Consider the following 72,089-nt stretch of genomic DNA (forward strand, 5'->3'; position numbering starts at 1 on the left):
CTGCATTTTCTGCAGAAGCCTACCATGGTGAACCTTATCAAACGCCTTACTAAAATCCATATATACCACGTCCACTGCCTTGCCCCCATCCACCTCCTTGGTCACTTTCTCAAAAAACTCAATAAGGTTAGTAAGGCACGACCTACCTGCCACAAAACCATGCTGACTATCACCTATCAATTCATTACTCTCCAAATAACTATAAATCCTATCCCTTATAATTTTTTCCAACATCTTGCCGACAACAGAAGTGAGACTCACCGGTCTATAATTCCCGGGGAAGTCTCTGTTCCCCTTCTTAAACAATGGGACAACATTCGCTAACCTCCAATCTTCTGGTACTATACCAGAGGCCAACGACGACCTGAAGATCAGAGCCAGAGGCTCTGCAATCACTTCTCTTGCCTCCCAGAGAATCCTTGGATAAATCCCATCCGGACCAGGGGATTTATCTATTTTCAGACCCTCCAGAATATCCTGCACATCCTCCTTATCAACTGTAATACTGTCTATTCTACTCCCCTGCAACCCAGTGTCCTCCTCAGCTATATTCATGTCCCCTTGCGTGAACACCGAAGAGAAATATTGGTTCAATGCTTCACCAATCTCCTCCGGTTCCACACATAACTTCCCTCTGCCATCTATAACTGGCCCTAAACTTGCCCTAACCAACCTTCTGTTCTTGACATACCTATAGAACGCCTTAGGATTCTCTTTAACCCTATCCGCCAAAGTCTTCTCATGTCCCCTTTTAGCCCTTCTAAGCTCGCTCTTCAACTCCCTCTTAGCCAATCTAAAGCTTTCTAGTGCACTACCCGAGTGCTCACGTCTCATCCGAACATAAGCCTCCTTTTTCTTTTTAATCAACAAAGAAACTTTTTTGGTGCACCACGGTTCCCTAGCCCTACCAATTCCTCCTTGCCTGACAGGGACATACCTATCACAGACTCGCAGTAGCTGCTCCTTGAAAAAACTCCACATGTCGGACATTCCCAGTCCCTGTAATCTCCTAGTCCAACCTATGTTTCCTAATTCTCTCCTAATAGCCTCATAATTACCCTTCCCCCAGCTAAAACCACTGGCCCGAGGTTCATGCCTATCCCTTTCCATCACTAAGGTGAACGTAACCGAATTGTGGTCACTATCACCAAAATGCACACCAACTTCCAAGTCTAGCACCTGGTCTGGCTCATTTCCCAGCACCAGATCCAATATAGCCTCACCTCTAGTTGGCCTGTCTACATACTGAGTCAAAAAACCTTCCTGCACGCTTTGAACAAAAACTGACCCCTCTAACGAGCTAGAGCTATAACAATTCCAGTCAATATTAGTCAAGTTAAAATCCCCCATAACAATTGCCCTATTACTTTCACTCCTAAGCAGGATTGACTCCGCAATCCTTTCCTCAACCTCTCTAGAACTTTTAGGAGGTCTATAAAAGACTCCCAACAGGGTGACCTCTCCTCTCCTATTTCTAATCTCCGCCCATACTACCTCAACAGATAAGTCCTCATCAAACCTCCTCTCTGACACTGTGATACAATCTCTGACCAATAATGCTACCCCTCCCCCTCTTCTACCTCCTTCCCTATTTCGACTAAAACATTTGAACCCTGGGACCTGCAGCATCCATTCCTGCCCCTGCTCTATCCATGTCTCTGAAATAGCCACAACATCGAAGTCCCAGGTACTGATCCACGCTGCAAGTTCACCCACTTTATTGCGAATACTCCTGGCATTGAAGTATACACATTTCAAACCCTGCTCCACCCCACCTCTGCAATGCCGTGCATTGCAGTCCCCATCCATGCATCCCTCACTTTCAGCCCCACTACTCAGGATCCCTCCCCCCCCCCGAATCAGTTTAAACCTCCCTGCATGGCCTTAGCAAATTTACCCCCCAGGATATTGGTCCCCTTCTGATTAAGGTGTAGGCCATCCTTCTCATAGAGGTCACACCTTCCCCAGTACGAGCCCCAATTGCTTAAGTACCTGAACCCCTCCCTCCTGCACCATCCCCTCAGCCATGAATTCAAACCTTCCCTCTCCCTATTCCTCTCTAAACTATCCCGTGGTACAGGCAAGAGTCCAGAGATAACCACTCTGTCAGTCTTGGCCTTTAGTTTCCACCCCAACTCCATAAATCCCTGCCTAATATCCCCTTCCCCTATCCTCCCTATGTCGTGTGTCCCCACATGTACAATAACTTGTGGTTTATCTCCCTCCCCCCTAAGAGTCCTGAATACCCTGTCAGACACATCCCGGACCCCAGCCCCTGGTTAGTTCAGTTTGTTGGGTGGTTAGCATGTTGTGTGGTTCTGAATAATGCCAACAGTCAGGTTTGATTCCTATTGCAGTTGAGGTAGACTTGGGACCCACCACCTCACCCTGCCCCTGGGAGTGGAAGGCAATGGCAAAGCACCTCTGACAAAAACTGCCAAGAAATGGCTCGGGATGAAACATTAGCAGACAATGAACCAAGGACCTGCCTTTGGGCAAAGCACAAATGGAAAACATCTATCTACCATTGAAGTAGGCAGAAATATATCTTTTTATATGCTCTGCATTTTCCTCTTAAATCATGATTTTTCCTGAAATCATAGTGTTGACTATGGGTGAGTAGATCAGTAACATGTATATCACAGCTGCTAGATTTTGCCTGTATAGTAAAGTGATAGAGTGCTAACAATTGGAGAGGAAAGTATTTCAGGAAATTTGGAATGTATATGCTGAATTGGTGACTGATGTGCCATGGGTATGAGATAGCGATAGCCTGTGAGACTGTAAATGCTATCAATGCATTTACCCAGTCAGGTGGCAGACAACTAATTTTTCTTTTCAATGACTGCCTGCTGCTTGCCATATCTGTTCCTTTGCGTAATCTCTTGTCACAGCCTATTAAGTACCAAAGATGATTGGTGGAAAATTGTCTTTGGTATGTAGGAAATTCTATCTGTAGGCTCTTAAAAACTCTCTTGAGTGTGACACCTTCCACTATGCTTATTGGGATGGTAAAGTCTATTTGTTTTTAATCCCAGCGTTAAATGTCTAATGTATGCTGTTAGATGAATCAAAATATTGTTAAAAGTAAGTTTGAAAAGATTTTCAGAACTAAGCGATAATAGCAGTATGATCGCACGATATATTGGAGTGTTGTTGCAGCGATGTCAAAGGGGCACAGAACAATAATTTAACTCTCTGCCCTGCTTGCCTTGTGAGCTCAGCTACGTTAGTTCATTGAAACATTTTTGGGGAAGAATTCATGTACGGCTGGAGTGGGGAAGGCTATGGTAGGCTTGTAATCTATCTCCATCGGCTTGCTTCCCAATCCTTGCCGCATCAGTAGACACCGCATCAGTAACTGCCAGTAGAGACAGGCTAGATGAGAAAAGCAGTTTCTCCCTGAACTCCCTCCCTCCACCACTTTGCTCTCCCCCCTGCCTTGAGGTTACTTTCAAGGGGACATATGGTGAGGTTGCCCCAGTTCCCTTGAGAAGACCACCTGTTATGCCATCTATATGGAACAAAACAATTGTACATATTATATATAGCATGTGGGTCTCCAGTGCAGCAGTACAATTACAAGCAATCCCGGAAATATCAGTTGAAGTTTGATTAAGCATTGAGGGAGCAGCAACAGGAACCATTGAAGAGTTTTCATCCTTGGGCAGATCACACTGTGGCCCCCTCTTCTATCATCCTGCCAGCTTTCTGGGCCGAATTCCCAATCGGCATTGGTACTGTTGTGGTAGCCTTGTTTCACATCTAAATGACTAATTCTTGGTGTTTGAGATGGAATCTTGGAAGGAGGGCTGACCAATAGATGGAAGTCCGACCTCATTGTAAAAAGATACTGCAAGAAATTCATTTTTGGAAGAAATCTGTCGTTCAGAATTCCAGTAGAGGCAGGTAATTCGCCATAAAGTATTTCCTCATACAGTATTATTCTCCTTTATGGAGTGTTCATTTGACATGAATTTAGTGATGCCATTATTACAAGATTATTGATATTTAAGTTTCAAACTAAATGTGGTAAATTATCCCTTGAAGTCTCAGTGAGTATACCTAATGAATAGCTGAGGGCAGAATAAGAAAGACCACATGGTCTGTCCTCAGAGTGTGCTAAGCTACCTCTAAACCAGTGTGAAGGAAAAATTGGTTTCATTTGCAAAAAGGAAGTAGCTGGAGTAGACTGATGCAGGGGGCAGATTGTCCTTTTTCACACATGGCCATTGACTTGGGTGGACAGCATAGAGGAAAATTGTGTGGAAAGCATCACAAATCACAATTCAACTCACTTGGTTTTCTGCCATATTCTCTAACAGTTAATTGTTTAACATTCAAATGCAAAGGAGAAAACGTTACTCCCATCACTTCCTATGTGGGGTGTTCCCTTAAATCTGTAACACATTCCCAGTTGTCAGGCGATTGCTACATTATCTAATAAAGTCTCAGCCTTTATTCTAAGTGCATGTTCATTTTTATATTGGAAATGTGTTCAAAACTATTGATTCTTTTAAAATGTCAATTTTCCAACTCTGATAAAGATCTGCTAGGTTTGATCTCCTTATTGCCAACTGCCTGATGTGTAACTTCACTATTAGAGGCACTTAGCGTGTTTTTTAATTTGTTTATAGGATATGGACGTTGCTGGTTAGGCCAGCATTTATTGACCACCCCTAATTGCCCTTGAGAAGGTGGTGCTGAGCAGCTTTCTTGAACTACTACAGTCCATGTGGTGTAGATATGGAATTGGACAATCACCTTGTTATATTGCTGAACATGTTTTCTCCAGATCTTGCCTCTCCCCTAGCTAAGCTGCTCCAGTACAGCTACAGTACTGACGTCTACCTGATAATGTGGAAAATTACCCAAGTATGTCCTCACCCACAAAAAACAGGATGGATCCAATCTGGCCAATCATCAACCCACCAGTCTACTCTCTATCAAAGAACAAAGAAAATTACAGCACAGGAACAGGCCCTTCGGCCTTCCAAGCCTGCACCGACCATGCTGCTCAACTGAATTAAAGCCCCCTACCCTTCCGGGGACCATATCCCTCTATTCCCATCCTATTCATGTATTTGTCAAGATGCCCTTTAAAAGTCACCATCGTATCTGCTTCCAGAACCTCCCCCGGCAGTGAGTTCCAGGCACCCACCAGCCTCTGTAAAAGACTTGCCTCGTACATCTCCTTTAAACCTTGCCCCCTAGTAATTGACTCTTCCACCCTGGGAAAAAGCTTCTGACTATCCACTCTGTCCATGCCTCTCATAATCTTGTAGACTTCTATCAGGCTGCCCCTCAACCTCCGTCGTACCAGTGAGAACAAACCAAGTTTCTCCAACCTCTCCTCATAGCTAATGCCCTCCATGACAGGCAACATCCTGGTAAATCTTTTCTGTACCCTTTCCAAAGCCTCCACATCCTTCTGGTAGTGTGGCGACCAGAATTGAACACTATATTCCAAGTGCGGCCTAACTAAAGTTCTATAAAGCTGCAACATGACTTGCCAATTTTTAAACTCAATGCCCCGGCTGATGAAGGCAAGCATGCCGTATGCCTTCTTGACTATCTTCTCCACCTGCGTTGCCACTTTCAGTGACCTGTGTACCTGTACACCCAGATCCCTTTGCCTATCAATACTCTTAAGGGTTCTGCCATTTACTGTATATTTCCTCTCTGTATTAGACCTTCCAAAATGCATTATCTCACATTTGTCCGGATTAAACTCCATCTGGCATCTCTCTGCCGAAGCATCCAATCGATCTATATCCTGCTGTATCCTCTGATGATCCTCATTGCTATCTGCAAATCCACCAACCTCTGTGTCGTCCGCAAATTTACTAATCAAACCAGTTACATTTTCCTCCAAATCATCAGCAAAACGATGGAAGTGGCTGTCGACAGTGATAGCAAATAAACACGTACTCACGAATAATCTGTTCATCAGAGCTCATTTTAGGTTACATAGTTACCATTTGGATCCAGACCTTATTAGACTCTTGGTCCAAACATGGACAAAAGAGTTGAATTCCAAAGATGAGACAAAAGTGACTTCCTTTGACATCAAGGTAGCATCAGGGAGCCCTCATAAAATTGAAGTCAATGGAAATCAGGAGGAGACGTGTCTACTGGCTGGAGTCAAGCTAGCACAAAGGAAGATATTTGTGGCAGTTGGAGGCCAATCATCTCAGTTGCAGGACATCGCATTGCAGAGTTTCTTCAGACAGTGACCCAAGCTAACCTCAGCTGCTTTATCAGTGACCTACCCTTCATCATATGATCAGACATGGGGTTGTTCAATTTGAAGTTCCTCAGATAATGAAGCAGCCCCAGCCCTTATGCAGAAAGATCAGGATAGCATTAAGCCTTGGGCTGATAAGTGACTAACAACACATGTACTACACCAGTGCCAGGTAATGACCATCACCGAAAGGTGTGAGCTCTCCAGCCTCTGTTTAACTGGCAGCCATGTCCTTAGCTGCCAATGTTCTGAGATCTGAAATTCCTCCCTTAAACCTCAGTGTCTCTCTGTGGCTCTTTCCTTCTTTAAGACACTGCTTGAAATTTACCTCTTTGATCAACCTTTTGGTCATGACTCCCGTATCTCAATTTGCGACTTGGTGGCACACATTTTTCCCTTAATTAGTTTTTGCGTAGAATAAACACTAATGATGAGATAATGTACAATGTTGACAGACTACTCAAACATGCATATCACACTTCCTGGCTCCTTATTATCTCAAATATGGATTAATGAACATTCTCACAATAAGTTGAGGAAAAAAAAACAATTTACACATATGAAGATCTCGTTAGAGGCCAATTGTAGGACATTTGAGTTGAGTTATGCAGAAACATAAGGGTATAATTGAAAATACAGCATCTGATGCCAGTTTGGACATCAATGTATGAATGATATGCAACTCTCCAGAAATGTAATGCATGCACAGTGGCTCGTGGGAGGCACATGATGGGTGGGATTTTACAGCCGTGCCCACCACTGGGATCATCTGGTCCCACTGAAAGTCAATAGACTTTAGCTCCCATGGCAGATCCCACCATAACGGGATCGGTAAACCCCAACCAATGCTTATATTTTGAGGCAATCGTACATGACACAGTTCTTAACTACAGACAGAAAGATAAATGTCTGGCTCCTTGGAGATTATTCCACAAAGAAATCGTGGATGATGACACTGTTTCCCAATTTTAATGATCGAGCAGAGGTCACATATACCAAGGCATACAGGGAAACCATTCCAGCTTTAGATTTAAATTGGAATACTAAAACATACGCTACATCCTTGGGCAGATTTATTTTTTGGGGGTGTACTTACTGATAATATGACCCATTAAAAGACTGCATGCACTTCATGCCACTCTCAGTATTGCTGAGGACAGAGGCCTCTCTGTGCAGCAGCTGCAATCTGTGAAAGAGAACAATAGTGTACATCTGTCACCAGCTGCCAGTCAGCTACTTCGGGCAGCAGGACAGATGCATGAGATTGCCCATTTGCTCCAAGAAGCTTAGAAATAGAGTATGATTGGGCATGTTTACAATTGCTGAGCTGCTGTTTGTTTTACCTGTTTATCTTTTTTGCAGCCACCTGCATGTTACGTAAGTTTACTTTTAGTCGGAATCAAAGATCAAATGCTAGATATAAAAAGTGTACTAATTTATCAATGTCTCGCGTGGCCATATCTTTAATGTCTTTTCCAATTTAATTTGTCTTTTGTGCAACATGAACTTGGCCTCACGTGTTGTGCATAGGTCTGTTCAGTGTTCCCTTAGTTAATACTGGACTCGTATACCAAACAGCAAACTGCAAGGGTCTTGTTACTTACGTTGGAGCATGATCTTATGTGTCAGTTGGCAACACTCTTGCTCCTCCATCAGAAGGTTGTGGGTTCAAGTCCCATTCCAGGTAATGAGCATACAAATGAAGAGTGATACTCTAGTGTAGTGCTGAGAAAGTGCTACATTGCTGACGTTTGGATGAGACATTAAGCCAAGGCCCTGTTTGTTCTCTCAGATGGATATAAATGAACTCATGACACTATTCTGAAGAAGAAATGTTTTCTTTGGTGCCTTGACCAATATTTATCCCTCCATCAGTTCCACAAAAACACATTCACCGGAATTCTATCACCACGCACGCCTGCTACAGAATCGGAGGGGGTGAAGGACAGACAACGGAAATGTCCGTTGACCTCGGGCGGGAATTTCTGGTCTTGCTCGGCTGTAAAATCCCACCCATTATCTGGTCACAATCATATAGCTGGGTTTGTTGTGCACAAACTGGATGTCCCATTTCTCACATTACAACAATGTTGATTTTAAACAAGTTGTAAAGTGCTTTGGACTGTTCAGTGGTCATAAAAGTTGCTTTATAATTGCAATTCTTTCTTTTTACACTTGCATTAGTATCAGCTCCTGCTTTAATGGAATTTCTGTCAAAAGCAGTGCCTGTTGCCATTTATCCAGGACTATGTGATAGCGCAAAATTGCTGCTGGTTCAAATGTCAACAGCTTGTACCTGTGTTACTTCATGCATGCCACTCTTCTAGGCACTTGCTCAGAGCATAGACTGTGGGCAACTTTGAGCTCTTGAAATCGCTTCCTTTTGGTTGCTGTAAATGTGATACCATCTTGCAGTTCATTTCCCTTTCATGAGGTGGATTTATGATGCTGATATCCTATTGTCAATGCCCCGGCGCGCCATGTGCTTAATGGGCAACTGCATTGTTTTTAAAGTTTACTTATTCGTGTCACAAGTAGGATTACATTAACACTGCAATGAAGTTACTGTGAAAATCCCCTTGTCACCACACTCCGGCTCTTTTCGGTTACACTGAGGGAGAATTTAGCATGGCCAATGCACCTAACCAGCACGTCTTTCGGACTGTGGGATGAAACTGGAGCACCCCGAGGAAACCCACGCAGACACGGGGAGAATGTGCAGACTTCACACAGTTACCCAAGCTGGGAATCGAACACAGGTCCCTGGCACTGTGAGGCAGCAGTGCTAACCACTGTGCCACCGTGACGCCCCATTGGAGCGAACTGCTGTTGCGTGACAGTTCATTTTTTGAACTGAGTCCCCCCAGAAGATCCAGATCACTTTAAAATGTTGTGTTCATGAAGTCAACTGTCTCCTCAATATGAATTTGGTTCTGTACCAGTCTTCTTGTCAAAGCTAGCTTTCAGGAAGTGTCACAGCATGCTGGGCTTCTGTCTAGTATCTTGCCCCTTCATAAAGCAGCATTGATGTGATCCCTTTCTCATGAATTGTCCTGTGTTTGACTTCAGAATTAATAACAGAATCCCTTGCAGAATTCTCACTTCTGCTGATGTTTGTTTCAAGTGCGGATGATGATTCATGTGGACTATTGCCTTTTATGTTTAGATCAGGCTGATCATGATCTTCTGGATTTGTCAAGCAAGTGGATGTATTAGGATAGCTGTGATATGCACAGTATTTGTGAGAAATTGATCAGTGACGTGTCTAGTCCACGCCCTGCAGGTGCGAGTAACATTGAAACAGTGCAGACCTTTGGTGGGAAATTCAGCAATTTGCAAAGGAAAGAATGAGCATAAGACAATTCCTGCATTCCTTTGTGACTATGCATGTATTACACTTCTAGTTTATAATCATGTCCATACCTTAACCTACATGCTCCTTGTTAAGTTATGCAACTTGCTTTGGAACTCTTCCTAATTCTTCAGACCACGCTATCATTGAGTTCCTCTTATGCTCATTCTTTCCTTTGCAAATTGCTGAATTTCCCACCAAAGGTCTGCACTGTTTCAATGTTACTCGTACCTGCAGGGCGTGGACTAGACACCTCACTGATCAATTTCTCACAAATACTGTGCATATCACAGCTGAGAACAAGCCTTTCTACATTTTTGTTAAATGTTCTTGAGGTGTGGCAAACCAGTATTTAATGCCTTCAGTTGTTCTGAGGTCATTAAGTATCAACCACACAGCGTTGAATTGGAGCTGTGTATATATCAGATAATGAGGTAAGGGTGAACAGTCCCCTTTCCTAAGTAGCAAATCAGTTGGGTTCTGACAGTAGACAAATATGCTGGAATTTTACTGCCTTGCCTGCCTGAGGCTTGTAGGATCCCGCCCGAAGCCAACAGAGAATGCTGTTCTGTGAGGCTCGCCAGCCCCGATTCCGGGGCAGGTGTGCCGGTAAAATTCTGGCCATAGGGCCTCGCTCGTCCCAAAATCATAAAATCCCGCCCGAGGCCAACGGACCTTTCCATGGTCCAATTCCCATGGTGAGCGGAACAGTAGAATTCTGGCTATAATTGCAGAATGGTTACAAAACAGAAGGAGACATGTCCTCTGCAGACAAAAGGAACTGGTGCAGGCATTGCACCTTTTAAAATATATTAAACAAAAGTATGGTTGCAATAGTTCCTTGGTTCATCCTCCATGACAGCTTCTCAGTCAACTCTGATCTGCCAAGCAACCCTCATGCTGTATTAAATTGTTGCTCCTTTTGAAATTTGGTATTCTTGCATCTGTCTTGATGAGTGCAAGATGAAAATCTTCCACAGCATGTCGCTTTTTTCAGCCATATTTATGTAAAATGTAATAAGTTTTTTTGTGATATAACTGAAAACACATCACACTGGTAATGTGTTTGCATTTTTTCCTGGGGCTAGGTGTCATAATCATCTAGTTTCATGGTTTATATTAATATTTGAGATATTACTTTTAGGTTGGAGATTAAAGTGTTAAATTGTAATGGAAAAATGGAAATGGAAATTAATAAATGGAAAAAAACTCTAGTTAAGCGATTGATAAACAAAGTAATGGAAAGGCAAATTGGACAAGCCTAGGTTTAATTTATCTGTGTTCATCTTATAAGATTAGAGTTGGTCGTGAAAAAAAACTTGAATAATGAATGATCCATATCTAAGCTTGTAATGGAGCGAGGTCCAACCTTGTCACAGTACAATGATTAAATTATTTGTGTAATTCTCAGATGAAACATAGCGGCATAATTTTTCCAGTTACTCACTTGGTGTTCAAACTTCTCTTTAAACGCTGACGGTCTTTGCAACACTGCATTCTATTCATTTTCCTAACCATCCCTGAGATCAGTTTACTCTATTCCAATTTTCCTCCCTTGCATCAGTTGAATGCCAGTTAGGTGGAAGATACCTGAAGTGAACTCAACCTGACCTTTCCTGAACCTACCTTCACCTATTGGCACAGGATACCTGCAACAGATCTAATGCACGTCAGATAATGAAGCATCCCCAGTAGGAAATCCATTAAATCATCTCTTTTATGAGAAATATCCTTTGCTATAATTCTGAATGTCAACCGTGTCTTAATGGTAACACTCTGCAATTCTGCAAACAACACAACATTTATCCTTCCAGAATCGTTTATCTTCCTATACTTTTTTTTCTTGGTCATCTCTTTTCAAAAGTGAAACATCCAAGTCTTTCTAGCATCTCTTCGTAGCTCAGTCTTCTGATACAAGGGTCAGCTTCATTGACCATCCATTCTTTGCCTCAGGTCTCGCTCATGTCTCAGTCATCAAAACCGAACACAATTCTCAAAGTGACATTTGATCAGAGCACTGACTAGTTTTAGTCTGATATCATCTACTTTCTTCTCTCCTAATGGAATTCATAATCTAACAATTTCTCAGATAGTTACTCAGTGACGGTCCTATGAGGATATAATTACAATCCATTTAATCGCAAAGAGTACCACAGTCATCATCCTGTCAGACACTATGGAGCTTTAATAAAACTGTCTACAGTACGTTCCATTCCTGTCTTCTTCAGTTTAATTTAGTTCTTTCAAAAATTACCCTTTTACATACCCCGTGCATTTTCCAATCTCTCAGGGATTGTCTGTTTTCAGTAGGGATTTAGCTCATGTGGTTGGAACCCATTTCTGCTGAGTTTCTGCTTCTTTCTGGCCTCACTGAAGGGGCAGGGATAACATCCAACAACCTTTCTCAGTCCCGGTATAATTTCTCGAGACAAAAATGCCAAGAAGCTGGGCTCTGAGTGTAATCTAAGGCCAGTAGCATAAAGATTTCATTGTTTATAATGCCAGCTTAATCCTCTGAGCAAACTGTAATCACATATCTTGTTCCTAACCACTCAAAATTGTGTGTCAGTAAAATCAGCACCTTTGAATATTTTATTAACAGGGGGGTTGGAGTTTAAGAGCCATGGGGTTATGCTGCAACTGTACAGGACCTTGGTGAGACCACATTTGGAATATTGTGTGCAGTTCTGGTCACCTCACTATAAGAAGGATGTGGAAGCGCTGGAAAGAGTGCAGAGGAGATTTACCAGGATGCTGCCTGGTTTGGAGGGTAGGTCTTATGAGGAAAGGTTGAGGGAGCTAGGGTTGTTCTCTCTGGAGCGGAGGAGGCTGAGGGGAGACTTAATAGAGGTTTATAAAATGATGAAGGGGATAGATAGAGTGAACGTTCAAAGACTATTTCCTCGGGTGGATGGAGCTATTGCAAGGGGGCATAACTATAGGGTTCGTGGTGGGAGATATAGGAAGGATATCAGAGGTAGGTTCTTTACGCAGAGAGTGGTTGGGGTGTGGAATAGACTGCCTGCAGTGATAGTGGAGTCAGACACTTTAGGAGCATTTAAGCGGTTATTGGATAGGCACATGGAGCACACCAGGATGATAGGGAGTGGGATAGCTTGATCTTGATTTCAGATAAAGCTCGGCACAACATCGTGGGCCGAAGGGCCTGTTCTGTGCTGTACTGTTCTATATTCTATGTTCTATGAATACACTATTATTGGTTACAACTGGCTGCTGTGTTGTCTGGCAGAAATCATTTACACCTTGCTTCAAAATGGACACTCTGGCCTGGATTTTGGTGTTGGAATGTGAGTCAGACCATTTCCCAACTTTGAAAATGCAAGCCTGATGTCTCTGCCCATATCTGCCATGTTTTCATCTCTTGGAGATCTGGGCAGGGTTCATGTTTCCTGACTCCCAAGGCAGCGTTGGAGGAGTGCAGATGCTGATGTAGGCTGGTTAGAAGGTCTGCCTCAGTTTGTTGGAACATCAGTCCAGCTCGCCACATTGTTACTATGTTCCCTAACCCTCATCCTCCTCATTCCCTTCCACTATCCATTCCCCCTTTAAGCCTTCTCATTTCCTCCAATTCCCCCCCATTGTCCTCTTAGAATCCCAGGCCCCCTTCATACCCCTTCATACCCTACATTTGCTCATATTTCCCATGTCCCCATGACCCCTCACATTCCCCATGGTCCGTCCATGCTCTCCCACAAATCATCCAAAGCCACTCACCCAGTATTTACTGTTACAGTTCTCGAGCCATGTTACAGGGATAGAAATCCTTTTACATGGACCTAAAAAAGTTTAGCCTCTAACAGTATAATAGATCTGTCAATCAAACAAACTGCCATTCATGCTACACAGAAAAAAAACCTTCATTTTCATTGCAAGAATTTTAAATGACCTTAAATGGTCATTCAGTTGTAAAAGTAAACTAATATTCATTGAGTAACCACACCAAAGACAGATAATCCTTTGATAACATCTTAAAACTGTCAGTCTAACTGTATACACAACCTTCTGCTGTAGTAAGTAGTTTAATTGCTTTTGGAAATATTTACTGAGTAACCACATCAAAGACAGATAATCCTTTGATAACATCTTAAAATTGTCAGTCTAACTGTATACACAACCTTCTGCTGTAGTAAGTAGTTTAATTGCTTTAGGAAATCAGCCAAGCATTCATAGATCAGCTGTCAAAACAAACCTTTGCAACTTCAAGCAATGGAACCTATTGAAACCAAAAAGCCCGTTTTTTTTCCTATTTCAAACCAGATGGCCTAAAAATCAAAGGAAGGCTGGGCTTGTTTCTAAGTTTCAACAACAGGGCTCTGTTTTTAAGTTAAAGAACTCTGGGCACATGTCAAGAGGCTTCTCAAGCACATTTTTCTATAGATTTGATTGAAGTATGGAAGGGAAAAAATACTCTGATGTCTATCATGACTTAAACAATACTGGCCAATGTTATGGTCAACTTACCTTTGCAGGACAGAGCCCTATGATCAATCACTGCAGTAAATACACCTCTAACAATAACATTTGAAGTTGCCAAACTTTTTACACTTATTTGTCAGAATGTTCCCAACACTTCAGGAGGCTTCCCCAAGGTTCTGAAATCTCAAAAAAGGTGAATTTTCAGAAGCCCTCCAAAGCTCGCTTGACCCAACAAAAGTACTGGGGGACATGAAATACAAGTTTTCCCACGGGCTGTCAATGGTGACCCTGATATCAGAGGATACCTGTGTGTGGTTATGGCCCAATCCTCACCTGAACCTCTTTCCACCAATGGAAAGATTGTGAGGGCCCATTTTTAGCAGGAAATATAAATTTGCAGTGAGAAAGGCAAAGTCTTGGTGATTCCCAATCCATTCCGGTTTCAATTCCAGCGTCAGGTAGCTGTGAGGAGTTTGCACATTCTCCCCATGTCTGCATGGGTTTCCTTCAGGTGCTCCAGTCTCCTCCCACAGTCCAAAGATATGCGGGTTAGGTTGATTGGCCATACTAAATTGCCCCTCATGTCGGGGGAGGAATTAACAGAGTAAATACATGGGCTTACAAGGATAGAGCCTGGGTGGGATTGTTGTCGGTGCAGGCCTGATGGGCCAAATGGCCTCCTTCTGCACTGTAGGGATTCTATGATTCTATCCCCCACCTGAAAATCTGGCCCATGGATTTCACCTGCAGATAGCCCGATGTCAGGTTAACCATTTGTCGATAGTCAGTAGCTGCCGTAAGTTTCTGAATGGAGGCACAAAGTGTCATATTGTGCATGGTCAAACCATATTAAGCTGCAAGTGTATTTTGGACAAAGGTACGCCACAGGAAGAAACAGAGTCGACTGAAATACTGGCCAGTTAGGGTCAGAATTATTGAAATAAATATTGAACACCCAACAGAGCAATTAGAGAATGGTGGGCGAGGAGAATTAATCTGATTGCAATATTCTTTATCCTGACTGCTGGAAATGATAGTTTTCACTGTGTAGCTTTGCTGCCTGAACAAATGATGCTGCAAATCTGGTACCAATAGAAAACATTCACTTGGCAACATTAGCAATCAATATGTTGGTGGTTTTCACTGTCCCAGGCTGAGGACACAATGGGAAAGATTTATTTTCCTCATTACGCTGGTATTCTTTTTAATCTTCCTGTCTCTATTACAAAAAATACTGGGAAAGACAACTCATTGTTCGTGGTGCTTTGGCTGTTGGGAACCTTGATCTGGGTTACTGGTTTGGAAGTATCTCTGTCCTACCTCAAACTCTGATTTTCAAAATGATTTCATATCAATGCTGCAATAGCAAAAAAGCATCACTGAAGCAAAGCCTGAGCAGACCAAACACTTGTTCACCATTTTTATATTTAACAGCATGTGGCTGCCGACTGGCAGTGCATTGGAATGCCAAAGGCAAGAACTTCAATGTTTCCAAGCCGCAAATGCCTACCTTGGGACCCAAGAGAAGTTGGCTGCTGGATGCTGTTAGAAATTAGTTACTTTCTATTGGGCTTTGACAAAGGGTCATCTGGACTCGAAACATCAGCTCTTTTCTCTCCTTACAGATGCTGCCAGACCTGCTGAGATTTTCCAGCATTTTCTCTTTTTGGTTTACTTTCTATTGTAATGTGTCATCTGTGAAGGGAATAGAGTATGGCTGCTGTTAACAGTACATTATCTAATAGGGCCTTTGGACTTTCAGTCATACAGCACAGAAAGAGACTATTCAGCCCACCGTGTCTGTATCAGTTCTTTCCCCGTAAACATGTAAATATTTTGCCCTTCAGGGTGGATTTGGAAAGGATTTTTCCTCTTGTGGGAGAATCTAGACTTCAAGGCCACTGTTTAAAAATAAGGGATCGCACATTTAAGACAGAGATGAAGAGAATGTTTTTCTCTCAAAGGACCATGAGTCTTTCGAACTCGCTTCGTCAAAACTGAAAGCAGGATCTTTGAGTATTTTTAAGGCAGTGCTCGGTGGATTGCTGATAAGCAAGGGGGTGAAAGGTTATCTGGGGTCAATGGGAATGTGGAGCTATGATTCCAATAAGATCAACCATGATCTTATTGAAAGGGGGAACAGGCTCGAGGGCCGTGTGACCTACTCCTGATTCTAATTCATATATTCAAGTATATATCTTCTTTCCTATTGAAAGTTACCATGGAATCTGCTTTCATCAGCATTTTTGACAGTGCATCCCAGATCAGAACGGCTCTCCGTAAACAACAACTCTGCATATCACCTCTAGTTAATTTACCGATTATATTGAACATGTTTACTCTCATTCACAATCCTCCTCAGTGGAAACTGCTTCTCTTTAATTTCTTTGAAATATCTCCAAGGCCTGGACATCCCTTCCTAAAATGTGATGCACAGGAATTGGCACAAAACTCTAACTGGGACTTGACCTGTGTCTTGTAAAGATTTACCAATCCATCCTTCCTTCATGTACGCATCTATTCATAAAGCCAAGTTTTTAATTTTCTTATCAACTTATCCTGCTGCCTTCAAAGATGTGTGTGGATACAATGCCAGGTCTCTCTGTTTCTGCGCCCCCTTTAAAATCAAATCAAAGTCAGGGGCGAGTGTGTCTCCACTTGGCTGGTTCGGCCTATATCCATTAAATGGCTGATGGCCCTTTAATTGGGGACCTTCACCCATCATCTGAGAGCTACTGGGTGTCAGCAACCCTGCAGCTTCAGTGAGAGCCTCACTATTTACGACATTTCTGAGTTTTGTGCCAATACAATAACTGTTACATCCAAGTTCACATCATGAATATCTGTCAAAAAGAGCAATGGCCTGAAAACTAATCATTGGGACATCACAATATTCTTCCAGCCAATTGGAAAGACAAGCATTCCCCACCACTCTCTGTTTTCTGATACATAGTTAGTTTTTTATCCATGCCATCTCTGTTCCTTTAATCTGAGGGGTGCAATGTTTCCAAAAAGTCATTATGTGGCACTTTATAAAATGCCTTCTGGAAGTCTTTATACACACATCAACCACACTATCTTCATCAACCCTCTCTGCTATTTCATTGAAATACGCAATCCAGTTTTTGAGCTACAATTTGTCTTATAATAAATCTATGTTGGCTTTCATTTATTAACCCATGCTCCTCCAAGTGATAATAAATTTGATCCCTGATGATAGACACTTAGGCCAGAATTTGACTGTCCCTCCTGCAATGGGAATCAGAGCGGGTGAGGGGCAGACCATGGAAAGGTCCATTGACTTCGGGCCGGATTTTATGGTTTTGGGACGAGCGAGGCCGTAAAATCCCATCCTTAAAGTTTCCCCACAACGGATTAGCTGACTTATGGATGCTGGGCTTAACACCTTCACCTTTTTTGAACAGGTTGTGTAACATTTGCAACCCTCTAGTCCTCTGGCACCAATCCCATGTTCAAGGAGAACTGAAATATTTAACCAGATCGTGCTGTCCTAATAGCAGTGAAGGTTAAGAAGTTCGTCATTATTGAGGGCAGTGTTTGTGATAAGATGGTATATGCCTTTAAGGAAGATATCTTAAATTATTATCAATCATTTCATACCTTGAGAGGATGCGATGTATTAGTCCCCTCATTTGTGGGCAATCTGTAAATGGCAGTGGACAAGATTAGACATGTGCCTTACAGTCTCCCTGTGAACATTATGTGTATATAGAATAATCTTCAAATAAAGAATCAACCTTATTGTTCCACCAACTCTTGTGTCTGACAGATACATTTACACTGAAAGAAAGAAGAACGTAACATGGTGGCAGCAGTAGAAGCATGTTTTTGAGGGTTTGATTACAAAATATACAAACTTCAAAACTTTGCACAGAAGAAAAGAGCTAGTGTGAAAGTAAAACAATTATCAAGACTTAACTTGTGTGTAAGGATTCTGCAGCTTTGTATGTATTCTATACACACTGCACCTTTATTCTGGGATCATACCTTGGTCCAGCCAGTAGGCACCAGTAAGATTGTTCAAATCTTGAAGAGCTGAATCAGTAAAAGTCTAATTGTGATAAAGTCTAAGCAGAAACAGGAATTAAATATTGGAGTCTGGTGCAAGACCTCATTTTGTGTAGAGATCCCACAGAGAGGAGAATGAATTTCTGTTGAAGCTAAATACTGCAAACTGACTGGGAAGAGGAATCCATGCAGCAACACTCCCTAAAACTAGAAGAAGCCTGTGATGCGCGATTAAATCACTCGGGAGGCTAGATTGTACCCAGGAAATAAAGGCTTTTATTACTGACAAGAATGGAGCACACTATATACAATACAATCCCAGACTAAAGGGTCTCCAGGCAGTGCAGTGACCTTTATACTTCCCCTGGTAGGCGGAGCCAACTGGAGTGTACCACAGAACAATATCAACAGGTAGAACAGCCCAACCCTAACACCAACAGTAATTACAGTAACATATCTACTGTATAGTGCTTACCATCCATGGCTCAGCACTCATAGTGGTAACCAACTATGGTTCACCACAGCCTGTTAAAAGTATTTTTTCACTGGTTGCTTTCTCATCTAAAGAAACTTTCTCATCTAAAATCACTTTTTTGGGGGGGCAAAACTTCAGAGTTAAACCAGGAAAAACAGAGAGCGTACAACAGCACCATCAATGCAGCCAAGTAGTAAGTTATAACCAGCTAAGTAAGTAAGTTATGAAGCAGTAAGTTATGACTGGCCACTAAAGTTACCGTGACTCAGAACCAAATTAACTTTTAAAGTAATGGAGGAAACCTGCAATAGCTACAAAACACTCTGGATAACATTGAGAAATCTTCAAAAAGCTAAAAGATGACCACAACATTTCCAACCCTCAATTGGAAAGCATTTGATCTCCTATTTGAATTTACTTTGTTCTGACGACAATGCATCGATCTGTGTTTGCTGGATCTTGATATTTCCAAATCAGGTACACAAGCCATTAAAGATTCAATTGTGCAACAAGCAATGGAGGCTTCCACAGACTGAACACACCACACCTGTTTGCAGCATCTGAAAAATCCAGAAAAAATATGGTCAACAATCGAAGATAAAATAATAATGAAGTTCACCTTCAGAAAACACCATCTGGAATTCATATCATTCAGGCAACTGTTAGTGACCATTTACCAATTCATAAATGGATGCAGAGAGAATGGGCGGGATTTTCCTGTCCCGCCTGCCACGGGAATCGTAGTGAGTGGGACATGGACCATGAAAAGGTCCGTTGATCTCGTAATCACACCTATTGGGTGGGATTTCCAGCCGCGCTCACCCCAAATCTGGAAAATCCCACCCAAGGAGCATGACTACGACTTCATGGCAGCTGAGCTAATCAACAAAATAATCAAGCTTGTGATTGCATCTATTGCAATGGAAGTGTTTCAAAATGATATCTTCGATCAGCTCAGGGGTTACACCATGGAAATGCTACTACAAAGCTCATGCAATGAAGAAGCCATACTCCAGGTAGACAGAGCAGAGTCTACAGGCCATAAGTAATTCATCACCATTGGCACAATAGCCAATAATAAGTATTGTGGTTGGTGTGGCCTCATGCATGCATCTAGAAATTTTCTAGCTTCTAGCACTGAATGCAAGACATGTGGTAACAGAGGACATTGGGAATGTCAGTACAGAAAGCAAAGGCCAAAAAGGTGGTTTGCCATCATGAGAAGGCACAAAGTGAGACCAGACAGTTACAGTATTCCAACCAAACAAGGATGCATACTCAATATTATCAAGACAAGATCCATGAAGTCTCATCAAACTACACAATCAGACAATAAGGATGACCAAACCATTGATCCACAAAGTGAGCAGACATTCTGCATGGTGAACGTCAAATAATGTATTGACACTTTGGTGCCAACAGACACCTTTGTCACTGTCCAGATTATATGCCACAGATGAAGGGTGAGCATAATCTATATGAAAAACTGGATGCCAGTGCAGGTACAAATATCCTTCCAGTTCATACACTTAAATGTATGTACCCACAGAAATGGAAAGTGATGTTTCGACCAATCCATACCAAACTCATTGTGTACAATGACTCGGAGATTCCAGCTCTGCGATCCATTACATTCAACTGTTGCTACAAAAGCTCACTCTGGTCACCCAAGACATTATAAGTTGTGGACATCATAGGTCCAGTGATTGCTGGCTCACTGGCATACAGGGACCTATCCTTGGCCACCATCCATAGTATCGTCAAGACTGACCACAAGGAGCATCTTCAGAAACCCCCTGCTTGCACTGGAAGAAGATCACCTCACTCTGCAATGGAGATCAAGAGCCAACAAAATGAGCAGCACAATTTACAACAAATACGTGTATCCATTCTGAACATGCATACTTCATTGCATTGCAGAGCCAATACAGAATTGCTATTTGGCAGATAAACCTCCAGGAGTATGTGATGAACTACTCATAAAAACAGGGCAAATTGAAAGCTACCCATGATGGACATGTAGGTAATGAACTATGAAAACCTGAAGATTGGACTGAAATATATGCCTAGAATCACGATTGGATCAAGTATTAACACCAAATGATATGGAAATGTGACAAAACAGATGCCAAATCAAAACAATAACACAACCAGGAACACTGAACAATCCTATTGCGACCAGAACACTGTCCATACAAACAAAGCATCCCACCAAATATTCTAAAATCATATAGCAACCTCCAGCCAAGATCACCATAACTAAAACTCGATGCATAAACCAACTACTGATATGTTTCAGAGACTTGTTAATCTATTGCTCTGTGATAAAGTACAGTCAGATACAACGTTATCTTGTTTTATTGTCATGTAAATGGTTTGAATCTTTAAGGGTAATTCTCTAATTTAGAAAAAAAGGAGTGTTGTGATATGATGTGTATATAGCTTTATATATGCATATCTTAAACCACTGTCAGTCAATACGTATCTTGACAGGATGTGATATATTAGTCCCATGATTTGTACTTTCAGCAGTACTGGATAAGGTCAGCCATGTCCCTCACAGTATCCCAACGAACACTATCTGTATATCATCTTCTCTTTGAATAAAGAACCCACATTGTTGTTTCAGAAACCTTTGTGTGTGATTGGTACATTTACACTGTTGTGCACACTGTACACTAATAGCTGTGCCGTTATTCATGTGTTTGCTGATGGGAGTGCTTCACAATTTTAGCTGCTGACCTTTGGTTGAAAGGTTAAATTGAAGGCTCATCAGCTCCTTGGGTGGATGTGGCACTATTTCAAAAATGAGCAGGTGATTTATCCCTGGTGCCTTGGCTAATATTTACCCCCTCAATCAACATCACAAAAACAGATTATTTGGCCATAATAACATTGGTGTTAGTGGGAGATCCATCATAAGAACATAAGAACATAAGAAATAGGAGCAGGAGTAGGCCATCTAGCCCCTCGAGCCTGCCCCGCCATTCAATAAGATCATGGCTGATCTGAAGTGAATCAGTTCCACTTACCCGCCTGCTCCCCATAACCCTTAATTCCCCTACTGATCAGAAATCCATCTATCCGTGACTTAAACATATTCAACGAGGTAGCCTCCACCACTTCAGTGGGCAGAGAATTCCAGAGATTCACCACCCTCTGAGAGAAGAAGTTCCTCCTCAACTCTGTCCTAAACTGACCCCCCTTTATTTTGAGGCTGTGCCCTCTAGTTCTGGTTTCCTTTCTAAGTGGAAAGAATCTCTCCACTTCTACCCTATCCAGCCCCTTCATTATCTTATATGCCTCTATAAGATCACCCCTCAGCCTTCTAAACTCCAACGAGTACAAACCTAATCTGCTCAATCTCTCCTCATAATCTACACCCCTCATCTCCGGTATCAACCTGGTGAACCTTCTCTGCACTTCCTCCAAGGCCAATATATCCTTTCGCAAGTAAGGGGACCAAAACTGCACACAGTAGTCCAGCTGCAGCCTCACCAATGCCTTGTACAGATGCAGCAAGACTTCTCTGCTTTTATATTCTATCCCCCTCGCGATAAATGCCAACATCCCATTTGCCTTCTTGATCACCTGTTGTACTTGCAGACTGAGTTTTTGCGACTCATGCACAAGGACCCCCAGGTCCCTTTGCACAGTAGCATGTTGTATTTTTTTTCCATTTAAATAATAATCCAATTTGCTATTATTTCTTCCAAAGTGAATAACCTCGCATTTGCCAACGTTATACTCCATCTGCCAGATCCTCGCCCACTCACTCAGCCTGTCCAAATCTCTCTGCAGACCTTCCGCTTCCTCCACGCAATTCACTTTCCCACTTATCTTTGTGTCGTCAGTAAACTTTGTTACCCTACACTCAGTCCCCTCCTCCAGATCATCTATGTAAATAGTAAACAGTTGAGGCCCCAGCACCGATCCATGCGGCACGCCACTAGTCACCATCTGCCAACCAGAAAAGCACTCATTTATTCCAACTCTCTGCTTCCTGTTGGATAGCCAATCCCCAATCCACACTAACACCCTACCCCCAACTCCGTACGCCCCAATCTTCTGCAGCAACCTTTTGTGAGGCACCTTATCGAATGCTTTTTGGAAATCCAAAAACACCACATCTACTGGTTCCCCTCCGTCAACCGCACTAGTCACATCTTCATAAAAATCCAGTAAGTTCGTCAAACACGACTTTCCTCTCATGAATCCATGCTGCCTCTGCTTGATCAAACCATTCTTGTCCAGATGGCCTGCTATTTCTTCTTTAATGATGGATTCCAGCATTTTCCCAATTACATCAAAGATGTCAAAAGACAATACCGGACCAAGCTAGAGTCCCAGGCTAGCCACACTGACCCCTGCCGATTATGGCAAGGTCTGCAAGACATAACAGGCTACAAGATGAAGGCATGTAAAATCACCGGCTCGAACGCACCCCTCCCTGATGAGCTCGATGCATTCTACGCCCATTTTGAGCAAGAGGTCAGCGAGAGCATGCCCTCCATCCTGGAAGCCCTGGATGAACCTGTATCTGGGGTCACCATTGCAGATGTCAGAGCAGCTTTCTTGAAGGTCAGCCCATGGAAAGCAACTGGTCCAGATAGGTTACCGGGATGTGCATTCAGATCCTGCGCGGATCAGCCTGGCAGAGGTATTCACAGACATCTTCAACCATTCTTTACAACAATCTGAGGTCTCTATCTGCTTCAAGAAGATGACCCTCATCCCAGTACCTAAGAAAAACCAAGCAGTGTGCCTTAATGACTATCAGCCGGTGGCTCTGACATCCATCAGTATGAAGTGCTTTGAAAGGTTAGTCATGGCACGAATCAGTTCCAGCCTCCCGGACTATCTGGATCCACTACAGTTTGCCTACCACTGCAACAGATCCACAGCAGATGCCATTTCCCTGGCCCTGCACTCAATGTTGGAACACCTGGATAACAAGGACATCTATGTCAGACTCCTATTTATTGACTACAGCTCAGCCTTCAACACTATTATTCCCACGAAACTCATCTCCAAACTCCGTGGCCTGGGCCTTGGCACCTCCCTCTGCTGAAGTTCTGGAACCTGAACTTCCTAACTCACAGACCACAATCAGTAAGGATAGGCAACAACACCTCCTCCACAATCATCCTCAACACCAGTGCCCCACAAGGCTGTGTTCTCAGCCACCTACTATACTCCTTATACACCTATGCCTGTGCGGCCAAATTCCCCTCCAATTCGATTTTCAAGTTTGCTGACGACACCACCGTAGTGGGTCGGATCTCAAACAATGACGAGACAGAGTAGGGGAATGAGATAGAGAATCTGGTGAACTGGTGCGCCAACAATAATCTCTCCCTTAATGTCAACAAAATGAAGGAGATTGTCATCGACTTCAGGAAATGTAAAGGAGAACATGCCCCTGTCTACATCAATGGGGACGAAGTAGAAAGGGTTGAGAGCTTCAAGTTTTTAGGTGTCCAGATCACCAACAACCTGTCCTGGTCCCCCTCATGCCTACATTATAGTTAAGAAAGCTCACCAACGCATCTACTTTCTCAGAAGACTAAGGAAATTTGGCATGTCCACTACAACTCTCACCAATGTTTACAGATGCACCATAGAAAGCATTCTTTCTGGTTGTATCTCAGCTTGGTATGGCTCCTGCTCTGCCCAAGACCGCAAGGAACTACAAAAGGTTGTGAATGTAGCCCAATCCATCACACAAACCAGCCTCCCATCCATTGATTCTGTTTACACTTCCCACTTCCTCGGCAAAGCAGCCAGCATAATTAAGGACCTCACGCACCCCTGACATTCTGTCTTCCATCTTCTTCCTTCGGGAAAAAGATACAAAAGTCTGAGGTCACATACCAATCGATTCAAGAACAGCTTCTTCCCTGCTGCCATCTGACTTTTGAATTGACCTACCTTGCATTAAGTTGATCTTTCTCTACACCCTAGCTATGACTGTAACACTACATTCTGCACGCTCTCATTTCCTTCTCTATGAACAGTATGCTTTGTCCGTATAGTGCGCAAGAAACAATACTTTTCAATGCATGTTAATACATGTGACAATAATAAATCAAATCAAATCAAATCAAAAAGCTTACTAAGTGCAAATTGAAAGCAGCATTTCCTCCAGCAGAGACTATGGGTGCGATCATACCAGAATTTGGCAGAGTGTTGGTTCTGGCAGAAAAAGAGTGTGTTTCTCTCCCATCGTGGGCGTGAACCTGATTACGTTGCTGGGGAGGGGTAGCGGAAATTGGAAGTTGTCATCTCACTAGTGAGATTTGCAACTTCCTGGTTTTGTCACATAGAAACCACAGAAACCATAGAAAATTACAGCTCAGAAACAGGCCTTTTGGCCCTTCTTGTCTGTGCCGAACCATTTTTTGCCTAGTCCCACTGACCTGCACTTGGACCATATCCCTTCACACCCCTCTCATCCATGAACCCGTCCAAGTTTATCTTAAATGTTAAAAGTGACCCCGCATTTACTACTTTATCCGGCAGCTGGGGAGCGTTTAAACTAGATTTGCAGGGGGGTGGGAACCAGAGTGCCAGAGTAGATAGTGGAGCAGGGGTAAAAAGACAGGTTAGTTCAAGCAAAATCACAAATGGAAGGGTAGAGTGTGGTGGAAATAATTTTTTGAGGTGTGTCTATTTCAATGCCAGGAGTATTGTAGGGAAGGCAGATGAGCTGAAGGCGTGGATAGACACGTGGAAATATGACATTATAGCCATTAGTGAAACTTGGCTACAGGAGGGGCAGGACTGGCAGCTCAATGTTCCAGGGTTCCAATGTTTCAGGCGGGATAGAGGCAGAGGGATAAAAGGTGGGGGGGTGGCATTGTTGGTCAGGGAAAATGTTACAGCGGTACTCAGGCAGGACAGATTAGGGAGCTTGTCTACAGAGGCCCTATGGGTGGAGCTGAGAAACAGGAAAGGTATGACCACATTAATGGGCTTGTATTATAGACCACCCAATAGTCAGCGAGAACTGGAGGAGCAAATCAGCGGAGAGATAGCTGACAACTGCAAGAAACACAAAGTTGTGATAGTAGGGGATTTTAATTTTCCACATATAGATTGGGACTTGCATACTGTTAAAGGTTTAGACGGGGTAGAGTTTGTAAAATGTGTTCAGGAGAATTTTCTACATCAGTATATAGAGGTGCCAACTAGAGAGGATGCGATATTGGATCTCCTATTGGGAAATGAGTTAGGGCAGGTGATGGATGTGAGTGTGAGGGAACACTTTGGATCCAGTGATCATAATGCCATTAGTTTCAACCTGATCGTGGATAAGGATAGATCTGGTCCTCGGGTTGAAGTTCTGAACTGGAAAAAGGCCAAATTTGATGAAATGAGAAGGGATCTGGGAAGTGTGGATTGGCACAGGCTGTTCTCTGGTAAGGATGTAAATGGAAAGTGGGAGGCCTTCAAAGGAGAAATTTTGAGAGTGCAGAGTTTGTATGTTCCTGTCAGGATTAAAGGCAAAGTAAATAGGAATAAGGAACCTTGGTTCTCGAGGGAGATTGTCACACTGATTAAGAGGAAGAGAGAGTTGTATGAAATGTACAGGCAGCAAGGAACACATCAGATGCTCGAGGAGTATAAAAAGTGCAAGAAGCTACTTAAGAGGGAAATCAGGAGGGCTAAAAGAAGAGATGAGGTTGCTTTGGCAGACAGAGTGAAGGAAAATCCAAAGAGCTTCTATAGGTATGTTAGGAGCAAAAGGATAGTGAGGGATAAAATTGGTCCTCTTGAAGACCAGAGTGGTAGACTGTGTATGGAACCAAAAGAGATGGGGGAGATACTAAATGGTTTTTTTGCATCCGTATTTACTGAGGAAACGGGCATGGAGTCTACGGAAATAGGGCAAACTGGTAGGGTGGCCATGGAACCTTTACAGATTAAAGGGGAGGAGGTGCTCGCTGTCTTGAGGCAAATCAGAGTGGATAAATCCCCAGGACCGGACAGGGCATTCCCACGGACCTTGAGGGAAGCTAGTGTTGAACTTGCAGGGGCCCTGGCAGACATATTTAAAATGTCAGTATTCACGGGGGAGGTGCCGGATGATTGGAGGGTGGCTCATGTTGTTCCGTTGTTTAAAAAAGGTTCCAAAAGAAATCCGGGAAATTATCGGCCAGTAAGTTTGACGTCGGTGGTGGGCAAGTTATTGGAAGGTGTGATAAGGGATAGGATCTACAAATATTTGGATAGACAGGGACTTATTCGGGAGAGTCAACATGGCTTTGTGCGTGGTAGGTCATGTTTGACCAATCTATTAGAGTTTTTCGAGGAGGTTACCAGGAAAGTGGATGAAGGGAAGGCGGTGGATGTTGTCTACCTGGATTTCAGCAAGGCCTGTGACAAGGTCCCTCATGGGAGGTTAGTTAGGAAGGTTCAGTCGCTGGGTATACATGGGGAGGTAGTAAATTGGATAAGACACTGGCTCAATGGAAGAAGCCAGAGAGTGGTTGTGGAGGATTGCTTCTCTGAGTGGAGGCCTGTGACTAGTGGTGTGCCGCAGGGATCGGTGTTGGGTCCATTGTTGTTTGTCATCTATATCAATGATCTGGATGATAATGTGGTAAATTGGATCAGCAAGTTTGCTGATGATACAAAGATTGGAGGTGTAGTGGACAGTGAGGAAGGTTTTCAAAGCTTGCAGAGGGATTTGGACCAACTAGAAAAATGGGCTGAAAAATGGCAAATGGAATTTAACGCAGACAAGTGTGAGATATTGCACTTTGGAAGGACAAATCAAAGTAGAACGTACAGGGTAAATGGTAGGACTCTGAAGAGTGCAATTGAACAGAGGGATCTGGGAATACAGGTACAGAGTTCCCTAAAAGTGACGTCACAGGTGGATAGGGTCGTAAAGAGTGCCTTTGGTACATTGGCCTTTATAAATCGGAGTATCGAGTATAAAAGTTGGAGTGTTATGGTAAGGTTCTATAAGGCATTGGTGAGGCCGGATTTGGAGTATTGTGTACAGTTTTGGTCACCTAGTTCCAGGAAGGATGTAAATAAGATTGAAAGAGTGCAGAGAAGGTTCACAAGGATGTTGCCGGGACTTGAGAAGCTGAGTTACAGAGAGAGATTAAATAGGTTGGGACTTTATTCCCTGGAGCGTAGAAGATTGAGGGGAGATTTGATAGAGGTGTATAAGATTTTGATGGGTATAGATAGAGTGAATGCAAGCAGGCTTTTTCCGCTGAGGCTAGGGGAGAAAAAAACCAGAGGGCATGGGTTAAGGGTGAAAGGAGAAAAGTTTAAAGGGAATATTAGGGGGGGCTTCTTCACGCAGAGAGTGGTGGGAGTGTGGAATGAGCTGCCGGATAAAGTGGTAAATGCGGGGTCACTTTTAACATTTAAGAAAAACTTGGACGGGTTCATGGATGAGAGGGGTGTGGAGGGATATGGTCCAAGTGCAGGTCAGTGGGACTAGGCATAAAATGGTTCGGCACAGACAAGAAGGGCCAAAAGGCCTGTTTCTGAGCTGTAATTTTCTATGGTTCTATGGTTCTATGGTTCTCATTCCACACTCCCACCACTCTCTGCGTGAGGAAGACCCCCCTAATATTCCCTTTAAACTTTTCTCCTTTCACTCTTAACCCATGCCCTCTGGTTTTTTTCTCCCCTAGCCTCAGTGGAAAAAGCCTGCTTGCATTCACTCTATCTATACCCATCAAAATCTTATATACCTCTATCAAATCTCCCCTCATTCTTCTATGCTCCAGGGAATAAAGTCCCAACCTATTCAATCTCTCTCTGTAACTCAGCTTCTCAAGTCCCGGCAACATCCCTGTGAACCTTCTCTGCACTCTTTCAACCTTATTTACATCCTTCCTGTAACTAGGTGACCAAAACTGTACACAATACTCCAAATTCGGCCTCACCAATGCCTTATATAACCTTACCATAACACTTCAACTTTTATACTCGATACTCCAATTTATAAAGGCCAATGTACCGAAGGCACTCTTTACGACCCTATCCACCTGTGACGTCACTTTTAGGGAATTCTGTACCTGTATTCCCAGATCCCTCTGTTCAACTGCACTCTTCAGAGTCCTACCATTTACCCTGTACATTCTACTTTGGTTTGCCCTTCCAAAGTGCAATATCTCACACTTGTCTGCGTTAAATTCCATTTGCCATTTTTCAGCCCATTTTTCTAGTTGGTCCAAATCCCTCCGCAAGCTTTGAAAACCTTCCTCACTGTCCACTACACCTCCGATCTTTGTATCATCAGTAAATTTGCTGATCCAATTTACCACATTATCATCCAGATCATTGATATAGATGACAAACAACAATGGACCCAACACCGATCCCTGCGGCACACCACTAGTCACAGGCCTCCACTCAGAGAAGCAATCCTCCACAACCACTCTCTGACTTCTTCCATTGATGTGGAGATGCCGGCGTTGGACTGGGGTAAGCACAGTAAGAAGTCTCACAACACCAGGTTAAAGTCCAACAGGTTTATTTGGTAGCAAATACCATAAGCTTTCGGAGCACAGCTCCTTCGTCAGATGGGGTGGATATCCACCCCATCTGACGAAGGAGCTGTGCTCCAAAAGCTTATGGTATTTGCTACCAAATAAACCTGTTGGACTTTAACCTGGTGTTGTGAGACTTCTTACTGTTCTTCCATTGAGCCAGTGTCTAATCCAATTTACTACTTCCCCATGTATACCTAGCGACTGAACCTTGCTAACTAGCCTCCCATGAGGGACCTTATCAAAGGCCTTGTTGAAATCCAGGTAGACAACATCCACCGCCTTCCCTTCATCCACTTTCCTGGTAACCTCCTCGAAAAACTCTAATAGATTGGTCAAACATGACCTACCACGCACAAAGCCATGTTGACTCTCCCTAATAAGTCCCTGTCTATCCAAATATTTGTAGATCCTATCCCTTATCACACCTTCCAATAACTTGCCCACCACCGACGTCAAACTTACTGGCCGATAATTTCCCGGATTTCTTTTGGAACCTTTTTTAAACAACGGAACAACATGAGCCACCCTCCAATCATCCGGCACCTCCCCCGTGAATACTGACATTTTAAATATGTCTGCCAGGGCCCCTGCAAGTTCATCACTCGCTTCCCTCAAGGTCGTGGGAATACCCTGTCCGGTCCTGGGGATGTATCCACTCTGATTTGCCTCAAGACATCTTAAGCCTTCGCTGTCGTTCCCGCAGACAGCGAGAGTGAGCTCACATTCTCAACCTCTATTTCAATAGTACTTCATTGGCCATAAAATGTTTTGAAATGTCCTGTCTTTGGGAATTTTGAAACATGAATTCAAGCCTTTATTTTAAAAAAGTCTTCCTAAGACTCCCCTTACATTTGGATTTTCCAGCCCTTTTGGCAGGGATTTGGGGGTTGGGGGTGGGGCGTTTAGTCTTAGTTGCACCATTACCCCACCAAATAAAATTAAATTGTGGAACAACTCTTATGAACTTTGGCAGCATCCAAAGGAAATTTGTATTGAAATGGTTTGCGTTACATGAGCCTTTTCAATGGTGTTCTCCTGCTCTTTGTTAATATAACACATTATTACTGTTAACATAGATGTCTCTTCTTATTCTTCAACATGCAGTACCTAATAGTTTTCTATTAATTTAACCTGCAACTGGAGAATGGAAGAATAATGACTTTGATGCTTTGAGGAAGAATCTTAACACAGCTGCTTTATAATGCAACTGGAGCACTTCATGACCTGAAATGAACTTCCAATAATTTTCAAACGCTTTAAGGTTCGTGTACTCTGCAATGTACATACACCACGCAAAGGGATTTTGTATAAATGGGATTTTAAAAAAACGTTTAAACAATGTAATCAGGAAGGAAGAGGTTCTGCCATGTTTCATTTATATTCAGCCAAAACAAACTACACACTATTTATACTGCATGGTTCAATTTGATCTCAGCCTTCATTGTGAATGGAGCTAAATTGAAGAGCTCAGTTTAAATTACACCTTTGAGCCTGAGCTCTCCAGCAGAATGACTTGCTCAACCTTGGCATTCTCTTCTGACACTATCTTGAGCATGAAGTGTTGGTTTCTGGAAGATTTGTTTATATGATCCATTTGCCATTGGTGGAAATGTTTGCTCATTGCTTAGGTCCTTTGTTTTAACACAGAGACTTGCTGTTTTTTCTCCAACATGGTAGAAATATGGATGATTTTCAGATTTTGCTTTCTGGCCAGGGAGATTGGTCGACTGGAGTATTGGAAATTTCAATGCAAAATACGCACAATTTGCTGATTATTCATTTAAATGGTCAAGAAAGCATGAAGTCGGAAAATTACACCATGAACTCAAACACTTCCAGTTCAGTTTGAAGTGCTGGGTGTATTTTCCAGGGTCTGTGAGGTCTGGAACAATTTCTCGCTTGGGTCTCTGTTCTGCTTTGTAATATAATAACTGAGATTTCCCTGCTTCCATGCCCAGATACACTGCAATAACCAGAAAATTGAGCAGGACAGAATGCACCCCTGTAAATAAAATCGCATGGTTTTCCAAAGTTCTTTGCATCAAGCAATCTAGTGCAAGTGGGGGCAAGCCAATATGAAAATCTCTCCAGATTTATCTTCTTTTTATTAGTTTAGTTTATTTCTTAGTGTCACAAGTAGGCTTATATTAACGCTGCAATGAGGTTACTGTGAAAATCCCCTAGGTGCCTGTTTGGGCACACTGAGGGAGAATTTAGCATGGCCAATGCACCTAACTAGCACATCTTTCGGACTGTGGGAGGAAACCAGAGCACCCTGAGGAAACCCATGCAGACACAGGGAGAACGTGCAGACTCCATACAGACAGTGACCCAAGAGCGAATCGAACCCGGTTCCTGATGCTGTGAGGCAGCAGTGCTAACCACCGTGCCATGCTGCGTTTATTGATTCCTTGTTTATAGTGACCAGCAGATTTGACTATCAGGAATCCATGCAGCATTTTAGAAATGGCTGGGATAAATGTTTGCATCCCAGTTAAAAAACAGCTTTCAGTAGACTGTCCGCAACATATCTCAGGTTTTATTCAAAATGTCTGCCTCATCGGAGTACAGACACTTGTTCATCAGCTCCATCTATAACATATTATATTCTGAACTCTTACATTATGTTTCCCTTCTCATTTCCCCATGAAATCATATTACTATTACTGAATTTAGTTGGCTGGGATTGTTTCAGTCACAGTCTTAATCAGAGATTCTTTGATAAATTATTGTTAAGAGTTCCAGGGGCCTGCTCATGCCTAAATTCAGCTTTAGAACAAGCTCTTAGGTTAAGCTGAGTTTGGAATCAGTGTCTGGCTGTTTCCTTGGCTTGGGACTGTTTTGGGAGCTTAGAGTCTGGTGATGAAGAGTGAAGGGCTTATCTTAGCAGGGGCAAGAGGCTAAGGAAAATCTAAAGCTGCAGATATCTCGAGAGTTTCAGAGCTAGAATGGAACTAAGAGAAAGCAAATGATACTTGCCCTAATGTAGGCTGGGATTTTCAGGCCCTGCCATGGTGGGACCCACTGTGGGGAAACAGTGGGCATGCCAAAAGTCAATTGACTTTCGGTGGGACTAGTCGATCCGAGCATTGGGCGGTGCTGGAAAATCCTTCCCTTAGTTTCCACATTAACATTTTTAAAAATGGGGCTGTTCTGTGCTTTAGTGACTAATAGCTATCTTTCTATTGTTGTAGATGATAGCATCCAGACTGTTTTGGTCTATGATAAAACAGAGTTGTCAGTGAAGAAAATTGAGGATTTATTTGAAATTTCCATTTAAAATCTCTCTGGATTGGATTGACTAGGCACTTTGCCTCTGTGTAGTTTTATTTGCTTTTTCAGTGTTCTCTTGTTCTGTCAGATTGTTGAACAGCTGTTTATAGCAATATTCAGCTTCTCAGATACACACTGGCTCTGCGGTCTAAATTTTCTGGTTCAACATTTGTTGTTTCTATCACTGCATTTGCTGACTAAATGTTCTCAAACTTCTGTGCCACTGGTAAAGAGGAGAATCTTTTTTCATTTTTACATTTCTTTGGATTTCACAATAAAATCCTGAACTTTGAACATTGGTACAATTGTTGTTGTTGGTGCTGGTGTTGCTGCACATATTCCCCCGTGTCAGAAGTGAAATATTGAACAGAACTGCTCCCATGCCATAGTGAAGGCTGGCATTAGGGAAATGCAGCAAAAGGTGAGTAATGTGCAAGACAGGGAAACTTAACTTCCAAGAATTTGGTAACACCTATCAAGCAGCAATAACACTCTCTGAAAAGGAGTGCTGTGATCAGCGCCCTCTCACCTGGCCATGGCTACAACTCTTCACTTTCACTGATCAAAGGCTTCCCACTCTGTCGGTTTCTGTGAAGAAGTAATCCCCACTATACACTTGCCTCATTGACTGTATTAAGTTGCTGACAACATGGGATCTAGGTCCAATGGATCGTTAGTTAAAACAAAACTTAATTACCTGTTTGCAACATGCAATTATCTTCCTGACAGTTTCAAGAATGCTCTCCACTTGCCTCTAAACCTGCCTGGATGGAACCTGGAAGGCATTCCCCAATCCTATGAAGCATGGACTGTTGCTTTGAAGCCCTTAGTGGCAGGATTGGGAGAAATATACAATCCTGCAACACAACCTTCTGATGCAGGGGCTAGATTATAGGAAACACACTCTCAGAGCTTTCAGGACCTGGTGGATAGCAATGAATTTGCTGCCTCAATGCCAGTGGGAACCTGAGCCTGAGAAAACTACTAGTGGTGCAGTGGAGTGGTGTATTGTGATGCTGCTGGAAGCAACACAAGCAAGGCCTCTGGCCTAACTATCAGATGTCTGCTCAAAGACCATGTAGGATATAGAGTCAGGATAGTCTGATAAATGCACGAAAAATGCAGCCTACAACAGCTCCTTCCCAAGGCTCAGCTGTAATAAGATGAGGGCTTTCTCAGACTCCAGGCTCTTATATACTGTAGGAGCTGACAAATATCTCTCATAATACTGGCCGGCAGGTGTGAATGAAATATTGCACCAGGATAGGCATTAGTAGCAACAACAATTGTGTTTATAGTGCCTGTAGCATAAAAAAAACATTCCAAGACACTTCACAGGAACATTATAAAGCAAACCTTGAGTAAAACAAGTCGAGAAACTTGCCACAGCAAAAATTAAAAAAAAGGTATGTGAACAAACTTGGGAGATTGGCAGAAATATTGAAAGTTTTAAACATTTTTAAGCTTTTCATCTTTGCAGGATAGTCCACATCCTGAGAAGGCTGTGCTCATTCCCCTGCACGTTACCTGTTGTATAGTAGTATGCTGCCTCATAAAGTGGTCTAGAGGTTTGTATGGTTAAACAATAACTGTTTATTACCAACACCTAACTATATACATATACACAGGATCATATATAGAGGATGCAGTCCTGACTAAGGGGTATATTTATGCTATTTTTTACCAGACACAGCAACATACTCTACCATTTCCATGTGACTCACTACATCTCAATGTGGGACGACTTGTTTCCCACCCTCACATTAACCTTTACAGTGGTGAACACCCTCATGATACATTACACAACACAAATTATAGATTTGATTTTGATTTGATTTGATTTGATTTATTATTGTCACATGTATTAACATACAGTGAAAAGTATTGTTTCTTGTGCGCTATACAGACAAAGATACCGTCCATAGAGAAGGAAACAAGAGAGTGCAGAATGTAGTGTTAATCATAGCTAGGGTGTAGAGAAAGATCAACTTAATGCAAGGTAAGTCCATTCAAAAGTCTGACAGCAGCAGGGAAGAAGCTGTTCTTGAGTCGGTTGGTACGTGATCTCAGACTTTTGTATCTTTTTCCAGACGGAAGAAGGTTGAAGAGAGAATGTTTGGGGTGCATGGGGTCTTTAATTATGTTGGCTGCTTTGCTGAGGCAGCAGGAAGCGTAGACAGAGTTTAATGGTTAAATAAGAATGCTGATTTATTTAGCTGTGAATATGATTTACAAATGCAATTCTGGTGCTGGGGTGGATAGAACAAGTAACACATCCCATCTGGACTAGAAGAATTGGGGATAAGAAGAATGGTTGGAATTTTGGTGGCAATGGATCCCATCAAAAATTCAACCTTCCAAAATTTAATCCTATTGCACTCTGACTTTACCAAAACAATTGTAGAAATTAGAAATCCATTGTATTTCTCATATGAAACAGCTTTTGAAAGCAGTCACATATATTTGTTTTCTATAAAATTATCTTCTATAAAAACCATTGTGCTAGTACTTTTCCAAAAATTCAATATGAAGTTATTTCCATTACAATTGCTCCCACCACCTATCTTCTAACTATACTAAGGGGCCTCTTAAGGCCCTAATCATTGTGAGTTGGTAGCAATAGGCCAGGACTTTATAGTCCCCACCTGGCGGATCCTGAGGTGGGAAGGGAGCATAAAATAGCATCGACGGAATTCCCTCCGGGATCCTGCCTGCCCTGAGCTGGAAGTGATTGTAGGGTGGGGCGGACAGAGCCTTGGATGGAAACCCTAGGCCTCTAAGTCCTTAAGTGGCCACTTAACTTTTAGGCTGGCGGGCGCCCAATGATTGAGGGTGGGAAACAGAAAAAAGTTCTCACCTTCGATATTCGGCAGGAAGGGCTCAATTGGAAGGCCCCTTCAGATTGGGGGTGCCCTCCCCTCAGGGAACTAAGAGCTCCAGCCATCCCTCCTACCACCTGCTTGCCCAACCTCTGACACCAAGATTGTCCTCCTGACACCCCACTGTAACCCCTACCCTACGCTCCCTGAGACCACTGGTATTTACCTGAATTGCAGTCCCAGGACTTAGTCTGAGGTAGAGTGCTACAGTATCTTCTCTGGTCACTACAGCGCTGGATGGGCCAACATCTCTCCAAGATGGGACTTTTGGTGCAGAAACCAGAAGGAAAGCAGGGCACCCGGTGCAAAGTTCACACAGAGTTACCCAAGGCCAGAATTGAATGCAGGTCCCTGGAGCTGTGCCACCGTGCTGTCCAAATCAGCGGGAATTAGTTCCCCGCTATCTCTCCAGATGTGTGCTTGCATCCTGAAAATTCAGGCCATTCTGTTTTATAAGGAAAGGAGCATATAAAATATCATAATACATTGTGAATGGTTGGCTTGTAAATGGTGAAATTCTGACAGGTATTGTGTCTAATATGTACACCCCGAGGTCAGTTGCAGGTGACTTGACTGGGTGAGGTGAGCTTAAATTCAGGCAGCTGCTTGTAAATTCCTGGCTCCAAGTAACAAGAAATTTATATATTTCTTGTTAAATAGTCCTTAAAAGTGTGTCACTGAAGTCTTACAGTGTAAACAACGTGAAACACCTGAAGCGTGATGCAGACATCCCAAAACATAGATTACAATTTATGACGTTATTTCTGCAGGCCCATAGAAATTGTGGTAGTGGTCAATTACTAGGGAGTAATATTGATGCATATGTATTTTTAAAAAATTTTACAAAATGCAACATGGCTGCAGATCATTTATAATGTTTGCTGAGGGAGCTACCTGATCTTTGCAGCCTTTATATTTCTTCATGTGACTCTGCAGACCTTGGACCAGTTCTCAGTGTGAGAGATATTTGGATAACTGTACAGTCGAAGAGTAAGACAATCCTCCAACAATCAAGTAAAGATTATAAACTGACTCTGTCCTCCTTTTTCTTTCCACTGCTCACATATTTCGTTGTCATCCCTGGCCCAGATGTACAGGGTAAAAGAGGAAACCATTTTGAACCTGCAGACTTTGACTCCCTGAGGTAGCATTTGTAGGTTGCTAAGCAACAAAAATGGATACCTGGTACAATGAAGTTGTGCACCCTCTCTCCCTCTTTTCATTTTGGGTTTAAAGTCAAATATAGTTCAGGTTCACACCAGCAGGGATCTCTGTTGATCTGCAGCCATGTTGCATTTTGTAAATTACATTTTAAATCATTGCTGGTAGTCTATTTTATTTATGGGTGGACAAAAATAAATCAAGCTTAAGCTTCTTACTCATGGGATGTCTAATTAGTGAATTGCTGCTGCTAAGTGTGAATTATCTTACCATTGCACCTGGAGGAATTTACACTGTTTTGTTTCTGGAAGTGTGTGATATGAATATTCCCATCATGCCAACAGGCAGATAATCAGCTTGTGGCATTTCCTAAGCTGCAATATTCCAGGACTTCCATGGCAAATATTTAAAGCACGGGAGTGTTATTTGTTACAACAGTGATAAAGGGTATTTAACTGTTGCCATTTTTCTATAAGCTCTTTATGCATGGGAGTTAAATGCTTTTGTTGTTGTTTTTTTTATCTATTAAGCCCCCATATCATAGCAGATCCTTTGGTGGGAAACGTGCCAAATAAGCCCATATTGAAAAAAAAATTGACTTTTCCACACACTCGCTATTGATTTTTCATTATAACTCGTGACATTACAAATGCAGAACTTTGCAATATTCTAGATCTCTAGGTGCTGAAAATCCCATTTCCAGTAAAGTAGGATAAATAATTAGATTTTATTGAAATTAATGGAGCACAAATTAAATTATAGGAATGTACACAATTGAAGAATTCAGTTCTTGGGAATGCACTTGTGTTTGCGGTGACCAAAAAAAAATTCAACCCACCATAATATGACTGCAATAATGATCCCTTAATACATTACAGGGAGCTAACAAACCATTTAACCTGTAAGATTGTCAGAACTGTCATTTATCCAGCTGTGCCATGCACAGTAGACATCAAGGATGTTTCAGCATTAAGTGAGAAAATCTCATGTTACCATTCAGACACTGCAAATCTTCTTGAATGCTGAAAAGGAATGTCTTTTGGCTGGAGGATGATGATCCACAGATATATTGAGGAGAAGGAGGCAGATCATAGGCCAGGAAACTGCTGACTTGACAGGAAGAAGATCATTACGTAAGTTAAAAATGACTCTATTTCAACTTCCATAGCCCAAATGACCAACACCTGGAAGTTCACTGGGGGAATTTTCCAAACTCCTATTCTTGGTGGAAGATCATCAGAAGCAGAGGGTGCAGGGGAGATTCATCAGGATGTGGTGGTGCGGTGGCACAGTTAGCAATGCTGCCTCACAGCGTCAGGGACCCAGGTTCGATTCCAACCTCGGGTGACTGTCTGTGTGGAGTTTGCACATTCTCCGCGTGTTTGTGTGGGTTTCCTCCGGGTGCTCCGGTTTCCTCCCACAGTCCAAAAATGTGGGGGTTAGGTTGATTGGCTATGCTAAATTGCCCTTGAGTGTCAGGGGGACTAGCAGGGTAAATGTGTGGGGTCATGGGGTTAGGGCTTGGGAGGGTTTGTTGTTGGTGCAGGCTTAATGGGTCAAATGGCCTCCTTCTGCACTGTAGGGATTCTATATGATTCTATGTTGCCTGGGATGGAACATTTATAATATGAAGAGCGGTTGGGTGGACTTGAGTTGTTTTCGTTGGAACAGAGAAGAATGAGAGATGACCTGATCAAGGTGTACATGATTATGAGGAACACTGAAGGGTGAGTCACAAGAGCGCACAAATAAAAAAATGAATTATTTAATTTAACTTCACCTTGATAAATATGAACATCCAAAACAAAAAAAAACTGATGTTAAAGTGAATAATTTTTGCAACTCTTTACCATTTGCTGAGGCGTTGTTAGAAACATCCTCTGGCAGCATATTCTGTGGATTGATCTGCAGTGCCTTCTCTGAGCTGAACGTGGACTGGTATCATTATCAAATCTTGTTTGAGGTTTACATTCTGCAAATTATTGCAGGACTGCCAAAATAACTGATCTTAATATTTTGTTTAATTAATATTGCAGCACTTGTAACAGCATGATTATGATTGCCGACTTCAAGAGGAATTTATCTTTGCTGAAATTATTGGTATATTCTAAGAATAATATTGAGTGTAAAGGGTAGGTCAGTGGATGGAAAGGTTGGATTATCTATATCATTGAGTTTTGTAGTAATACGCAGTATTATAATAGCAATTTTCAAGTAATGCAAAACAGTCCAAACTTATTCCAGAGGAAGTGCCTCTTGTAAATCATCAGGCAATCATGTCTAATCTAGCTAAAAACAATGCTGCAAGATCCTATTGCATTAAGATTTATTCTTGGCAGCCTCTACACAATCCCACAGTCCTTTGGGCTTGGTAATTCTGCTGGCCTTTCAAATAAACATGTTCCAGGATAATCACCTCGCTCCCTGGAAAGAAATGTGCCGACAATATCTCCTACGACTCAGAACAGTGAAAACGACATCAGCTCAGAACTTTCCCTCTGAATAAGCAGACAAGTGGTGTACTTGCTTTTCCTCAGGATTAGACAGATGGATTGCCAGTTTCCTGTTGAAAAGTGATAAAACTCATGAGACATAAGCCTGCCAGGTTGAACCATAAGACTCACATATAAACAAGACCACAAGGATAGGATGAACCCATGTCATATTGCTTCTATACCCTGGCTGCCTTATTCCACAATGTGAAATTATATTAATTCGGGGAAACTAATTCCAGGCATGGAACAAGTGAAGAGTAGGTGAAATACTTGCCTGATCCTGCCTCCGGGAGTTTTGGTCCATTTGGAGAAGCACATCTTACTACAATACCAAATGTGAGCTGCGCTACACAGGCAACCGACTGGGGCAATAAGTGGTTTAACTTGAATAAATGGTTTTACTTCTTCTTTTGCAGACTACTTATTCCCTTTGAAGAAACCAATCAGGCTTCAAGTCAATGTCAAGATAGTGGGTTAGGCACAATAGAGGGACTTGAGATGCATTCAAGTGTGAAGGGAAATGTAAATAAATACAGCTGACTGGAGCCTGAGTAGAGATCCATTAAGCTGTCAATGGAAGCCTCTTTCAAAGCATTGTGCTTTGAAATTGACAGAGACCATCGGTTTCAAATAGAATAGAGAGGGTTTCAAAGGTTTCAGCTTGCTAGGAAGCCTCAGGGACATTAAATCAAAGCTGTGTGAATACACTGAGACTGAATGCACAGCTGTGCAGAATGGACCCCTCCACCCCAGGTGAAATTGACATCTCTCTGTCAGGGGTCTTCAAAGGAGTCTGCTCACACCTGCAACTTCTGACAGAGATAGGAAAATCTCGGCTACAGATTGGAGTGCTGCAATGATTTAAAAGCTTGCTAGGTGACCCTGGGGGCCATGGAGATTAAAGTGACCTGGCCACTTCAGAATATTCAGAGTTGACAGGCAGGAATTAAGTTGTTGATCTCAGGGCTGCCTGAAATCACCATGCCAGGGGTGATCTTTGGGTCTGCCAGGGCTGGAAGGGGCAGTCCAGTCATGAGACCCCCATCCCAGAGAAGAGTGGTGAGGTCAACCCCTAGTCACAGCCTGAGCCCACCCAACCCCAGGATCTTTGAGGGACCCTTCCTATGTGGCCTGGCAGCAGCAGAGGTGCAAATGGCCACTGGACCTGACTCCTTGACTCTCCTCTTGGGGCCCAAGGCACCAGGTCAGGGTGTCAGTGCCAGGGTGAGAGGGGGAAATGCACTGTTGGCACTGCCAAGTCGCATGATCTGAAGGTGGGCCTGAGTGAGGGTCTGAGGGGGGGATGAGTGGGATGTCTGAGGGGGAAGAGGTAGAAGTGGGGAGCCTGAGGGGAGAGAGGGGCTGAGTGGGGTTCTGACAGGGGAAGGGGGCTGAGTGGGGATCTGAGGTGGGCCTGATGGGGTTCACATCACCCTCTTATCTGAAACCTTATCTGAGGGGGCCTGTCGGTTCACGTCACCCTCTTATCTGTGTGGTGTCGGGGAGGTGACCCGTTATTTGTGTAGTGGGTGGGGGGGGGAAGGATGCACCTTTTTGGTGAGGGGTTAGTGGTACTCCCCTGGTCAGCAGCAGGGTCACCATTTCATTTTTTGAGGGGGAGGGCCTGTCACCGAGTGCGCCCCAGCCTCGGAACAGCAGGGCTGACTGGCACGTTCCCTGAAATGAGCTCATTCACATCTTTCAGGTGGAAGAATCCCACTTGACAGGTGCTGCCAACACCAGTGTGAAACACTCTTGTTTTCCCACTGGAGTGGGCACAACCTGGAAAAGGGAGAATTCTGTCTTTTGTTTCACTTTCACTTGTAGGTTTCAGTTTTGCTCTCTCATTTCTCTTTTGGTTTTACTTTCAGTCAGCAGCTGTTCATCATTCTGCTATTCATACCTCCTCTAGACACAAATGTCATTTCTTTACTTGTCCCATTATCACTCCCTTTGGCCTTGCACCATTAACTCTTTTATCACTTAATCTCTCTTGTATTTTACCCTATCAGAGATCTTCTCTTTTCTTCTCTTCCACACTCCCCCTTTCACATGCTTAAAATCTAGTACATTTGTAATGTTTCCTGGTTTTATTTAAAAGCCATTGACCTGAAGCTTTGGCTGGGATTTTACTCGCTCTCTGGAGATGGGCTGGGTCCTTCCATCCTGGAGACTTCACAATCACTGGGTCAAAATCCTGGAATTCCCTCCCTAATGGTACTGTGGGCCAACCTACAGCATGTGGACTGCAGCAATTCAAGATGGCAGTTCACTACCACTTTCTCAAAGGCAACTAGGAATGGGAAATAAATGCTGGGCTAGCCAGTGAAGCCCCATGTCCCACGAATGAATAAAAATAAGAATTCCATGAAGCTCATGACTCCATGCTGTCACTGAAGGGTTCATCCTTCCAATCTCCAGAACCTACTTCGCTGGAGCCTCAACAATAGTCACCTCCATGATTAGCATGTCCATGGCTGCTAACTGGGCCTATAATAACACAAATCAAAATTTAAAATGTACGATCTGGTAGCCATTAAAGACAATGGCTACAAGATGACACAGATTAGAGCCTGAATATTGAAGGGTATGTGACAATTAGGAAGGACAGGAAATTCGGAAAAGGTGGAGGGGTGGCTCTGTTAATTAATGACGGTATTAGCACAATAGAGAGGGATGACCTAAGTTCCAGAAAGTAGGATGTAGAAGAGATGAGAAATGAAAAAGTAAAGAAGTCACTTGTGGGAGTGGTGTACAGGCCCCTTCATTGTAACTATATGGTAGGACAGAGTATAAAAGGAGAGATAATGGGAGCTTGTCAGAAAGGTACAGTGATAATCATGGAGGATTTTAATCTACATATGGACTGGAAAATCAGATGGGCAAAGGTATTGATGGTTCATCAGCAGTTCCTAGAATGTTTTTGGGATTACATATTCTGGAGCAGGCTTTGCGAGACCTGGTATTTCCTTTTGTGAGAAAATCTACAACTAGCGCTCAGTGTCTAAAACTATGGGGTCATTCACGCCATCTGACGAAGGAGCTGTGCTCCGAAAGCTTATGGTATTTGCTACCAAAGAAACCTGTTGGACTTTAACCTGGTGTTGTGAGACTTCTTACTGTGCTTACCCCAGTCCAACGCCGGCATCTCCACATCATGGTCATTCATTTAAGACAGAGATGAGTTTTTTTTCTCAGAGGGTGAAAATGGAAGCAGAATCTTTGAATATTTTTTAAGGCAGAGGTAGATGGCTTCTTGATTAAGAAAGGGTATGAAAGGTTATTGATGTAGGCACAAATGTGGAATTGAGATTACAATCAGATCAGCCATTATCTTATTGAAGGTTGAGCAGGCCTGAGATACCGTGTGGCCCCTATTTCCCGTCTGTTTGTATGATTCAGCTGGCAGCTCAGGCAGGCAGGGTACTGCCCTTAATTGGAATTGAGGCTCTTAATTGGTTGTGATCAGTAAACTAGCTGTTGTATTCTGCTGTCTCCAGATGGAGGTTTATGCTATGCATTCCGTTCCAACAGCTAGTTTTCATTCTTCCTGATAAAAATCTGGCCTTTAACATTGTTTCTCCTCCATAGATGCTACTGACCTTCTGAATATTTCCAGCATTTTCTGTTTTGAATTTTTATTAGCTTGAAGGTAGACCTGACTGGCGGACAGATAGGTCAATCTGGTAGGGTTGTGATTGTGAAGGAGGAGCAACTTTGGGTGGTCGCAATCCGCATTGGTTACAATTTTGGGATCAGTTTCTCTTTAGTAAACTGTTCAAATAGGTGGAACATGCAAGGTGTACAGTCTGCCCACCGGTGTTTCCAAATTGCATTGGGGTCCCATGCAACGTTTAGTAAGGCTTGAATTTATGTTGTACCTTTTGCAATCTCGGGACATGGCAAAACAGTTTAGAACAATGAAATGATTTTTGAAGGATTATCACTGTTGTAATGTAGAAAATGTGACAGCCAATTTTCACAGACCAAACCTTCATAGAAAATAGGTGCAGGAGTAGGACATTCGGCCCTTCGAGCTTGCACCACCGTTCAATATGACCGTGGCTGATCATGTACTTTCAGTATCCCACTCCTGCTTTCTCTCCATACCCCCTTGATCCCTTTCACCACAAGGGCCATGTCCAGCTCCCTCTTGAACATATCTGACGAACTGGCCCAAACAGCTTTCTGTGGTAGAGATTTCCACAGGTTTACATCTCTCTGAGTGAAGAACTTCTTCCTCATCTCAGTCCTGAATGGCTTACCCTTTGTTCTTAGACCGTGACCCCAAGTTCTGGACTTCCCAAATATCATGAATATTCTTTCAGCATCCAGCCTGTTCTGTCCCATCAGGATTTTATATATTTCTATGAGATCCCCTCTCATTCCTCTAAATTCCAGTGAGCACAAGCCCAGTCGATCCAGAGTTTCTTCATATGTCAGTCCTGCCATTCCAGGAATCAGTCTGGTGAACCTTCGCTGGACTCCCTCAATAGCAAGAATGTCCTTCCTCAGACTAGGAGACCAAAACTGTACACAATACTCAAGGTGTGGCCTCAGCAAGGTCCTGTATAACTGGAGCAAGACATCCCTACTCCTATACTCAAATCCTCTTGCTGTGAAGGTCAGCATGCCATTAGCTTTCCTCACCGTCTGCTGTACCTGCATGCCAACCTTCAGCGACTGTTCCACCATGACACCCATGTCTTGTTGCACTTCCCCTTTTCCTAAACTGCCACCATTCAGATAATAATCTTCCTTCCTGTTTTTGCCAGCAAAGTGGATAGCCTCACATTTATTCATATAATATTGCATTTGTCAAGTATTTGCCCACTCAACCAGCCTGTCCAAGTCACCCTGCAGCCTCTTAGCATCCTCCTCACAGCACACACTGCCACCCAGCTTAGTGTAATTTGCAAATTTGGAGATATTTCATTCAATTCCTTCGTCCAAATCATGAATGTATATTGTGGATAGCTGGGGTCCCGGCACTGAACCCTGCGGTACCCCACTAGTCACTGCCTGCCACTCTATAAAGGGCCCATTTATTCCCACTCTCTGCTTCCTGCCTGCCAACGAGTTCTCTATCCACATCAATACATTACCCCCAATACCATGAGCTTTAATTTTGTTCACTAATCTCTTGTGTGGGACGTTGTCAAAAGCCTTTTGGAAGTCCAGATACTCAACATCCACTGGTTCACCCTTGTCCACTCTACTGGTTACATCCTCAAAAAATCCCAGAAGATTTGTCAAGCACGATTTCCCTTTAGTGAATCCATGTTGATTTGGACCCATCCTGTCACCGCTTTCCAAATGCTTAATTATTAGATCCTTAATAATTGACTCCAGCATTTTCCCCAACACCGATGTCAGGCTAACCGGTCTATAATTCCCCGTTTTCTCTCTGCCTCCTTTTTTAACAAGTGTGGTTACATTAGCTATCCTCCAATCCACTGGAACTCTTCCAGAGTCTATAGAATGCTGGAAAATGATCACCAATGTGTCCACTATTTCTAGGGCCACTTCCTTAAGTACTCTGGGATGTAGAGCATCAGGCCCTGGGAACTTGTCAGGTTTTAATGAGATCAATGAGTTAATGATCAAGGGCTCTGATTTAGTGATGTTGATTGACTTCCTCAGAAAGACCTGTTTACGCTTTGAGAGTGCTTTGGCATTGAGGGGCTTTTTCCCTTGTAGTGCGACCTCAGCACTACCCACTAACAGTGGTGGTGCTGCTGAGCTGTTGGTGCTTTGATTAGGCCAGTAGCTGTGGGTAGCGGGGGGGGGGGGGGGGTAGGCGGTGTTCTGTAGTGGTGGAGAGGGTGCAGGTCACTGTCCTAAATTAGATGGTAGCCTGAACAGTGGCCTGTAGGTTGCCTACCACTGTTAAAGTCCCTCCCCAGGGCCCTGTCGCCCACCAAAGAGTATTCAGCTCCTGTTTCCTGCCCTGGCAGCAGGGTGTGATGTCCACCCGAGTCGATATTGATTCTGATATCTGCATAACTGATATCTGTACAACAAATATCTCGATTTATGGCTACATTCTTGGTCTGATGCATTTGATGGGTTAAAGTCAAAAGTCCCTTGCTAACCCTGTTGCTAATTAAAAGTTTTCATCCAGAAGATATCATTCGAAGGAGCCACACGAGGAACTATGGCTTTAGGAGTGTTATTGCTGAAAAGATCCACAATTCAGGACATTGTAGTTCCAACTATCATTATCAAATCAAGTTCAATAGGTTCTTGTTGTGGGAAATTATTTTTAAATAAGTTGCATTTGTAAAGTAAAGACCTCATGAAATTATAAAATCAATGAATGATACGGCTCAAAAAGAGGTTATTTGACCCATCATGCCTATGCTGTTTAGAAGAACTATCCAATTATTGCCACTCCTTTGCTTTTTTTCCTACAAGTATTTATCCAATTCCCTTTTGAGAATTATGATTGGAAATGCTTCCACCAGCCTTTCAAATAGTGCATTCCAGACCACAACATTTTGTTCATGAAGAGTATGTCCTCATTCCACCTCTGGTTTCTTTATCACCTCAAATCTTTATCCCCTGGTTGATAACGCTGTCACTGGGAGAAGTGTTTTCCACAGTTACTCTAATCAAAACTTTTCGAACATCTTTATCAAATCTCTTTTTAATCTTTCTTGTATTAACGAAAGCCTTAATTTCTCCAGTCACTCCACATAATTGAGGCCCTCATGTCTGGTGCCATTCTGGTAAATTCTTTGCACCCGGTCCAAGACCTTAACATCCTTAAAAGTATTCAGCTCAGAACTGAATGCTGAGACCTAACTAATGTTTTATGGAAGTTAAATATAACTTTCTTGCTTTTGTACTCTATTCCTCTATTAATAAAGCCAAGGATCGCATTTGGAATACTGCGTCCAGTTCTGGTCGCCACACTACCAGAAGGACGTGGAGGCTTTGGAGAGAGTACAGAGGAGGTTTACCAGGATGTTGCCTGGTATGGAGGGGCTTGGTTATGAGGAGAGATTGGGGAAACTGGGGTTGTTCTCCTTGGAAAGACGGAGGATGAGGGGAGACTTAATAGAGGTGTATAAAATTATGAAAGGCATAGATAGGGTGAACGGTGGGAAGCTTTTCCCCGGGTCGGTGGTGACGTTCACGAGGGGTCATAGGTTCAAGGTGAAGGGGGGGAGGTTTAACACAGATATCAGAAGGACATATTTCACACAGAGGGTCGTGGGGGCCTGGAATGTGTTGCCGGGCAAGGTGGTGGAGGCGGACACACTGGGAACGTTTAAGACTTATCTAGACAGCTATATGAACGGAGTGGGAATGGAGGGATACAAAAGAGTGGTCTAGTCTGGACCAGGGAGCGGCGCGGGCTAATTGTTCCTTGTTTCTCGTTTCAAGGCTTCATTCTATGATCATCTTGCTGGTGCCAGTACAGAGCGAGACTGCGGATAGTTGGGAACCTGTCTCGGGGGCAGGGAATTCATATGGTGTTTGTGGAAGTGGAAATGACTAGGGTTGGGAAGCATTTTCCGATCAGGGCCATTGTGATCTCCTGGACTCGTTTCGATCGCCTCAGGGGGTCGGAGAGGAATTTCCCAGATTTTTGTTCCCCATATTGGCCCTGGGGTTTTTCACTCTGGGTTTTCGCCTCTCCCTGGAGATCACATGGTCTGGAATGGGGGGGTGGGGGTGAGTTAATAGGTTGTAATGAACGAAGCATCGTAGCTGTGAGGGACAGCTCGGTGGATAGGATATTGGTATGTAGATAGGCTGGAAAATTGGGCGGGGATCCTGGATTCAGGATTCAATCCTGGACCGGGGAGCGGCGCGGGCTTGGAGGGCCGAAGGGCCTGTTCCTGTGCTGTATTGTTCTTTGTTCTTTGTTCATATGCTTTTCAGCTGCTTTCTCGGCCAGTACAAATCACCTGCAAAGATTTGTCCTCATACAAGTCTCCAAGTCTCTCTGTTCCTGCACTCCCTTTAAAATTGCACCATTTCATTTCTATTGCTTCTGTTCATTCGTCTTACCCAAATGAATCACTTCACATTTCTCCACATTAACCTCCTCATTATTTATTACATTTCCAAGTTTTATGTCATCTGCAAATTATGTTCTGTATCCCCAAGTGTAGGTATTTAAGATCAATGATCCTAATATTGCCCTTCAGATGACTCCAGTCTGAAAAACAAGTATTCACCAGTATTCTCTGCTTTCCGTCTCTTAGTCAACGTCATTTCCACACTACTAATCTCTTTTTAATCCCATGTGTCTTTATTTCAATAACAAGTCTATTCTGCGGTAATTAATCAGATGCCTTTTCAAAGTCCATATACACTGCATCAACTACATTGCTCTCATCAAAGAACTCAATCAATCATGAGTCATTAACAAATCAATACTGTCTTCCACTATTACTCCATACTTTTCTAAATGTAATTATTTTTCTCCTGGATTATTGTCTCTTAAGTGTTCTCCAGAAATGTTAGGCAAACTGGTCGATATTTTTAATATTCTTGATCTCATTATGCAAACCCAGAATATTTACAGAGACTGCTGAGGTAAAAAAAACACTAACTTTTATTGGAACATCTCCTACTGTAGCTTCATCTTGCCATGAGGTGCAACAAGAGAAAGCAGAATCATGAACATTGCATCTTTTCCTGTGATGATGGATACTGTCTCATTAACATATCACACAGTTAGATTTTACATCTCCTTCAAGTCTCTGATTCCTTCCAGTATACCACTCTACCCAAGTGTCTGACTTTCATTTCTTTTTTTTATAGGGACAACCACTGTGGTAGTTTCACTAGTCTATCCAAACTGGTCCGCAGCTCCTTTGGAGGAGATTTGAGTCCTGTGGATGGTCTCTGAAACTCTGCTGGGCAGAAGGAGAATTTGTAGATTACTTGGTTTCACAAATCTGGTAGTCACCTGGATATCTCAACAATTACAGCATCTCTAGTCTGTTCAGTTGGGTAGATGACTGTTTCAATTGTGTAGAAGGTTGTTTTGTGTGGAAACTGGTGCGTGTCTGTTCTATCTCACTGTACCATTATCCGTTTGGATGAGTTAGGACTGTGGATGTGGTGCCTGTTTAATCACTTGTCCATAGTGACCTCGGTCTCAGATCCAAACTGGCTCTCCTGTTTGAAGGTCTGGCAGATTGCATGCTTTGTGAGGTTTGTCATAGTTCCACACCTGGCTGGAATGACACTCACCCTTTTCCTCCTGCACCTTATCTGAGTCATCAGCTTGTACATGCCGCATGTGTGTGGGACAGTAGAGAGCTGAGTTCTCAGACTTATTCTCACATGGCGATAAAACCATTTTGGACTGGAGTTGAATGTGAACTCAGAAGCGCAAGTTGGATATAATCATTCCTCTTCAGCAATACTTTCACCGTACAAAGTCCTGTTTTAGCTTCACTGTTGGCTTGAGGGTATCTTGGTGAAGTGGTAGCATGGACAAATCCATACAATATCATGATCTATTTAAAATACTAATTGCCAAACTGTGTCCATTCACTTAGATTACAAGGTCTGGGATTCCATGGGGTGGTTTTATGAGAAGAATTCTAAATGTCCAGCTAGCGTTAAAGTGGGAGAGTTTCAGATCCATTTTTTGGGTGAGTCTTTCTTCCCAATCTTATGCACTTAGCGCATGAAAAAATGTGCTAGACTGTTTCCAGCCATTAGAGGTAGTGGGCAGGGCTGAACTCGCCAGCCAGCTTGATCAAGCAGCAGAGGAGGTTATTGCGCATGTGCAGAACTCTGTGGCTGCTCATGGACAATTGTAAAAGCAGAACACTGAAGAGAGAGAGATTGGTCAGGCCTCTGTGGTTGCAGCAGGCCACAACTACCCGCCCCGCCACCCTCCCCCCCCCTCCCCCCACCCCGACTATCGCAGGGGCCCACAGCAAATTGTATGTCCCATACCACCTGAAAATATTGCCCCCACCGCCCAAACCAATTGCGCCTCCCTCCCACCGATCTCCTGCAGCGTGGTAGCAGACCCTTCTCCCTCCCCATACTGTTCATGATGCAGGGTGGCAGCAGGCCTCCTCCTCCCTGATCGGGCCACCCCAACTTGGCCCCGCTCCTTTCAGCCCTCACCCCTGTGGGTCCTTCCACCTTCAGGCCCCACCCACTAGGCCCTGCCCCTTCAGGTCCCACCCGGACTCTGCCCACTGGGCAGTGCAAAGGTGTCTGGTGGGCATTGCCAAGGTGCCAGGCTGGCACTGCCATACATGTATGCTCAGTAAGAAGTCTCAAAACACCAGGTTAAAGTCCAACAAGTTTATTTGGTAGCAAAATCCACTAGCTTTCGGAGCGCTGCTCCTTCGTCAGGTGAGTGGGAGTTCTATTCACAAACAAGGCATATAAAGACACAGCGCCCTTCATTTTGACAAGAGCTGGGAAGGGGAGGTTTACGGCACCCAATTAACTCACCCATGAAATACAAAGGGTGGCCAGCCCACTGCCTTCCCGCCACTCCCCTGACCTATAAATATTCAACCCCTCCATTAGGCAGAGAGACAGCTCACCCTCCATTTTGAGAAAAATAATTAATGGCCGAAGGAAGGAAGGGAGTAGATTTTTGTGTAAGATATTAACTCCCTCCGCACCCCCGTGTTACTTCCCATGTGGTCACCAAAATCTGCTCCCTTGCTCTCTTCACTCTCCTCACGAGGATCTCAAATCCCACCCTGTCCAAAATCCCAGATATGAATGTCTCCATGATCCATCTCATCTTCATGTGGAGGCCCAGTTGCAGTCCCAGCAGCGGCCATTACTGAGTTTGGGCACTGCTGGGACTGCTAGAGCTGCTAAACAATCAGATTGGCTGGCAGCTCCCAAGGATGGGACTTCCTCCCACTGAGGGGTGGACATCCCACTCTCTAGTAAGTAAGACTTTCCCCAGCATATTCCAGCTGTGGGGCAGCTTTGTTTAAAATTCATCCATTTGATATTGACTTTGGTCCCAGGAGTCGTGCAGTAAACTTCTGCCCCAGGAGATGTTAGTAGGGTGATTATTGTAAGTGGCAAATAATTTTGGTAAGGTGCCGCTGTCTCCCCTTCTTTACCTGAGCTGTTTCAATTTCAATTGTTTTCTGACACTTAATTGCTACGTGTAAATTTTTGCCATTATAAACCATATAAATTTCATGGGCAGGAAATATTGCTGATCCATCAAGCATGCCTCACATACCACAATCGCTGAAGCACAGATACCTCATTGCCCCCATCTCAATTCTGGGAGAAGCATTACATTGATTACTCTGAACAGCTCCTACCACTCTCTCTGGACAGCTTTATTTGAGAGTTCACTTAATGGGCCGAATTGTACCACAGCGTTGCACCCTTTTTCAGGCGCGAAAACTTGGTAAAGTCGGGCGTGAGGCGAGTAGCGTGATCCGCGCCGGTTCCCCCTTTACCAAGGCCCGAAAATGGCCATGATCGGGACCGCGCCCGATTGCATGCATTTAAATTGACTTAATGGGCTTCACACCCAACTTTACCAGTACCTCCGTCTTTACCACCGCATTCGCCCATCCAGAATCGGCGCAAAACTGACATGCTCCATAGAAGTCCGATTCGGGCACTCCAGTTAGTGAGCAGGTAGATGCTTAGTGTCCGATGGCTCTCTGCTTGAGATCAGTGGGGGGGGAAGGGGGGTCCATTGCCACTGTGCCTGAGGATGGTGGGAGGGAAGGGGGGAGGGGCCCACAATCAGTCAGGGTGGCGAACAGGGTGGAAGATAAGGGGGTCAGTAATGTTGTGGGCGTGGGGCAATGTCTGTGGGGGACAAGGGGAGGCATTATCCAACCCAGGAGGGATGTGGCAGGGGAGCAGCATTCTATCACTTTTTTCTGCGCATGTGCAGTTGGAGGCACCAATTGGAGCTGCAGGGTTTTGGGCACGATAAACCCCGCCCAAAGGTTTGTGCGGAAATTTGGAATCACTGATATTTCTGCAGGCAGAGTGCGTATAGAGGCGCCTCAGAACCGGTCTAAAAGTTGGATCTGAAACACTCCCAGTTTCAAGTCCGCCCAGCACTTAGAATCATAATGATAAAATAGGGCCCAATGTTAACGAGGCAAGATGCAAAAGTTGAAACATGGCTTGTCTTCATGCACATTGGTGAGCAGGAGCCTTGTAGTACTTACTTTTGCCTAGTCCACACCCAAGAGATAAACACTCCACCCAAGTGTTTAGAATTTAAAATTCAATGATGATGCATATTTTGAAGAGCTTGGGGGAGAAATTCATTTGTGTAGCAATTTTACTTAGATTTGCATCGATTGCCCAGAGGTAGGCAATGCCAGCACAGAATTATCCAGGGAATCGAGATAAAGGCTTCAGTGGAGCTACATGAACAATTCTCTTCCCTCTTGTGGCCAGGGGACAGTGAACTCTTGCCAAGAGGATGGATAGACAGACATTCTGTACTAAGGCCTCTGCTCATGTCAATGTCACTTTGAGTCTAAACCAGTTGCTTACAGTGCAGAAGAAGATCCTGGTGCTGTGGAAATGGATACTGACAGCAGCTGGAAAGAAAAGTTAATGTTTTAGGTGATACCCTTCATGAGAGCCAACACGCTGAGACTTGAGCAGGGATTTTATCTTCACTATGAATGGAACCTTTTCGTGTAGAAGTGTCCAATAAAGCTACAGTTTAGTCTTCAGGTGTGTTGGCTAAACATTGTAATTGCAGGGAGAAGGACTCAATGCGTGTGTGAATGTGCACGTGTATACATTTCACTCCACGGCAAGAACTTCAGTTCAAGCCAGTATAAAGAGTGAACCGGATTTAGGCTGCCAGAGAAGAGCATCATTCAAGGGCTAATGGTTTATTTAATGAGTCCACGCTGTTGGCAGGGAAATGTGCACCCACATTTCTAATGTGCCACCAAGGGGAACGAAGCTCTTCTAGATTGTGGCACTTACAGTGGTAGCACTCTAGATGTTGAATAATGGAAATGTAGGAAAGGGAAAATACAATCTGTCAGAAGTATCTGTGAAACCCTTAAGGAGTAGACACTTAATGAGAAGAGATTGCTACAACACGACTTGTGAAGGTTCTTTGGCTACTTGTTGTCTGAATACATGAAAAATAGCCAATAACTACTGCTGCCATAACTTATCTTGAGTGCTCATCCCCTTCAGCACAATTATGCTGACAGTATTACTCCCATTGTTTATAAGGAGTTTTCTTTTCTCTGCAGTAATATACTGACAGCAGAATTATATGCTGTAGTTTTATTTCTCAATCCAGGAACTGTACTTCACATCAGATGAACAGAAATCAGTTGGTAGTAATAAAGGGGCAATATCATTGTAGCACAGAACCAAAATACAGAAGATGCCGGAAATCTGAAATTAAATCAGAAACTGCTGGAAATACTCAACAAGTCAGCTAGCATCTGCGAGAGAGAGACAGAGTTAACATTTCATGTTGATAATCTTTCATCAGAATGTTCTGGCGAAAGGTCATCAACCTGAAACATTGGGCTCTAACTTCCTGGCTCTTCGGTGTCGGATTTGGAGGGTACACCAGAGATGCACTGGGGAACCCGTCTCGCAATTTTACAGGTAAATGTTTGCACACCAAATGTCCATAAGTGCTAGCTTCCTTTGGACAATTGCCCTGCACTGGGAACCATCCAAAAATGCAATTTAAATCGTTAAATTTGGATGGTTCAAACAGGGTTACACCAATAGTTACTCTGAAGAAGTTAGAACCAAGCTGATAATCCACCTTGGCTCCTCCTGACGGCCCTTTTGGGACAGATATTAATCTTCAGCCAATTTGATTCACCCCACATGATATCAAGAAACAGCTGAAGGCTATGGGACCTGACAACATTTCAGCAATGGTGTTGAAGGCTTGCGCTCCAGAAGTAGCCACATCCAAGTTGCTCCAGTTGGACTACAACACTGGTAATATGGAAAATTGCCCAGGTATGTACTATCCACAAAAAAACAGGACAAATCCAACCTGACCAATTATTGCCCCATCAGCTTGCTCTTGATCCTCAGTAAAGTGATGGAAGATCTCAGCCACAAGCAACACTCACTTGGCAATTAACTGTTCACTAATGCTCAGCTTGGGTTTTGCCAGGATCATTTGGTCTCATGACCCTTGGTCCAAGCATGGACAAAACAGCTGAACTCAAGAGATGAGGTGAGAGTGACTGTCCTTGGCATCAAGGTGGCTTTTGACCATGCATGGCATCAAGGAGTCCTTGCAAAACTGGAGTCAATGGAAATCAGGGGAAAACACCCCTATGGCTGGAGCCATACCAAACAAAAAGGAGGATGATGATTGTTGTTGGAGGTCAATCATTTCAAGGATCATCTCAAGGATCACCAGGCATCACAAAGCCAATGAAGTACTTCTGAAGTGTAATCACTGTTGTACTGTAGGAACATGGCAACCAATTTGTGCACAGCAAGCTCCCACAAAAGGCAAAATACCGGGGGTGGGATTCTTCCAAAAGAATTCTAAGTGACGACTTCACGTAAAAAATGGAGTAAATCCTGCTCATTTTTTTCAGCGGGAGTTTCAAAATGAATCTCCCACATCTATGCGCTGCAGAGAGCCCTCGCCTGAATCTCGCGAAAAATCAAGGGGCTGAGATATTCCCATTGGAGAGGCCAGCAGCATAGCACTGAGTGGGCCGCTGGGCATGCGCCAATCCGTCAGCGCTGAAATCTGCACATGCGCAGTAGCCCCGCACTGCCGGCCTCCCGATCGCAGGCCAGCCCAGTGACCAGCGAGACCTCCCCAAACCCCAATCGCTGGCCACCTGGATGTGTCAGGGCCTGCCTCGACGCACCCTATCTCCGGCCTGCCTCTATCTTCTCCCCTTGGCAGTCCTGAACTCTCCCCCACCCTCGCCGGCAGCCCCGAACCCCCCCCTGCAGCCCCAACTGCACCTCCCACAGTCCCGATCTCCCCGGCAGGCCAACCACCTCCTCCCACCCTGATGGCCAGCCCTGATCACTGACCTCGCTCCCTTTGTCACTGCCGAGTGCAAAGTGGCAGCAGGACCCCCCTCACCAATCTCCTCCCCCAGAGGCCCTGCCCCTATAAGCCCCACCCCCATTAGGCCCCACCCCTTGGCACTGCCCAATGCCCAGAGGGCAATGCCAAGGTGCGCCCTTGGGCATTGTCACTTCACCCCTTGGGGCAATTCCCAGGGGGCACCCCCTTTACCCCTCTTTCACTCCAGGGAGGTTGGGCGCCAGCTTCCTGCAAGTGGGGAGCGATTGTAAACCCCGCTGGAGTGAAACACTCCTGGTGGGGGGGAGGGGGGATGGGAGGGAGACTCAAGCAGACCCGGAGGCTTCAGTCCTGGGCCCACTAATTACGTGGTAATTTTAATTTAAATAATTTATACAGCTCCATGCTGATTTCTGGCGCAGAGCTGATGGCGCTGGAAATCTGGCGGCCGGAGACTTGCAGAGGCCGTGCCGCCCAGCGGGAAGCCCTGCAGAAAGCAGCGCTGTGGGCTGGGAGAATCGCCCCCCCCAGACAATCTGTTTTTGCAATGTGAATCGAGGGATATATATTTACATCAGGACACCATTGATAACTTGCCTGCACGTCTTCAAAATAGTGCCATGGGATTTTTTATATCTACCTGAGAGGGCAGTCAGTTTAACATCTCATCTGAAAGCTAGCACCTCTGATAGTGTCGCACCCTTTCCGCACTGCAGTGGAGTGTTAGTTTTAATTTTTGCACTCAAGTCCTGAAGATAGACTTGAATTTAGAATCTTGTGACTCAGTTGTACAAGTGTTATCAACTGTGCACACTGAATTTGTTAAATTTACCATCACATGCTTAGCCGGTGGCCAGTTGAATAACATATCTAAGGCAATAGTTTCTTCCCTGGTTGTCGGAGTTTATCTTTAAGTCGGTAGTCCATAATCTGCATACATCATCAGATAAAACGGGATGTCATCTACAGTAGTTGGAATGTGTTGGTTGAACAACCACGATGTACTAGTTTATATACATTATATATTTTGAGTTAAGAACTTACAATATAGTTTATCAGTCTTACCTGAGAGTTTGGAAAGTTGTGATTGAAGGATAGAAGGAAACATAACACGGCGTCAGCTGATGTTTGAGCTTTAAAGGCACACCATACACAATGTGGCAGCAAGATTCGGGATTTTGAAGATCTTGAAGTATTTAAGTGCCACACACACAGTGATGTTACAACTTTGAAGTCTTTTCAAGACTCTACACATTTGAATATTGCTATGAGCAGCACAGTACGATGCAGTGCATCAGTTTAAATAAGAAAATCTATGGGGACGATTCTCCCAGAAAAGTGTCAAATTCACGTAAAAACTGGAGTAAATCCCACTGGCTTTTTCAGCAGGAGTTTCAAAATGAATCTCCCACACTGTGAGTGCAGAGTGCATTAATGTGAATCAGCCCAAAAACTAGTGGGCGGGGCCTGTTCCCGCTGGGGAGGCCGGCAGCATAGCGCTGAGCGGGCCACTGCACATGTGCTGATCTGTCAGCACTGAGGTCGGCACATGTGCAGTAGCCCCGCACTGCTGGCCTCCCGATCGCTGGCCAACTCGATCCCTGGCCAGGCCCACAACCCTGCACCACTGGCTGTGTGACCCCCCCCCCTCTCCTCCACGGCCAGATCGCTGGCCCCCTAAACATGTCTGGGCCAGTTTCGATCCAACCCCTGCTCCCACCCTCGATCTCCCACCCCAACCCCCTGGCAGCACCGACTCCCCCGGCAGGCTATGCCCCACCCGATGACCAGCCCCGATCACCGACCTCCCTGCCTCTGTCACTCAGCCCAAAGTGTAGACCCGCAGTGGGACCCCCACCGATTGCACCCCCCCCTTAGAGGCCCTGCCCCCATCAAGCCCCACCCCCTCCATTAGGCCCCACTCCCTTGGCACTACGCGATGCCCGATGGGCAGTGACAAGATGCCCTCTCGACATTGCGACTTTGCTCCTTGGGCAGTGCCAGGGGGCCCAGGCTGGCACCGCCAAACTGGCAATGCCCAAGCGGCACCCGATCCTCTGGGGGGCCTCGATTGCCCCCGCTTCACTCTAGAGGGTTTGGGGCGCCAGCTCTTCACAAGTGGGGAGCTATTCTAAACCCCATTGAAGTGAAATATTCCTGGCGGGGGGAGAGGCTAGTGGGCCCGGAGATTTCAGTCTCGGGCCTGCTAAAGGGATTTAAAATATATGGTAATGAGGGCTTGCACACGTTTCTCAGCTCCGGGATAATTTCTGGCATGGAGCTGATGGCACCAGAAATTGGCTGCTGGAGACGCCTGAAGGCCCTGCCTACAAAGTGTGTTCCGAACATCCGTAATGACTGTGATGATTTTCTACAGCCTACGGACTTTAGTAAAGCGTTTGACAAAGTCCCTCATGGTAGGCTGGTGCAAAAGGTTGGATCTCATGGGATAAAGGGGGAGGTGGCTAGATGGGTGGAGAACTGGCTTGGTCACAGAAGACAGAGGGTGGTAGTGGAAGGGTCTTTTTCCGGCTGGAGGCCTGTGACTAGTGGTGTTCCGCAGGGCTCTGTATTGGACCTCTGCTGTTTGTGATTTATATAAATGATCTGGAAGAAGGTGTAACTGGGGTGATCAGTAAGTTTGCGGACGACACAAAATTGGCAGGACTTGCAGATAGTGAGGAGCATTGTCAGAGGCTACAGAAGGATATAGATAGGCTGGAAATTTGGGCAACGAAATGGCAGATGGAGTTCAATCCTGATAAATGCGAAGTGATGCATTTTGGTAGAAATAATGTAGGGAGGAGCTATACGATAAATGGCAGAACCATAAAGGGTGTAGATACGCAGAGGGACCTGGGTGTGCAAGTCCACAGGTCCTTGAAGGTGACGTCACAGGTGGAGAAGGTGGTGAAGAAGGCATATGGCATGCTTGCCTTTATAGGATGGGGCATAGAGTATAAAAGTTGGGGTCTGATGTTGCAGATGTATAGAACGTTGGTTCAGCCGCATTTGGAATACTGCGTCCAGTTCTGGTCGCTACACCACCAGAAGGACGTGGAGGCTTTGGAGAGAGTACAGAGGAGGTTTACCAGGATGTTGCCTGGTATGGAGGGGCTTAGTTATGAGGAGAGATTGGGTAAACTGGGATTGTTCTCCCTGGAAAGACGGAGGATGAGGGGAGACTTAATAGAGGTGTATAAAACTATGAAAGGCATAGATAGGGTGAACGGTGGGAAGCTTTTCCCCAGGTCGGTGGTGATGTTCACGAGGGGTCATAGGTTCAAGGTGAAGGGGGGGAGGTTTAACACAGATATCAGAAGGACATATTTTACACAGAGGGTGGTGGGGGCCTGGAATGCACTGCCAGGCAAGGTGGTGGAGGCAGACACACTGGGAACGTTTAAGACTTATCTAGATAGCCACATGAACGGAGTGGGAATGGAGGGATACAAAAGAATGGTCTAGTTTGGACCAGGGAGCGGCACGGGCTTGGAGGGCCGAAGGGCCTGTTCCTGTGCTGTATTGTTCTTTGTTCTTTGTTCTTTTAAGCCTGTCTTTGAATCGACTCGCACTGGCCCAATCTAAATTGATTGACTGCACCCTTCTGCTACTAACCTGGTGACCCACTGAAGTACGGCCTGTAGACAGTGCTTCACCTTTTGGGCCTCTGTTTCCCTGCAGACTGCAGGTCCAGTCCCACCTTGAATCTGATGTTCCCCCAACATTCTGTATTTGAAAAGATACAGGGGTCGAATCTCCCAGCTCGCTGCGCTGCTTTTGTAGCACAGCAGGCCGGGAGACTCTAGCGGAGGCCATTTCACGGGTTCCTCGCTGGCCGCCACGACCTCCAGGCGTCTCTAGCAGCCAATTTCTGGCTGATCCAATTCTGACAACGGGCGCTTTGAAACAATGCAACTTTAATATCCAAAACTAATTAAAAGACAGATGCAGGCATGTTATACATCAATTTGATGAGTTCTGAGCAACAGGAATGCCAACAATTGCAAGAAGAGACATCCAAAGACCCAATAGTTCAGGCACTATGGAAAAACATTATTGACGATTGGTCTGATGCACTATAAGAAGTCCAAGAATTGTTAAAATTGCTTTTTATTTTATTCATTCCGGGGATGTGGGCATTGCTGGCTGGGCCATCTACCGTGATGGATTAGAAATATCCAGGTGTGTAATATTCAAGAGCAGACTGGTTCCAATACCTGAATGCCTTTGACCTGACTTTGCTACACAACTGCCCGCTATATGGACATTGAGTGCTCTAGATGTCCAGTGGGATAAACTGTACATTGGCCAGAAATCAGCAGAGATTTGGAGAAGATTATGAAGATGTGGAAGGCATATCAGACACACCAGTCATGTCTGCACAGAGTCCTCACAAAATTCGATCACATACATGGACCAGAATTGCAACACATCTATTTAGTCTTTGTGGTGATGATACTTTACTAGTGGGGGACTATTTTTCCAAGTTTCTGATTATGCACCAACTAAACGGTACATTATTGAGTGCAGCCATTGCCAGTACATCCAGTGCTATTTTCAGTATGTTTGGGTTGCCACAAGAAACTGTCTCAGATGACAGTCCTCAGTACACAGGCAAATCATTTCAAGACATGTGTGCGAAGTGCGGCACCGATCACATTACTCCATCACCACATTATCTTTGATCAGTCAGTCTAGTGGAGTTAATGTCTCATTCTATAAAATCCTTGATTATTACATGCCGGGAAACAAAGCAGGATTTCCAGATCACAATGCTACATCAAAGGGTGCAAGTGAGTGCAAGTTTACCCTCACCAGCTGAGCTCATGTTTGGAAAGCAATTCCGAATGTCTCTTGCACGCCATCACTAATCCAAATTCACAGTTGGATGAAATTAGCTATTTGAAGAACAGAGGGGTGGGATAATGGAGATGCATGACCAACATACAGGTTGAAAATTATTGGCTTTTACCATCGGGCAAAATGTTTGGCTCCACATCCAGCAGAGGGAACTTGGTTTCCAGCTGAAATAGATAAGATTTGTTGAGATTGTATAATGTTGGGACATCAAATGGAGTGACATCATGCAGAAATTGATGTTTACTCAGGGAGATGTCCAGTTATGCAACACTCAATCCTTTGTGAATAGAACATGTTCAAAGGTAAGATCTGAACATAGCACTGTGGAGGATCATGTTGAAGATAGCTAGCATTGTGCAAGAAAGCAACAGACATACAAATCAAGACCACTATGATAACAGAGATCTCAAAGGAGTTTCACTGTGATCAGATCAGGTTGTAGTAACAAACCATCGTTACATTTCAGAAACTCGTAAATGTGTAAAGGGGATTTTCACAGTAACTTAATTGCAGTGTTAATGTAAGCCTACTTGTGACACTGATAAATAAACTTTAAACTTTAGAGGTTTTTCTGTAAAGTAAATAGTGTTATGACATCCTTGTTACTATCAATTTATTGTAAGTGTGTAATCTTAAAGAGAAAAAAAGGGGCTGTTGTAGGATGTATTTTAGTGGGTCGGTTAAATGGGGGTTGGTGTGGTTCCGTTGGCTGCACAGCTGGTTAGTGATGCAGAATGATGCCAACAGCACTCGTTCAATTTTCGTACAGGCTGAGGTTATTCATAAAGGCCAACCTTTTCAACCTTGCCCCTCGCCTGAGGTGTGGTGATCCTCAGGTTAAATCATCATCAGTCAGCTCTTCAACAAAACTGTTAACAAAACGAAGGAGATCGTCATTGACTTCAGGAAGCGTAGTGGAGAACATGCCACTGTCTACATCAACGGGGACGAAGTAGAAACGGTCGAGAGCATCAAGTTTTTAGGTGTCCAGATCACCAACAACCTGTCCTGGTCCTCCATGCTGACGCTATAGTTAAGAAAGCCCACCAATGCCTCTACTTTCTCAGAAGATTAAGGAAATTTGGCATGTCAGCTACGACTCTCACTAACTTTTACAGATGCACCATAGAAAGCATTCTTTCTGGTTGTATCACAGCTTGATATGGTTCCTGCTCTGCCCAAGGCCGCAAGAAACTACAAAAGATTGTGAATGAAGCCCAAACCATCACGCAAAGCAGCCTCCCATCCATTGACTCCGTCTACACTTCCCACTACCTTGGAAAAGCAGCCAGCATAATTAAGGACCCCACGCACCACAGGCATGCTTTCTTTCACGTTCTTCCATCGGGAAAAAGACCAATACATGTGACAATAAATCAAATTAAATCAAACCAAATCAAATCAAATCTTGCCCCTCAAAGGGCACAGTAGCCTCTGGTTATCAGGGACTATGGCGACCTTACCTTTATTTAAGGTAAGTCCATAATTTGTAGACATCATCAGACAAGATATGATGCCATCTGTCACATGGGATTGCAGTCAGAAGTGATCAAGTAAGACATACTAGTAAGAGCTCTCTAGCAACGTATATAAACTACCGTAAACTTTGAATAAAGAAGTTATAGTATAATTTAATAGTTGTACTTGAGTGATTGTTGATTTTGTGTTTGAAGGATAGAAGAAAACACAACACTGATTAATGTCTTCATGTTTAAAGGCACCACACTATATACTAACTGAACCACATGGATGCCATGAATCCAGATTCAATACTGGTCTGTGCTTACATCTCAATTGATCTCATTGTCCCAGAGACAGGAAGGGAAGCCATGAGTCAGCTCCTTTTACCCTAGATACACTGAACAAGTCTGTGGCGATTATTTGAAGGCCATATCAGATCATGTTCTCTATAGTTCAGTAAATTGCTAAAACTCCTGTAAATGAAGAATAATCAATTGGTCATGGGACCTGACTCACCATTCATGGAACTTTGAAGCAAGAGTTACCAATTTCAGGAATGGCAACATTCTACAAGAATAATTTGAATATTTTTGGGGTGGATTCTAACTCAGAGTGGATTTCTGTTGGGAAACCGCTCAGACAAGTGCTCATCAACAGCAAGAAGAGGACATCATCCATTTTAGCTGCCATGCCTCATTTAGATGCCAACTATTCATTCTCCACCTATGGGCTGGAAAAAGGTGCAGTGTATTTGCTGAAAATCAGGAGGCTCTTGGTTGTTGGCCAGCTTGGTGATAAGTGGTGTTTCAAGGTGGTCGCATGGAAGGTAAAGATAGGGAATCCTAGCTGCAGGATGATATGTGGGATCTGGAGGAGTACTCCAGCTCCTCCTAGCCCAGGGAGGAATCTTTTTCACTCACCTTTTGAGTTGCATCTTCCTTCCTGACAATCTTTAACTTAGTTTCACTTGGCAGGAATATTATGCAATTTCCTGACATCAACCAATATTAGAATGATGTGGAGATGCTGGCGTTGGACTGGGGTGGGCACAGTAAGAAGTCTCACACCAGGTTAAAGTCCAACAGGTTTATTTGGAATCAGGAGTTTTCGGAGCACTGCTCCTTCATCAGGCGCTCCAAAATCTCGTATTGTGAGACTTCATACTGTGCCCACCCCAATCTAATGCCGGCATCTCCACATCATGGCTACCATCGACACCGCAAACCCCCGGCTCAAAGTGGAGAGGATTGCCAAGAAGACCGCACTCACCCCTGATGATGGAGCGGCGCTCCGAAAGCTCGTGATTCCAAATAAACCTGTTGGACTTTAACCTGGTGTTGTGAGACTTCTTACAAAATTAGAATGAAATCTGGTCCTATTGCTATAATAAGAGTAAAACTTGCGTAGAGTCATAAAGCCCCTGCTCAATTTAGGTGGGCACCTCAGCTCCCTTTAGGTTAGAACCACAGGCTGTGGAATCGAGCAACTCCTGAGCAGCCAAGCAGCCCCCTTGGTATTAACTACCCAGTATTCAGCAGGTGAATAGGTTAAAAATGACTCCACCCCTCCCATGCCTTGTTTTAGGAAACATTTTAACAACTAATAGTTGTTTCTTTTAACTTGAGAAACAAAAGTGAAAGGTTCAGTTCAATAGTGCAAGACACTGAAAAGTTAAAAAAAGATTGAGGGATAAATCAGGAGGCAGTGAATAGGAAAAAAAATAAACTTTAAAACTATGCAGTGGAGAAAGAAGGAGTTGAGGCAGGTAATAAGCGCTACAATCCTGAGAAATTGGTGCATTGACTAATCTTGATTTCAACAAATTGCGAATATAGCAGATAAAGTGAAAAGATAAGTTCAGAGGATCACAAATCAAATTAGCATCCATGAAATTAGATAAGGGAAGAGAGGTTATGATTCAGGAAGTGGGTAAGAGTATCAAAATAAAGATGAGAAGGTAATTCCCATTGTGAAACCTGTTGCCCTAATAGCACAAACATGTCAAATAAAAATCAGTGCCAGAACACCAGTCACAAATTTTCCCAACCATTGGAGTGGAAGCAAGAAACAAGCAATACAACAAAAAGGTTTAAAAATAGCCTCAACATGCTGCTATAAACCTTACAAGAGGAATTTCTAAATACACTTCCATAAACAGCACAATTTAGCTGAACTGGAGAGACAATGCATTTGGATGAGCAAAGGAATGATTGTCTTGCTGGTGCAACTGCCAGGAAATTACATGGACATTCAAATTATACTATATTAAGTTCAATAGTTAATTAAGTGGCACGATGGCATGGTGGTTAGCCAGGAACCCAGGTTCAATTCCGGTTTGGGTCACTGTTTTTGCGGAGCCTGCATGTTCTCCCCGTGTCTGCGTGGGTTTCCTCCGGGTGCTCCGGTTTCCTCCGACAGTCTGAAAGATATGCTGGTTAGGTGCATTGGCCATGCTAAATTCTCCCTCAGTGTACCTGAACAGGCGCTGGAGTGTGACGACGAGGGGATTTTCACAGTAACTTCATTGCATTGATAATGTAAGCCTACTTGTGACAATAATAAATAAACTTTAAACTTAATTATAAATGAATAGATTGTAAACTTTAAATGAGCAATATGAACTGAGTAATTGAACTGAGATCCAGTATATGTTGTTTACTGGGATGTGAGTTCATACTTTTGAGGTTTGTCACTCTGGTAAGTTGCTGATCTCAGCTGTGTGACTGGAATAGTGTAGCTTTTGCCCCATCAAGGAAAGAATTTGGATTCTGCACGTGACTGCATGTTGTTATTGTCCTTAATCTTTCAAAGTAAATTAAGAGATTTATATCTTTGACTAGAATTCACTAAAATGATAAATCCTGAAATTTCATAAATAGCAACTTCCAATTCTGACATGTGATTGTTTTACTCTCACTGTTTAAATCCACTGCTAGCTAAACTCTTATTTAAACAAAAGACTGAGCTCTATATTTGGACCTGCAGGTATAAAGATACATTCCTTATTACCATTCAATTATTATTGAGTTTTTCAGTATTATTGTTCAATATTTAGGTACACTGCTTCACGTTTTGCAATTAATAATACATTAAGCAATCTAATTCTTAGACAACGACAATAAACGCATTGAGAATCTGAATTAGCCATCAATTACATAAAAACATAGAAACTAGAAGCATTAGTAGGCCATTCGGCCCTTTGAGCCTGCTCCACCATTCATCTTGATCATGTCCGATCATCAAATTCAATATCCTGGAATCCCCCTTCTTCCCATATCCCTTGATCGCTTTAGCCCCAAGAGCTACATCTAATTCCTTCTGGAAATCAGACAATGTTTTGGCCTCAACTACAGTAGGTGGTAATGGATTCCACACATTCACCACCCTCTGGGTGAAGACATTTCTCACCTCAGTTCTAAAAGGTTTACCACTTATCCTCAAACTATGACCCCTAGTTCTGGACTCCCCCACCATTGGAAACATTCTTTCTGAATCTATCCTGTCTAACCCTGTTAGAATTTTATAACTTTCTCTAATCCTTTATATTATTGAACTATCCGTGAGATTTTCTTGGAAATTGCCAAAGGCCGATGGAGGGCAGGAAAAGTGGCTTTGAGATTGCTGTCAGCAATTGTATAGTGTGGCACTCAGTGACAAAATCTTTCAGCCATGGGCTCCACGCCATATCGCTGACGGGGTGGCCTCTGATTCACCCAACTTGCCATCATCTCAGTATTGTAATCATTGGGATACCACATTAAAGGCCACCCCAGCGCACACCAGCCATATGTTGTAGATTGCCTGGAAGTAATGGTTGCCAAGAAATCCACCCAGGTTTTTGATGTAGTGGAGGCTTGACGTAATGAGCTGTACCAATGCTCAGGAAGGTCACCAACCCAGCATGGAAGGCACGGGCAGTGGTCGTGAGTGCCAACACCCTGCAGAAGAGGAGAGCCATTCATTGCCACAAGAGGATGAATGATCTCTGTTTTGCCAGGGTAAGTCATTCTTCTCATCATGATCAACTCACACATCGCAAACCCATTACACATCCACAAGGATCTGACTCACTGCCAGCTATGGGACACCACCATTCGCTCTCTCACACACATCTTCATCTCCCCTGTGGGTCATGTCCTCATCAGCTCGCTGCTCCCACTCACCATCCGCATATGCCTGGCATCCTTATCATCTGTCCTAACATGTGTCCTGCTTACTCGCTCCATCTGTTTTCATGCAGGAAAAGCTGACTCACAACAAGAGAAAGAGATCCCAGATGGGCAGAGGGATGCTGGAACTGAAGGTCCTCACGGACTTTGAGGACAGAACCATCTAGCTGGGTGGGGAGGATGTTGGCCACTCTTATGCTGATGGTGAGGTTAGCAGTGATAATCCAAGTGAGGACCCAGCATTGCAACATCGGCCATACACCAATGCTCTGAGTCATGTCTCCTGTTTTTAAAGGTTCCTGCCATTCACTAATGACTTCTTCTTTCTGTTGCATGCACATCTGGGAAGCAGCCCAAAGAGTCCACCAGCCAGGTCCTCAACTCCAGCCCAGAGAGCATGCAGAAGGGGAATTCAAGGGCTCCAATATCGAAAAACCATCACAGCACTCACCCACATCCTCCATGAAGGCCCCAAGTCAACCCCTCTGGTCTCCCCCGTGTCAAACCCTTAATCTCCCCTTTGAGTCAATCACCTAATCTCCCCTGGTTCAGTCCCTTGGTCTCTCCCAAGTCAAACCCTTAATCTTCCCTGAGTGAACCCTTTGGTCTCGCTTGGGTCACCCTGTTGTTGCTGGTATTTTGGGGTATTCCCCCCCACTTCCCTCCCAGTTGCTTGGAGTGTTATTCCAGTCTTCCCTGTCTAGGCCACTGGTATCCTGGAGTCTCTCCCCCAGTAGCCTGGAGTCTTCCTCCTGGCCTCCCCTGACTCTGGTCGCCTAGAGTCTTCCTCCCAGTACCATGAAGTCTTTCCACTGGAACCCCCTGACGAGGCCCCTGGTGCCAGTGTTATCCAGTCTGTCCCGGTACCCTCCGACTAGGTCCCCAGTACCCTTCCAGTATTACCCCGGTCTCATTCCAGTGATACCCCAGTCTCCCTTGTGTCGAAGGCTGGTCACCCCCAGTCAGAGCCGATACCCCTGAGTCAGCCCCCTAAATATGCAGAGCCACTCTGCGAGCAATGCTCTAATCTCCGAGCTGCCTCAGAGGGGTGCTCGACAGGTTCATGCCTTTTAACGCCAGTCATGAGTGTGCCATTCTGCCATCACATCGCTGTGGATGGATTGTTTGATTATTTGATGCGGGGTGCAGGGGTGGGGGGGTGGGGGGGCGGCGGGGTGGGGGGGGGCGGGTGGGGTTTATGATTCTAATGTATGGGCCTGATAATGGGATGCAGATGTATTATAATAAGGTTCTGGATGTTGAATAGCAGAAAAAGCGGCCGGTCACTGACGAGGAGATAGGATGATGCAATAAGCTTTCACCTGACATAAAACATAACTTTGGCTTTCTCGCGATATTTTCCATTTCTGCCGCAGAAACTGCCCGACGCTGATGGGAAAGGTAACGTTTTTATTTAAAGTTTATTATTAGTGTCACAAGTAGGCTTATATTAACACTGCAATGAAGTTACTGTGAAAATCCCCCAGTTGCCGCACTCCGGCGCCTGTTTAGGTACACTGAGGGAGAATTTAGCATGGCCAATGCACTTAACCAGCATGTCTTTCGGACTGTGGGAGGAAACCGGAGCACCCGGAGGAAACCCATGCAGACACGGGAGAAAGTGCAGAAACCTGCACAGACAGTGACCCAACCTGGGAATTGAACCGGGGGAAACTGGATATCACTGGAATGGCATCAGTGCCTCGTCAGGGGGTTCCAGGGGAAAGGCTTGATGGTACTGGCGCTGTGAGGCAGCAGTGCTAACCACTGTGCCACCGTGCCAGAGTTGAGTTTATAATGCTAACTAAAAGATTCCTGTGCAGTATTAAACATCTTGAATATTCCTACGGTATAAGGTAACATCAAAATGTTGCTATTGTTATGGTACTTTGTTAAGTAATGAAGGGCAATTCACTATTTTTCAAGAGTTAGTTTATGCTGCCCAGCCCACGTACAGCCCAGGGCATTGGAGCTGAAGTTGTGGTGGCCTCATGAGAACAATTGCTGTTGTGCAAAGTTAAAACATAAATTACATTGAATTCCTTGTCTGGCATTCCTGAATCATTAGACACTTGTGGTTAACCAATAGCTAATTGAAGTGGATTATCAAAAGCAACCCCCCAAAATATCTGGTCTTTGTTGGGAAAACTGTTTGTTTATGATTAATACAATTGAATTCTTTGGTAACTGAGGAATATTTTCAAGATGGGATGGGATTGGGAAAAGCACAGTGTCAATGAATATTTTGATGCTCCACAGCATTCATCTACATTTCAGTTAAAGTGTTAGTTAACTCCTTGAATATATGGTTGGAATTTGATGTTTATGAATAAGTATAGACTAGGATGATCAAATGTTTTACCAGATACTCATAGTTCCGATGCTATCTGGGGAAAATGGTGGCGCAGTATGTAGCAATATAACTAGATTAGTAAGGCACTCAGGGTTCAAATCCCACCATGGCACTGATGAAATTTAAATTCATTTAATAAATGGAGTTGAAAGCTAGTCTCAGTAATGGTGGCCATGAAGCTATTATTGATTGTTGTAAATACCCATCTGGTTTACTTATGTCCTTTTGGGAAGGAAATCTGCTGTCCTTATCTGGTCTGGCCTACATTTAACTCCAGACCCACAGCAATGTGGAAGACTCTCAACCGTCCTCTGCAATGGTATGGCAAGCCAATCAGTTCAAGAGTAATTAGGGGCCACAAATTGCCAGCAATGCCCACATCCCATGAAAGATTAAAGAAAACAAAATTGGCACAGGGGTTTGGAGTGGGCGGAGTGCCGTGTGGAGGGCAGGAGGTCAGTTTCAAACAGTTGAGAACTGGGGAAGGAAAACTATTCAGATTTTCACTTTTGAAGGCTAATGTAGACATTTGATTCAAATGAATTTATGGAGTAGAATTCTGCTGGACCTCTGGATGGAATGGGTTTGATAGGCAGAATTATCTTTTCTTGTCCCTTGTTAATGTAGAGGCAGGCAATTTGTACTGCATCACTTGAGTGCTGGAGGGGTGGTACTGGAAGGCCAACAAGAAGGTAAGTATTTTCCTTCCACAGGAGCAGCTGAACAAGTATTGGGGTTGGAGGCTTTCTGATTGCTCTTTCTGGAGAGCAGCCTGAAACCCTAACGCCCTCCAGTCATTACTGTTGCATCTGTAGCTGACGCAGGATATCTGCCTCCAATTTTAGATCTCATCAGAGGTTAAGCTGGTGCCTGGGGAATGCTGGAGCACTCTGTTTGAACTGCATCTGAGGAATATTCCATAAGGTTTAAATCAAAAAAATCTCCTGCCAATGCAGCCTAAGCCTAGCTATTGCAATATTAAATGTTTTGGGTGCATGGGTATCGTGGCCAATTAAAAATTTTCAAGGCAAATCCCACTCCTTATTTTAAATATCAACTTGCATACAGACAGCTTGCTAATGGAGCTCGTGTTGCAGCACATTTAGCCAATAATAGCATTATTCATCGAGGGAACATCTCTCAAAAGGCTGCACCCCACGAAAACTAGGGAATTGCTGTGGTGACAAAACAGGGAGGGGATTCTTATGTAAGAATTCAACGTTTCACATTCATCAGAGCAGTCATCCAAGGCCTTGGTTCAACATCTCATTTGAAAGCGGAAACAACATCCTCAGTTCAGATTGAGGTGCCAGTTTAGACATGCTCTTCCACTTTGCCCACATTTCTTGTGGAATCCATTAACCATTGCACTAAGACAGTGCTCAAATAAAGAGCTGGTAAGCAGATGAATCCCTCATTGTGAGTGGGACAACGCATCAGGAAGACCAGCACCAGGTTAGTTCAGTCCCGAAAGGTGAATGAACAGGGTATGGGCTGGATCACAAATGAGAGAGGGAGAGTCAAATGAGAACAAGCAAAAATGTACTTTATTCATTACAAAACATTTCAAATTATTATAACAGTGAAGTATTTCAGTGAAAATTTACATTTTCTCCAGAGATCTAATGCACTCTGAGGTGCTTCAGTTTAGTAATGAGAACATTACCTATATAACCAAGCAATAAGAAAGGCAATCTGGTATCCCATCAGAAACATACCCAAGGTGATTGACAAAATCATGACAATGTGTATGGCGATATGGTGAGCAGTGTGCACACATTTCAAACCATTGGCCTTGTGGAAAACATAGATGCCGTCTCACCATCTGAAGTGATTTCCAAGAGTACAATTATCGAAGAAGGTTATTGGCCAAGGTATTGGCCAACAACTCATTATTGACCAAGATTAACACAGAGGCAAGTGCTAACGTACTACCCCTGTGAATTCTCAAAGACATTTAACTACACCCCATGGAAAGCCAAGGCCATCCTAATGCACAACTTCCAGCATACAACATTTTACTAATTCCATGTGCAGGATCCAAAGTCCTGGAGTGGAAGTACAATCAATCCTCCTGAGTGTCACAAATGCTCAACATCATGGACACCAAAGGCTCAGCAATCGCAGGTCCGTGGGTGACACGGTGGCACAGTGGTTAGCCTGCTGCATCACAGTGCCAGGGACCTGGGTTCGATTCCAGCTTGGGTCAGTGTCTGTTCTCCCCACGTCTGCATGAGTTTGCTCCGGGTGCTCTGGTTTCCTCCCACAGTCCAGAAGACATGCTGGTTAGGTGCATTGGCCATACTAAATTCTCCCGCAGTGTACCTGAACAGATGCCAAGTGTGGAGTCTGGGGGATTTTCACAGTAACTTCATTGCAGTGTTAATGTAAGCTTACTTGTGATACTAATAAATAAACTTTAAAACTTTAAACTACCAGCATACCATGACCTCGCACTGGTGACAATCCATGGAATCAGTCAGTTATCATATTTGATAATAATTAATCATAATTAATCATAATTTGATGGCAGATCAACTTCAGAAACTATTCCTAACATCTCAGTTCACAATGTAATATCAAAATATCCTGAACATTTTGACAAAATTGGCAGTTTCAGGGAACTGCAATGTTTCACTTATAGGACAATGCGCATCCGTCCAAAGATTCTACATTAGAAGTGGAAAACCTTCATTGACAGCTAGCCTGATTCAATTCAGTATGCTGATGAACATGTGAGATTATTTTGGCCTTATAGGGATGAGCTAGTCATTACCCAGGGAGTCAGTTTTAAAGGCAGGCAGCTCATCATATCTGATCTTTCCAACTTGATATCCTTCAACAACTTCATAAATTGGATGAGAAGACCTAACAGGGACAGTCTATTGGCCGAGTATGAGCAATGACATTGAGGTCATCATCACAAAGTGCAGGGCATGTCAAGAGCATATGCCAAGTCAGCATAAAGAACCACAAATTCTGCATGAAGCTCGTTCCCATCTTTGGTCCAAAATCACGTCCGACCTATTTTATGTCCATGGCACTGATTTTATCATCATTGTCAATGACTTTACCAAGTACCCTATTATTCAACATTGGCACAATTTGTCAAGCACAACTGTTGTGCATACTTTAAGTGCTATTTTCAATTTATTTGGTGTTCCTGGAGAGATTATCAAGAATAACAGACCGCAATTTACTGGTAAGCCATTTCAGGATATGTGTGAGAAGTGTAATATCGATCAAACTAATTCTTTTCCTCCTTACCTGATGTCTAACGGCCTAGCTCAATGAATGATTTGCATGGTTAATTCTCAAAAGTAGACAGATCAAGCAAGATCTACACATTGCAATGTTATATCTGAGAGTGAGAACTTTCAGTGCAACTATTCCATCACCATCAGAGTTCATGTTTAGCAGATCTTTGCATACCTATCCTTTACCCATTCTAATCTCTCAGAAACTAGACAGCAACTTTTAAAACTGCAAGAGAAGATGACAAATGTGCATGATAACAATACAGGTACAGAATTGCGAAGTTTACAGTTGGGACAACAAGTCCTCATCCAGGATCCCACTGAAGGTACGTGGCAAACAGTTGAGCTGACAATGATTTGTTTGGAGCCAAAATCCCATGGAGTCATCACACACAAGCTAGGAGGTCTTGTGACACAGTGGGTAGCACCCATCCCTCTGAGCCAGAAGCTGCGGATTCGAGTTCAACCCCTGGACTTGATGGTCAAAGAAGGTGCATTCATAAAGCGGTCAGACAGGTTGAGTGTCAACCTGCAAACTCTTCCAACATGCCAAAGCCTGTTGATAAGAGTGAGAGAGACTCCAGGTCAGTCATGCTTGATGTGGAGTGGCACCCCTCAAGCTATATGCCCCTGGCAACAGACTAGCAACATTTTCTTGGAATTACTAGCTATGGAAATGGACTTAAGTTTGAAGACGTGCTGGTTGGGTGTATTGGCCATGCTACATTCTCCCTCAGTGTACCCAAACAGGCGTTGGAGTGTGGCGACCAGAGGATTTTCACAGTAATTTCATTGCAGTGTTAATGTAAACCTACTTGTGACACTAATAAATAAACTTTTTTAAAAAGTCTGCCTTTGTTCACCACTATGTGTGGGAAGAGAATTGAAATTGGAACACACAAAGGTGCACGGTGACGCATACTTAAGAACAAATCAGATCCATTCCAGATTCTCATCCACTGTGCAGTCTTGTTGCAGCTGGGAAAAGATCAGAAATGCAGAAACAACATCCACGAATTACAATCCCACAGATCATTCTGAGCAAGCAAGGAAACGTCCAGACAAGGTTACCATTACAGGACTTGGGTGTGCCAAAAGATGCACAGCTTTATACACATATCATAGACACACATATCATAGACTCTAAGCTTTAGAGACACATAGGGCGGGATTTTCTGGCCCATCTCGCCCCAAAGTCGGAAAATTCTACCCGAGGTCAACGGACCATTCCATGGTCCGTGTCCTGCCCCCTACGATTCCCGTGGTGGATGGGATGGGAAAATTCCATCCATAGATTCACCAGTCCTATACACTTATGTAGTGGTAAGTAAATATGGAACATGTATTGTAAAGAGTTCTACTTTGTTGGTGGCAGGAAGTATCTTTAAAGTGAAAGGGGGGATATTATAGCGATGTACAACTAAACAACTAAAAGGAGGAGGAGGCTGCAGAAACATTACATAAATGGTGGCAAAGACCAATATGTGAGTGCCAAAGACACTGAAGGGTTTACAAGCATCTTCTGCCAGGACTGCCAACTGGTGATCCATCTTGGATTCCTCTGAGGTCATCACTTTTACAAAAGCCAGTCTTTAGCTAATTTGAATCGGTCCACTGGATAAAGGAAATGCTATGGGCCCCACCCCAGCAACATTCTAATATATTGATAACAACCTGTACTCCAGAACTAACCATGCTAATCTGTTTCAGTCAGCTATAACTCTGGTATCTTCCTATGCCATTTCTGCTTTTAGATCATGCCACATGGTGATTTTCTATTGTCAGATTTCACCAGAGCATTAATTCAATATAAACCCCATCATGATACCTGTGGTGAACCATAGATGGTTATCACTATGGGTACTGAACCATAGATGGTTATCACTATGGGTACTTGTACATATGTTACTCTTGTTACTGTTGGGGTTAGGGTTGGGGTGTTCCACCTGTTGGTATTGTTCTGTGGTACACTCCAGTTGGCTCTGCCTACCTATAGGAGTATAAAGGTCACTGCACTTCCTAGTGACCCTTTAGTCTGGGATTGTATTGTTAGTAAGAAGTTTAACAACACCAGGTTAAAGTCCAACAGGTTTATTTGGTAGCAAAAG

Source organism: Mustelus asterias, chromosome 6, assembly GCF_964213995.1.
Source record: "Mustelus asterias chromosome 6, sMusAst1.hap1.1, whole genome shotgun sequence".
Lineage (NCBI taxonomy): Eukaryota > Metazoa > Chordata > Chondrichthyes > Carcharhiniformes > Triakidae > Mustelus > Mustelus asterias.